Source organism: Ovis canadensis, chromosome 20 (genome assembly GCF_042477335.2).
Source record: "Ovis canadensis isolate MfBH-ARS-UI-01 breed Bighorn chromosome 20, ARS-UI_OviCan_v2, whole genome shotgun sequence".
In the NCBI taxonomy this organism is placed as follows: domain Eukaryota; kingdom Metazoa; phylum Chordata; class Mammalia; order Artiodactyla; family Bovidae; genus Ovis; species Ovis canadensis.
Genome location: NC_091264.1, coordinates 43,271,865 through 43,342,916, shown reverse-complemented (window position 1 = coordinate 43,342,916; position 71,052 = coordinate 43,271,865). Strand labels below are relative to the sequence as shown.

The window sequence follows — 71,052 nt, the reverse complement described above, 5'->3', positions numbered from 1 at the left end:
AGGGCAATGCCTAGCACAGGAGAGTGAGAGTTCAGTGAAGAAATCTCTGTGGCATCTGGACTGGGAAAATATTTCTGAATGAAGCCTGAAAGAAGTCCTCTGAGACTTTCCAGCAAGAGCACAGGGATGAGATTCCCTTTGTTGAGATTACTGCAGTAAGACTCGGATGTAGTCCCTGTGAGTGGAGCCCTGTTTGGATAAAAGGAAGAGATCATATTCTATAATGGGTGGATAGGAAATACATATGGCTAAGTGATACTGAAAATAGGGACACTATAATAAATGAATTATTGTTACCAAAAAAAGTACAAATATTACAGAGAAGATGTTTCCTAAACAGGGTTTTCATCTAAGATAGTCACAGTCATGGAGGACAACCCTATGAGTATTCCATGAGACTGTTAAGTCTTTGAAATTCTCTTTGAGAGGTCTTTATAAACTCTGGCACACAATTTTAGATGTTTCGTTTTTGACATCTGACAAATTTTATCTGGATAAGAGACAGGTAAATGAAGTGGGAAATCCTTGATAACATTTTGGGGATGGATAAGAAGTGTGGTTACAAAAGAATATGACTGGTTTTCCTGCATTATAACCTGATAATTTCAAAAGAGAAGTTTGAAACAAGGGAAGGACACAGCTTGTTGTAAAGGATCTGGAGCACAAGACTGGCAGTGAAGGGTGGGAGCAATGGAGGAGGGGGCACAAAGGGTTTAGAAGAGGGCAGGCATTCTAGGCAACTGTCTCTTGGCCTTTTTTTGTCCAGGTAACTGTCCATTCTGAGGCATGGAGACCAATGACCTTCACTGCCCATCCAGGAGACAGAGTAAATAAGATCAGTGAACATGTCCGGTCTAAGACCAAGGTTCCCGTGCAAGATCAGGTCCTCCAGCTTGGCTCAAAGACCCTAAAGCCGCAGAGAACTCTGTCATCGTATGGCATGGACAAGGAGACAACCATCCACCTCACCCTAAAGGTGGTGAAGCCCAGTGATGAGGAGCTGCCCTTGGTTTTGGTGGAGCCTGGTGATGAGGGGCAGAGGCACGAGCTCAAGATGCGAAGGTCCAGCTCAGTGACCCAGGTGAAGGAGATGATCAAGATGAAGACTGCTATACCCCCTAAGGAGCAGATTGTGAACTGCAACGGAAAGAAACTGGAAGATGGGAAGATCATGGGAGATTATGGCATCCAAAAGGGCCATTTACTCTTCATGACATACCCCTGCATTGGTGGGTGACCATCCTGCAGATGGAGTGATAGGAGAAGCAAAAGATTTGGGAAGGACTGGGGACGAATTCTGGAATATGTCTAAACTATTGATTCCTTCATTCTAGCATGATTGAATAATTGGCCAAATTGCATATATTTGATATGTTAGAATACATTAGAATTTCAAGGCCTATTAGAGATGACATTCAAAACCAGTTGCATTTCATCCTGTCTTAGTTTTGTCTGATTCATAGAAAAACTCCTATTTCCTTTCCCAGTCAACAAGATAGAACACTATAAGCTGTGATCCATGTTCTTCTCATTAGTGTGTTGCATCTATATTTAGCTCAGTGTTCCTTCTCTCATATGATTCAATAATCATTGAATCAAACTGACACTCTGCCTGTAGACAAGAGTGAAATGACTTATTAGGAAGTCATTTATTTACTGTGACATAAAGTTAATAAATATTTAGAAAAATTAAACTACTTCCCCTCTCCTTCTTTAAAGCTGTTTGTTATGAAGTGAAATTTGGCACCATGCCCCGTTTTACTCTGTTTCCCACACCCGATTAAACCACTCTTATTTCTGGGGATAATGGTGGTCATGGTAAGATATTCGGGGATCTAGAGATTTTATGCCTCTAGTGGGGGCTCCTTGGGAATAGATATACTTTAGGTTGAAAAAAAAACTTTCAGAAAAGTGAGTGAGTGTTAGAGCAGTCTCTGGCCTGCCTGCCTGAGACTCTGTCAGGACTTCTCTGGTGTGGATGTGGGGGTGGGGGCTGATTTCTGGGTTGACCCCGACGCTCTGCCCACAGTCTGGCTAGTGGAGCTTGTCCCTCTCTGTGTCCTCCATCTCCCTCCCTTCCTTTCTGCCTCCATCTCATTTCTCCCTCGTGATCACCTGTATGTTTCCTCACAGCCTGAAACATGCCACCCTCTTTCCCACTAGTCTCCTCTTTATAACTGTCTCAAGAACCACCTCTGGTAGAAGCGTTTATGAACCTAACCCCACTCAGCACAAAGCACACTTATACATGTTGCTCATTACAATTATGAGTGAAGTGCTCTGGGGTGGGCACTATTTAACTTGGTAGAAGGGTGTTTGGTTGTACTGATGCCCTGTAATGAGAGACCAGAGCTTTTCTTTTTTTTGGATGGAATCTCCTACAGGGCTGAGTATGATTTGATTGTCACTTAGGGATATGTCTGACGGCAGACACCATGGGGTCTTCCATGGTCTCTTCCACTAGACTGGGATATTCACACATCTCTTACCAGCAAATGAGCTATTACCTGGGAGATATAGTACCCCCGAAGATGGGAAAGATCCTCTCAAACTCACAGCTTTTTCATCAGATGAGGAGAACGCTCAAGGGCCAATGCTCCCTCACTAAACTTGCACAGATAAAGGACATGGGGATTTTACCTACAGCACGTGAACCTTTCCTGATGGGAGGAGGGGACCTCCTCATTAACCACGGGCTCCTTAGGGACAAATTGTGCAGATTCTTGTAGAGAAATGAACAGCCTGAAGGCTAAAGTCTTTACACCGGACATTCCCATCCTTGGATCCTGGGTAACATTCCCCTCCTTCCCTCCCTGACTGACTCACTGTGCTCTTGCCCTCTCCCCAAATCCCTCAGGAACCTCCTCACTGCCTCCTGCACTTCCTTATTCCTGAGGGTGGAGAGGAGTGGGTTGAGGGCGGGGTGCGTGACAGTGTAGAAAAGAGAAATGAACTTGCCTGCCACTGGTTGTAGCTGTGCGTGGGTTGCAGGTAGCTGTAGAGGAGGGATCCACAGAACAGTCAGATGGCTCTCAGAGGGGACACACAAGTGCCCACCGCTTTCCTGTGGCTTCCTCTGGCCCTCATGCCACAACAGCATGGGCCGTGCTGCCAGGTAGGCCAGGATCACAGCAGAGGGCACGAGCAGCCACATGATCCAGAGCCAACACTGCCTGGGGGACACACTCAGCCAAGCCCAGAGCCAGCGATGCGCAGAGCTGCCCCAGGCACCCGGCCAGCTCCAACCTCAGCACCCAACCACGCAGGATGGCCAGCAGGGGAGGCACCACGCTTGAGGTGAAGCCCACATCCACCAGGGCCAGGTGGCAGAGGAAGCAGTACATGGCCACGCACCGCCAGCAGCACCAGCGCCAAGTTCCCCTTAGAGTCAGGAGGTAACAGAGGAGGATGAGGGCAAAGCGGACAGGCTGCAGGGAGGGCCCATTGGAAGAGCCCAGCAGGAGGAAGAGCTCTGTGCTGTGGTTGCCCTAAAGGGCAAACTCGCAGAAGCTTTGGAAGGACGACACACACAGGGTGATGTATCCCTTACAAGCAAAGGGATGGGAGTGCAGAGGGGAAATGGATGGCAGCACACACATGCTTAGATGTCCATGGGAGCTCATTTACAGATCTGAATCCTTAGTTTAGGAAACAGCCATGTATAAGGATACACTGCTGCTGCTGCTAAGTCGCGTCAGTCGTGTCTGGCAATGGCACCCCACTCCAGTACTCTTGCCTGGAAAATCCCATGGACAGAGGAGCTTGGTGGGCTGCAGTCCATGGGGTCGCGAAGAGTCGGATACGACTGAGTGACTTCACTTTCACTTTTCACTTTCATGCATTAGAGAAGGAAATGGCAACCCACTTCCAGTGTTCTTGCCTGGAGAATCCCAGGGATGGGGGAGCCTGGTGGGCTACCATCTATGGGGTCATTGATGTATTTACCAGAAAATTCTGTAAGGAAAATAGAATCTCCCTCCTAAAGATAAACATATTGGGCTCTATAAGATAAAGCGTCCAAAGTTCATAGCCACTGAGTGGTGCTTTAGAGATGTACTCAGACCTGTTTGATTTCCGAACCAGTACACTTTTGCTGCTTCCCTGTTTCTGGTGTATTCCTAGGGGTCAAGGCAGAAAGTAGAAAGCTAAACTTCCTCTCACACAATAGCCCTTCAGATATTTGAAGACAGATTTCTTTTTTGAGCCCCCCGACCCCCTTCTTTGGAAGCATGTAAAAAAGTGCCTTAACATAGATTAAATGCTCCAGGTTAGTATAACCAACACGGGGTAGATCAGAACTGCCACCTTTTTGATTCAGGTGCTTTACTTCCATGAATACAGCCAATATACTGGTGAATGCTGAATTTTAATCTGTGGTGAGTCTCTCTTCCAGGTTATGTCCAATGTCCATACCACTCCTCTTTACCATCTAGTGTGACGATCATGAGCAACACAGATGGGTACGTGTGTAACAGGAAAAAAAATCAGTCAGGAGACCTGGATTTCACCTAACAGAACCACCTTGGTCCAGTGATTTGATGATTTTATAGTCATACTGGAAATGAATAAATGCAAGAGATGACATTCAGGCTTATAGACCCATGGTTCTAGACATGTAGAGTTATAAAAAGTGAAATCACCTAATTCTGTGATTACATAGACACACACTAGTTCAGACAGACAAACTTTAAACCTCTCCGTGCCCATCCCCAATCCCTGTCCTGCTGCAGGACTTTCTCTTTCCAGATCACCCTCAACCTGACCTGAGCTTTTCTGCCTGGACACTGGTGAGGATTCAGAATTCCCCAATCCTATTGGACAGTGAACTCGGGGAGGGTGCTGCTGTGCTTCAGCCCAAGGTCATAATCTTGTATTCTAACTCAGGGACAATAGGAACCTGGAGAACTATCTGAAGGGAGAAAAGGCAGGTCAAGGTTTCCACTCGATTCCATCAGACATTCTTCCCCCTTCATACTTATTCTGTGTGTTTTAGAATATATGTCTTTCCCATACACACACGAAATACGCTCAAATAAGTATTAGGTTTTCCAACTTGATTCTCTCTCTAGTGAGAACTTAAAAGAGGAGATCAGGGTTTATGTTAAGTTTTTTAAAGTATTGGAGTGAGTTCTCAGCTCCCATTACTTTGTTGTTGTTGTTTTGCAGTGGTTTTTCCCATACATTGCCATGAATCAGCCATGGGTATACATGTGTTCCCCATCTTCCCTTCATCTTTCCTCCCCATCGCATCCCTCTGGGTCATCCCAGTGCACCAGCCCTGAGCACTCTGTCTCACACATTGAACCTGGTATGGCGATCTTTTTCACATCTGATAATACACATGTTTCAATGCTATTTTGTCAAATCATCCCACCCTCACCTTCTCCCGCTGAGTCCAAAAGACTGTTGTTTACATCTGTGTCTCTTTGCTGTCTCACATATAGGGTTATCATTACCGTCTTTCTAAATCACATATATATATGTTAGTATACTGTATTGGTGTTTTTTTCTGACTTACTTCACTCTCTATAATAGGCTCCAGTTTCAACCACCTCATTAGAACTGATTCAAATGTACTCTTTTTAATGGATGAGTAATATTCTATTGTGTATATGTACCACTGCTTTCTTATCCATTTGTCTGCTCTAGGACATCCAGGTGGCTTCCATGTCCTGGCTATTATAAACAGTGCTGCGATGAACATTGGAGTCTCTTTCAATTCTGCTTTCCTCAGTGTGCATGCCCAACAGTGGGATTGCTGGGTCATAAGGCAGTTCTATTTCCAGTTTTTAAGGAATCTCCACACTATTCTCCACAGTGGCTGTACTAGTTTGCATTCCCACCAACAGTGTAAGAGGGTTCCCTGTTCTCCACACCCTCTCCAGCATTTATTGTTTGTAGACTTTTGGATAGCAGCCATTCTGGCCAGTGTGAGATGGTACCTCACTGTGGTTTTGATTTGCACTTCTCTGATAATGAGTGATGTTGAGCATCTTTACATGACATGTTAGCCATCTGTATGTCTTCTTTGGAGAAATACCCGTTTCGCTCTTTGACCCATTATTTGATTGGGTCATTTATTTTTCTGGAATTGAGCTACAGGAATTGCTTGTATATTTTTGAGATGAATTCTTTGTCAGTTGCTTCTTTTGCTATTATTTTCTCCCACTCTGAAGGCTGTCTTTTCACCTTACTTATGGTTTCCTAGGTCTCATGTGTTTATTTTTTATTTTATTTCCATTACTCTGGGAGGTGGGTTATAGAGGATCCTGCTGTGATCTGTTGGAGAGTGTTTTGCCTATGTTTTCCTCTAGGAGTTTTATAGTTTCTGGACTTGCATTTAGATCTTTAATCCATTTTGAGTTTATTTTTTCTACGGTCTTAGAAAGTGTTCTAGTTTCATTCCTTTACAAGTGGTTGACCAGTTTTCCCAGCACCACTTGTTAAAGAGATTGTCTTTTCTCCACTGTATGTTCTTGCCTCATTGGGCAAAGATAAGGTGTCCATAGGTGTGTGGATTTATCTCTGGGCTTTCTATTTTGTTCCATTGATCTTTGTTTCTGTCTTTGTGCCAGTACCATACTGTCTTGATGACTGTAGCTTTGTAGTATAGCCTGAAGTCAGGCAAGTTGATTCCTCCAGTTCCATTCTTCTTTCTCAAGATTGCTTTGGTTATTCGAGGTGTTTTGTATTTCCATAAATTGTGAAATTATTTGCTCTGGTTCTCTGAAAAATACCATTGGTAGCTTGATAGGGATTGCTTTGAATCTAAGGATTGCTTTGGGTATTATACTCATTTTCACTATATTGATTCTTCCAATCCATGAACTGGTATATTTCTCCATCTATTTGTGTCCTCTTTGATTTCTTTCATCAGTGTTTTATAGTTTTCTATATATAGGTCTTTTGTTTCTTTAGGTAGATATATTCATATGTATTTTATATTTTCATTGCAGTGGTGAATGGAATTGTTTCCTTAATTTCTCTTTCTGTTTTCTCATTGCTAGAGTATAGGAATGCAAGTGATTTCTGTGTGTTAATTTTATATCCTGCAACTTTAATCCTGCATTTGATTCCATCAGGCATTCTTCCCCCTTCATACTTATTCTGTGTGTTTCAGAATATATGTCTTTCCCCACACATGCACGAAATACACTTAAATAAGTATTAGGTTTTCCAACTTGATTCTCTCTAGTGAGAGCTTCAAAGAGGAGAACATGATTTATGGTAAGGTTTTGAAAGTATTGGAATGAGTTCTCAGCTCCCATTACTTTCATTACACGGACACTTCTGTAAAATCATATTCTCCAGGATGGAAAGAGCTGGAAGTAAAATCATTGTCAGGGAGTGAAGGTACACTAAAGGGTCACTGAAACACAGCAAACAATGATGAATACCTGGCATTTCTGAAGACTTTTTACATTGAACTTTAGGAGGAACTTTTAGTAATCACTCTCAGAAAAGCAGAGAGGAGGGTATAGAAATGTCCTGAGCCTTAGGAAGAGGGCAGAGATTAATCTGGGAAGTTAGGAGATCGGGGTAAGGAAAAAAATTCCAGGAGAACGCACAGTTTATGTACTCCCTTGTCATCCTGATCCAAATCCAAACATGCACGGAGTAAGAAGCCCCTTAAGAATGTGTGAGATGACACGAGTGAGTCTCCAGGAGGAAAGGCCAAGAAGTAGAAGAACTATGGTGTGAGAGTGGGTCTGTGATTGTTTTGACATCTAGAAGGTGAGAGTCAGCGTTTGACTGGTAGTTCTGGATAGTTCCCAGGTAGTGGATTTGATTTGCAGGTTCTCAGACAGGAGAGGAAGAGTGCTAGGAAGCTCAAGAATCAGGAATCTAAAATTCTTTGTAATGGACAGTATGTAAAGAAAGTTTCTTGAGCCTGAAGACCCTTAGGAGTTCTCTCCAATCACAACATTTATAGACCAGAAAACCAACATCTTGGGCGATGAACAGATTTGCCCAAGTTAATTCAGCAGGTGGCATCCCTGGACTGGAATCACGTCTCTTCTCAGTGCAGGGTTATGTGTCTTATGTCTGGTTCTCCTGGTGTATTTCACACATTCTGTCAGGCTGGTGTGAACAGGCTGCTCCTGGTCACATCACCCACAGCAACTCTCACTGTCATGTCCAGGGCACTCTTCCTCTCAGAAAGACCCTTAAATACTGGTAGGAGGAGGAAGGGTCATGGGCCGGTAGAGTTCTTAAAAGCACTGGAGAAGACCACCAATGTTCAAATTCTTCCAGCCACTGAAGGTCAAGGGCTACATAGAAATCAGGATTGAGAGTGGTGGGTGGTTAAGCACGCAACAATTTCCAACACGAAAGGGTCATGTCACTTTAAGATCAAGGAGGGCAATGGATTGGCTGAGAGGAGATAGGCTTGATTAGATGACATTTCTGCTTACAGAATCCTCTGTAGAGAAAGTGAAAGCACTTGCAAAAACAATGGGTCCAGGAAAACCTGATACAAACAGCAGGCAGGCAGGGGATTTCCAACGTAGCTGCTTCTATAAATGAGAGGCCAGCTCCTTTGCTCTCTCTCCTGTTTCTACTATCTTGAGTGCAGAGATGGCTGCCACCAGTTTCATAAGTTAGGAGTCGATACTGTAGAAGGGAAAGAAAGAGGACCTCTGAGACATGGCGGAACTCTCAGGGGTACATGAGGGACAGTGCTGGGGAGATGGGGTGGCCAGGAAGACATCTGGAAGGGAAGGAGATGGGCATAGATACCTACCCAATGTGAAGAAAGTTTCTGTGAAGAGGACCTGGTCATTGGACTCCTGAGTCCTCTTGCATTGAGACCTTGCAGGGGCCACTGGTAGGGTATGTGGTACTGTTGTAGCCACACGTTCTGGGAGACAAACTCACTCAGAAGGACAATGCAAATAGTGGAGTGCAGTTTATTACACCAGCAGGCCCAAGGCAGAGTCTCCTCTTAGCCAAGAACCCCGACCAGTTTTTGTGAAATCCTTATATACCCTAAGTGTACTTGCTCAAACCCATCTTCCCAAATTCCTTGAAACTACTCTGGACAAGGTAAAAGAGATATACGATCAAAGTTAGCCCATGATTCGTGTGTCACAAGACTAGATAAACAGTGGACATTTATCAGTAGGACTGTAGTCATATCCCGATAAACATAATGGAATTTACAACTTTGTTCTGCTACAGAGATAATTAGCATATTCTTTTAGGCACCGGAGAGTCCAAGTACAAGTCCTGAGGCTGTTTTATCCAGGGGATCTGGTTTCCCATTAGTATGCCACTTCTATAGACACCGGCCACAAAGCTCAGAGTCCATTGTGAGGGTGACCATGAATGTAGCCTAATGTTCACAGCCTGGCCTAAGATGGAGTCCAGCTCTGTCTGTTTCCTCCTTCACTGTGAGCATTTCATTAGGTTGTCAAGTCTAAGAAAGTCTCTTTGGAAATCCAGTGTCAGTCTTTGGATATTTTGCAATTGTATTCAATCTTTTTAAAACTTTTATTGGAGTATAATGTCTTCCCAGGTGGCTTCCCAGGTGGTTTAGTGATAAAGAATCTGTCTGGCAGTGCAGGAGGCACAAGAGATACAGATTCCATTTCTGGGTTGGGAACATCCCCTGCAGAAGGAAATGGCAACCCACTCCAGTATTCTTGCCTAGAAAATCCCTTGCACATAGGGTCACTATGAGTCAGACATGACTGAGCAGGCACACACTCAAAACACAGTGTCTTTACGATGTTGTGTTACTTTCTGCTGTACAGCAAAGTCAATCAGATATATGTGCAAATATAGCCCCTAGTTTTTTGGATTTTCTTCCCATTTAGTTCACCACAAAGCACTGAGTAGAGTTCCCTGTGCTAGACAGTAAATTCTAATTAGATATCTATTTTATGCATAGGATCGATGGTGTATATATGTCAATTCAAAGTTGCAGTGAATTTTGACGTCTGACAAACTTTATATGGACAAGAAATAGGCAATATTTTGGGATGGATAAGAGGTATGATCACAAAGGAAGAGGACAGTTTTTCTTGCCTTATAACCTGGAAAATTCCAAAGAAGGAAGGGACACAGCTTGTTGTGATGGATGAGGAGAATCAGGCAGGCATTGAAGGGTGGGAGCAATAAGAAGGGGGAATAAAGGGTGCAAATGGTAGCAAGTGCTCTAGGTTATTGTCTCCTGTCCTTCGTTGTCCCGGTAAATGTCCAGTCTGAGCAAGGGGAATTAAAAAGCTTCGCTGCCCACTCAGAGGACAGAGTGAAGACCATCAGTGACCACTCCCAATCTGAAGCCAAGTTTCCTGCACAAGATGAAGTCCTCCGGTGGAGTTCGAAGAGTCTACATTCCCAGAGGCAGGAGGATGGGGCCAGCATGCAGGGCGGGGAGGCCTCGAGGCACTGGCTCCACAGCTCCATTGCAGTGGAGGACTTCATAAAGCTGCTGTGCTCTGTCTCTGACAAGAGGCAGATGAAGGAGGCCAAAAAATACACCTGGAGTGTCATCCTGGTCATTCTGGCCTGCACCCTTCCTGGGTGGTATGCTGGGGAGTCCACCAGGAATACTCCTGGGAGGGATCATCGGGAGTCAGTTGATGAAAGGAAGAGAGTCAGTTCAAACCAATTTCTCAGATCATAATGAAGCTACCTCCTGGCAAGTAGAAGAAGCTCTTTAACAAAGCCACTGCCATCCTCAGAAACCTGTACTGGACGGATGTCAAGCAGCTGACCATGCTGGTCGTGCTCAGTGAGACCCTGAAGAAGCAGCTGGTGGATATGCTGAACAATTATTTCAGCAAGGAGCTGGGCTTGGAAGTGAAGCAGGACAAGTAGGCCTCTACCCTGGGGGGCATGGTCCATTTGGATGATTCTAAATTTGTTATAGTTGATGTATAACTGATGGGCAATGTCACATTTTTTTGCATGGGGTACAGCAAAGATCACTTACTTTTTCTGACATAGCACTGCATTGATGGATGACCATCCTGGAAATGCAGGTATATCAGGAGCAAAAGACCGTTTATCCTTTTTCTTCTTACTCACTAGTCACGTCCTTTGAAAAATTCTCAAAACTAATCAGAAAGATAAATAGAACTCAAAGAGAGCATAAAGTAGGGGGGAAACCTGCAGAATATTTCTAGCTCAGTAATTCTTTGATTTTAACATGATTGACTAAATGGCAGATTTTCATATAATTTAGGTATAATATACTATAATAAATGAAAATTTAAGGCAAATTAGAGATAACATTCAAGTAAGTTTGCAATTTAATCCTTTCTCGGTTCCTTCTAATTTATCTCAAAATGTCTATTTCTTTTCCATCCAAAATATAGTAAATTTTAGGTGGGGCCTCATGTTTTACATGTATCTATATTTGCACCTTTGTTTAGCCCAGTGCTTCATCTAACATATCAGTAGATAACCATTGAGCCAAACTCACTTTCTACTTACAGAGAAGAGTGAAATAGTTTATTATGAAGTGAGTTATTACTTACTTTGACATAATTGCAGGCTTATTCAAAAATAATTTAGAAATTCAATTGCATTATGACCCCTCGACCTTTTTAAAGCTATTTGGTATGAATGAGAAGGGGATGACAGAAGATGAGATGGTTGGATGGCATCACCAACTCAATGGACATGAGTTTGAGTAAACACCGGGAGTTGGCGATGGACAGGGAAGCCTGGCAGCTGCAGTCCATGGGGTCACAAAGAGTCAGACACAACTGCCTGAACTGGACTGGTATGAATGAAATTTGGTACCAAGCCCCCTGTTATTCTCACATCCATGTAAATGGTTCCTATTTCTGGGGATGATGGCAGTCATGGCAAGATACTCACCTTAGGGATCTAGAGATTTTATGCTGCTCATGGGGGCTCTTTGGGAATAGATGTGCTCTAGGTGGGAACACTTTCAGGAAGGTGGGGTATTGGGGAGCCGTCTCTGTCCTGCCTGCCTTAAGCTCCAGCAGGTCTTCTCTGGGTTGAGTTAAGGGGGTGGGGATTGGTCTCTGGGTTGACCCCAACACTCTGTCCAAAGTCTGCCTAGTGGAGCTTTTTCCTCTCGACCTCCTCCATCTCATTCCCTTCCTTTCCTCCTCCATGTCACCACCTCATGTCTCCCTCCTGATAACATTATGTTTTTCTCTCAGCCTGAAATATGTCCACCCTCTTCCACATGAGTCTCTTCCCTTCTTTATAACTGTCTCAAGAACCACTTCCTGCAGAAGCGTTTCTAAACATAACCCCACTCAGCACAAGGCACACTCATAGGTGTTGCTCATTACAGTTATGAGCGACATGCTCTGGGGTGGGCACTATTTAACTGGGAAGGTAGACATTCAGTTGCACTGATTTTTTTTTCTTCTGGATGGAGTCTCCTTCAAGGTAGAGTCTATGATTTTATTGTCATTTTATTGGGATTTTTCTGATAGCAGACACCTTGGCATCTTCCATGGTGTTTTCCATCAGACTAGGATCGTCGTACATCTCTTACCAGCATTTGGTCTCTTGACTCGGGGATACGTTATCCTCCAAAAGTCCTCCCAAAATCATTTTTTTCATCAGCTTAGGAGAAAGCCCAAGGGCCATTCCCCCCTCACTATACCTGAACAGTAAAGGATGTGGGGCTTTTTATTTATAGCACATGACCCTTTCCTGCTGGGAAGAAAGGACCTCCCCGTTAACCATGGGCTCTTTAAGGACAGATCCTGCAGATTCTCATAGAGAAATGAACAGCCTGAAGGCTAAACTGACTGACTTTCCAGTAGGCATTCCCATCCTTGGGCTCTGGGGTAACACTCCCCTCCTTCCCTTCCTGATTGATTCACTGTGCATCTTGCCCTCTCGCCTGACCCCTCAGGAATTCCTCTTTGCCTCTTTCACTTCCTTATTCCTTAGGGTAGAGAGGAGTGGGTTGAGAGTGGGTGTGGCTACAGTGAAGGAAAGAGAAATGAACTTGCCCAATGTTGGTTGTAGCTGTGAGTAGGTTGCAGATAGGGGTAGATGGTGGGTCAATGGAACATGCAGACGGCTCTCAGGTGAGACCCACAGGTGCCCACCACTTTGCTGAGACAACCTCCAGTCCTAATGCCCAAACAGCATGGGACACGGTGCCATAGGAGGTCAAGATGAGGGCAGATGGAAGTAACAGGATGAAAACGCAGTCCAGAGCCATCACCACTGGGAGGACGCACTCAGCAGAGCCCAGCACCAGCGATGCACACAGCTGTGCCAAGCAGCCACTGGGCTCCAACCCCAGTGTTCAGCTGCACAGGTTGACCAGCAGGGGTGGCACCATGCTTGTGGTGAAGCCCGGGTCCACCAGAGTCAGATGGCAGAGGAAGCAGGACATGGGTGTGTGCAGGCGCATGTGAAGGCTAGCACCGCCGGTGGCCGGTGCTAAGTCGCCCATCAGAGTAAGGAGGCAGCATAGGAGGATGAGGACGAAGAGGACAGACTGCAGGGAAGGCCCGTCGTAGAAACCCAGCAGGAGGAGATGCTTCTCTGTGCTGTGGTTGCCCTAAAAGGGGAAAGTTGCAGAAGGTTGGGAAGGACGACCCACAGAGGGTGATGTGTCCCTTACAAGCAAAGAAAAACCGGGACCATGGTTGGTGGTGGGTGAGGGAACGGAGGGCAGCACACACATGCTTAATGTCCGTTGGAGCTCATTCACACTTCTAAACCTTTAGTTTAGGAAAGCAGCCATGTATAAGTATACCCTAATGATGTACTTCCACAAAATTCTATGAAAGAGAAATCTCTGTCCTAGAGATGAACACATCTGGACTTAATGGAGTAAGTCATCCCAAGGTCATAGCTTGTGAGTGGCACTATGGACGTGTACTCAGGCCTGTTTGATTTCCAAACAAGTGCTCTTTTGTGGCTTCCCTGCTTCTGGTTAAACTTATAGAAGCCAAGGTAGAGATCTAACCTTCCTCTCACATGATAGCCCTTCAGATATTTGAAGACTGATTTCTCTTTGAGCCTCCCAATCACCTTCTTGGAAAATACGTAGTGCCTAAAAATAGGTGCTACCAGACCACCTGACCTGCCTCTTAAGAAACCTGTATGCAGGTCAGGAAGCAACAGTTAGAACTGGACATGGAACAACAGACTCGTTCCAAATAGGAAAAGGAGTACTTCAAGGCTGTATATTGTCACCCTGCTTATTTAACTTATAAGCAGAGTACATCATGCAAAATGCTAGGCTTGATGAAACATAAGCTGGAATCAAGATTGCTGGGAGAAATATCAATAACCTCAGATATGCAGATGAGGCAGAAAGTGAAGAAGAACTAAAGAGCCTCTTGATCAAAGTGAAAGAGGAGAGTGAGAAAGTTGACTTAAAGCTCAACATTCAGAAAACGAAGATCATGGCATCTGGTCCCATCACTTCATGGCAAATAGATGGGGAAACAGTGGCTGACTTTATTTTGGGGGGCTCCCCAATCACTGCAGATGGTGACTGTAGCCATGAAATTAAAAGACACTTACTCCTTGGAAGGAAAGTTATGACCAACCTAGACAGCATATTAAAAAGCAGAGACATTACTTTGTCAACAAAGATCCGTTTAATCAAGGCTATGGTTTTTCCAGTAGTCATGTACAGATGGGAGAGTTGCATTATAAAGAAAGCTGAGCACCAAAGAATTGATGCTTTTGAACTGTGGTGTTGGAGAAGACTCTTGAGAGTCCCTTGGACTGCAAGGAGATCCAACCAGTCCATCCTGAAGGAAATCATCCCTGAATATTCACTGAAAGGACAGATGCTAAGGCTGAAACTCCAGTGCTTTGGCCATTTGATGTGAAGAGCTGACTCACTGGAAAGGACCCTGATGCTGGGAAAGGTTGAGGGCAGGAGGGGAATGGGACAACAGAGGATGATATGGTTGGATGTCTTCACCGACTCAATGGACATGAGTTTGAACAAGCTCCAGCAGTTAGTGATGGACAGGGAGGCCTGGCGTGCTGTGGTTCATGGGGTCACAGAGTCAGACACAACTGAGCAACTGAACTGAAAATAGGTGCAATAGTCCAGGTTAGTATAACCAACACGAGGTAGATCAGAACTGTCACCTTCTTTGTTTCTGGTGCTCTACCTTCATTAATACATCCACTATACTGCTGAATGCCGAATTTTAATCTGTGGTGAATCTCTTTTCTAGGCTGTCTCCAATGTCCATGCCACTCCTGCTTACCATCTAGTGTGATGATCATGAGCAACACAGATGGGCACATGTAACAGCCTTTAAATGCAGAGTCTTCTGGGTAGAGGAGAACTCATTAGTCAGGAGACCTGGGTTCTACCTGACAGAACCCTCTTGGTCCAGTGATTTGACATGAGGGGGTCACTTCATTTCCCTTCATCTCAATATTTTCATGTATAAATGGTCATCTAGATGACTAGATGACTGCTGAGATTCCTGTACTACTTTCCTGGATCTCAGATTGATCAGTATTTTTCAAACAAATGAATGTGGATTCAACTCTTGAGTGTGATGCTGAATCAATGGTATGGAAACCATCATAGTTGATGTGATGGATAAAGTTAATGGAATCTTTCTACTGCAATTTTGCCAATGGGTATCTTTTATAGATAACCTATTTTCAACATCTTTAATTTTCTTCATTTGAACAATAATCTTGTAATTCTTTATTAATTTTTCAGTAAGGAACTCTTTTCATCCCTGTCAAAATATTATGTATACATGGTTCTGTCGTTATAGCCCTAATAGGTAGAGCAAATATTAATAGTGTGATTAAGAATACATGTTTGGAAGTCAGCCTTCAGAGATTCAGTGTTGCTTTGCCAATTCCTAGATGAGCATTCTTGGGCAATGTTGCTTAACCTTCCATGCCCTTTTCTTGACTTGAAAATAATATTTGTTAACTAGTCAAACAGTCAGAGCTCTTAAAATAGTGCCTGACAACATTTGTGTGTGTGTATGTGTTAGTCTCTCAGCCCAGTCCAACTCTTTGTGACCCCATGGACTGTATGTAGCTTTCCAGGCTCTTCTGTATGTGGTATTTCCCAGGAAAGAACCACAGAAGCATGCTTGGAAGCAGCTAGATCCACAGATCTGCAGCTCAGGGTGGGGCTATGGGTAGAGATCTCAGGAGTATTGGCACACAGATATCATTCCTGGCAAATGACATTTCTGGGCTCAGCATCCTGGAGATTCTGACCAAGGTTCCCTGCTTCCCATGAGAATGCAGACTTAAGCACCAACATGGCATAGGTCCCTGGAGCCAGAAGGGCAAGACAGAAAGGCTCTGAGAAGATGTGATTTAATTTTGAGCTGTTTTAACCATCCACACTTCCTCTTCTCTTTCCAGAAGTGGCGTGAAGATTTAAGAAATTAAATGAGTGCAAGTAAAGTTTGAAAATTGAAAACACTTTACTCCAGGCTGCCTAGTTCAGTCTTCTTACTCTTTCCAGGCCCCTCCCCCATCCCTGTCCTGCTGCAGGACTTTCTCTTTCAGGATCACCCTCAACCTAATCTGAGCTTTTCTGCCTGCCCACTGGTGAGGTTTCAGAATTCCCAGATCCTACTGGACAGTGGACTTGGGATAACCCTTTACTGCTGTGCCTCAGTCGAAACTCACAATCGTGTTTTCTAAACGCAGGGATAGTGAGACCCTGGAGAGCTGTCTGAGGGAGAAAAAGCAGGTCAAGGTTTCCACTCGATTCCATCAGGCATTCTTCCCCCTTCACAATCATTCTATGTTTTTCAGAATGTATGTTTCCACCCACAAAATAGGCTCAAGTAAGTATTAGGTTTTCCAACATGATTCACTCTCTAGTGAGAGCTTCAAAGAGGAGAACATGACATATGATTAAGGTTTTCAAAATATTGAAATGAGTTCTTGGCTCCCATTCCTTTCATTACACGGACACTTCTGTAAAACCGTGTTCTCCAGGATGGAAAGACCTGGAAAGGACCACCAAGTGTTCAAAGTCATCAAGACACTGAGGGTCCAGGGCTACATAGATGTCACAATTGGGAGTCGTAGGTGGTTAAGCACAGAACAATTTCCAACACAAAAGGGTCTCTCATGTTAGGAACAAGGAGGGCAATGGATTGGCTGAGCAGATACGTGCTTGATTAGATGACATTTCTCCTTACGGAATCCAGTGTAGAGAAAGTGGAGTACATTCTCCAGCACTTGCAAGAACAAAGGGTCCAGGAAAGCCTGACACACACACAGCAGACTGGCAGAGGATTTTAGCTGCTTCTATAAACGGGAGGCCAGCTCCTTTGCTCTTTCTCCCGCTTCTACTCTCTTGAGTGCAGAGATGGCTGCCGCCCCGGCGTAAGTTGGAATTTGATACTGTGGAGGGGAAAGAGAGAAGACCTCTGAGACATGACGGAGCTCTCAGGGGTGCCTGAGGGACAGAGCTGGGGAGATGGGGTTGCTGGGAAGACATCTGGAAGTGGAGGAGACAGCCATGGATCCCTACTCAATGTGGAGTAAGGTTCTGTGAAGAGGAAGTGGTTGTTGGGCCCCTGAGTTCTCCGGTATTGAGACCTTGCCGTGGCGGGAATGGCCTTTGTGCTCAGCAGGGCTGGCAAAACTTCAAACTATGGAAATACTGTTTTGATCCCCTTTTCCTTTATTCTGTTTAGGGATCCAGGGCTCTTAAATCTCCTTCTAGTCCCCAGAGAGAAGTTCACATAACTCTGTTATCCTATATTCTTTATGACCTGAGCTGTTAACTGACATAAGAATATAAACACTTGGAAGGAACTTGGCATGAAGGCAATGCTTAGCACAGAAGAGTGAGACTCAGGAAAGAAATGTCTGTTGCATCTAGATTAGGAAGATATTTTTGAATGAAGCCTGGAAGAGGTCCTCTGAAGCATTCCAGTGACACGATAGGGATTAAAGTTCCCACATTCAAAATTTTGAAGTAAGATATGCCTCCTACTTTCTGTAAGTGAACCCTGATTTGATTAAAGGAAGAGATCACTTTCTGCAACAGGTAAATTTAAAAACACAGGAAACACAGATGAGCAAGTGATGTTGAACATGAGCATGCTAAGTCTCTTCAGTTGTATCTGACTCCTTGCAACCCCATGGACTGTAGCCCACTAGGCTCCCCTGTCCATGGGATTTGCCAGGAATGAATACTGGAGTGTGTTTCCATTGCCCTCTTTCAGGGGATCTTCCTGACCTAGGGATCAAAGCCATGCTTCTTAAGTCTCCTGCATTGGCAGAAGGATTCTTTTATTTTTTAATTTATTTTTTTATTGAAGGATAATTGCTTTACAGACTTTTGTTGTTTTCTGTCAAACCTCAACATGAACCAGCCATAGGTATACATGTATCTCCTCCCTTCTGAAACTCCCTCCCATCTCCCTCCCCATCCCACCACTCTAGGTTGACGCAGAGCCCCTGTTTGAGTTTCCTGAGCAATACAGCAAATTCCTGTTGACTATCTATTTTACATATGGTAATGTGAGTTTCCATGTTACTCTTTCCATACATCTCACCCTCTTCTCCCCTCTTCCCATGTCCATAAATCTATTCTCTATGTCTGTTTCTCCATTGCTGCCCTGTAAATAAAGTCTTCAGAACCATTTTTCTACATTCCATATATGTGTGTTAGAATACGATATTTATCTTTCTCTTTCTGACTCACTTCACTCTGTATAATAGGTTCTAGGTTCATCCAGCTTATCAGAACTGACTCAAATGCATTCCTTTTTATGGCTGAGTAATATTCCATTGTGTATATGTACCACAGCTTCTTTATCCATTCATCTGTCAATAGGCATCTAGATTGCCTCCATGTTCTAGCTATTGTAAATAGTGCAACAATAAACAATGAGATACATGTGTCTTTTTCAACCCTATTTTCCTCAGGGTATATGCCTAGGAGTGGGATTGCTGGGTCATATGGTGGCTTTATTCCTAGTTTATTAAAGAATCTCCATACCATCTTCAACAGTGTCTGTATCAATTTACATTCCCACCAACAGTGCAAGAACATTCCCTTTTCTCCACACCCTCTCCAGCATTTATTGTTTGTAAACTTTTTGATGACGGCCATTCTGACTGCTGTGAGGTAATATTTCACTGTGGTTTTGATTTGCATTTCTCTAATAATGAGTGATGTTGAGCATCTTTCCATGTTCGTTAGCCATCTGTATGTCTTCTTTGGAGAAATGTCTGTTTAGGTCTTATTCCCACTTTTTGATTGGGTTGTTTGTTTTCCTGGTATTGAGTTGTATGAGCTGCTTGTATATTTTCGAAATTAATCCTTTTTCAGTTGTTACATTTGCTATTATTTTCTCCCATTCTGAGGGTTGTCTTTTCACCTTGCTTATAGTTTCCTTTGCTGTGCAAAAGCTTTAACGTTTAACCAGGTTGCACTTGTTTACTTTTGTTTTTATTTCCATTACTCTAGGAGGTGGGTCACAGAGGATCTTGCTTTGATTTATGTCATCGAGTGTTCTGCCTATGTTCTCCTCTAAGAGTTTTACAGTTTCTAGTATTACAGCAGAAAGATTCTTTACCATTAGTGCCACCTGGGAAGCCCAAATATTGAACACTGTTGTTGCTATTCAGTTGCCAAGTCGTGTCTGACTCTTTGCAACCTCATGGACTGCAGCACACCAGGCCTCTCTCTCCCTCACCATCTCCTGGAGTTTGCCCAAGTTCATGTCCATTGCATCAGTGATGCCATCCAGCCATCTCATCCTCTGATGCCCTCTTCTCCTTCTGCCCTCAATCTTTCCCAGCATCAGGGACTTTTCCAATGAGTCAGCTGTTCACATCAGATGACTGAAATACTGGAGTTTCAACTTCAGGATTAGTCCTTCCAAAAAGTATTCAGGGCTGATTTTCCTTTAAGATTGACTGGTTTGATCTCCTTGCTGTCCAAGCTCCTCTCAGGAATCTTCTCCAGCACCAGAGATCTAAGGCATCAATTCTTTGGTGCTCTGCCTTCTTTACAGTCCAGCTCCCAACACCGAATGCAACCACTGGGAAGACCATAGACTTGAATCTTGACTATATGGACGTTTATCAGCAAGGAATGTCTCTGCCTTTCAACACACTAGGTTGTCGTAGCTTTCCTGCCAAGAGGCAGAGGTCTTCTGATTTTATTACTGCATCACCATCCATAGTGATTTTAGAGCCCAAGAGGAAATCTGACACTACGTCCAGCTTTTTCCCTTCTATTTGCCATGAAGTAATGGGGACGGATGCCATGGTCTTAGTTTTTTTAATATGAGTTTTAAGCCAGCTCTTTCACTCTCCTCCTTCATCCTCATCAAGAGGCTCTTTAGTTCCTCTTTGCTTTCTGCCATTATAATGGTATCATCTGCATATCTGAGGTTGTTGATGCTTCTCCTCCTTATATTGATTCCACCTATATTGAACATAGTGTCGCTATAATACATGAGCTATTACTATAAACCATTGGGACATTAAAAAAGAAACTAACAGGACAGAGAGGATGCATCTTCTAATCAGGATTTCCTTGTAACATATTCAAAAAGGAAGCCCTATGGGCATTTCATTAGGTTCTCAAGTCTGATAAGCTCTTTTTGGAAATCTGGTGTACACCTTTGGATACTTTGTGATTGTATTTAATTTTTTAAAAAATTTTATTGGAGTATAGTGTCTTCCCAGGTGGCTTCCCAGGTGTTTCAGTGGTAAAGAAACTGCCTGCCATAGCAGGAGACACAAGAAATCCAGGATCCATCCCTGGGTTGGGAAGATCCCCTGGAGAAGGAAATGAAAACCCAGTCCAATATTCCTGTCTGGAAAATCACATGGACAGAAGAGCCTGGCAGACAACAGTCCATAGGGCTGCAAAGGGTCAGACACGACTGAGCACGTGTATACATGCCCGTACACACACACACACACACACACACACACAGTGTCTTTACAATGTTGTGTTACTTTCTGCTGTACAGAAAAGTCAATCAGGTATATGTGCAAATATAGCCCCTGTTTTTTTGGATTTTCTTCCCATTTAGTTCACCACAAAGCACTGAGTAGAGTTCCTGTGCTATGCAGTAAGTTCTCGTTAGGTATCTATTTCACACCTAGGATCAATGGTGTATATACATCAATTCCACATGGCAGTGAATCTTGACGTCTGACATGCTTTGTATGGATAGGAAATAGGCAAATAAAGTGGGAAATCATTGAAATATTTTGGGATGGATACAAGATATGATCACAAAGGAATGGGACAGTTTTTCTTGCCTTATAACCTGGAAAATTTCAAAGAAGGAAGGGATACAGCTTGTTGTAATGGATGAGGAGGATCAAGCAGGCATTGAAGGGTGGGAGCAATAAGAAGGGGGAATAAAGGATGCAAATGGTAGCAGGCATTGTAGGTAATTGTCTTCTGTCCTTCGTTGTCCTGGTGAATGTCCAGTCTGAGCAAGGGAAATTAAAGCGCTTCACTGCCCTCTCGCAGGACAGAGTAAAGAACATCAGTGACCACTCTTGATCTGAAGCCCAGGTTCCTATGAAAAATAAAGTCCTTCAGAGGAGTTCGAAGACCATAAAACTGCAGAGGACCCCCAGAGGATCCTGAGAGAATGGGGCCTACGTGCCTAGCACTGACGTCGCAGTGAAAGACACCATGAGGCTGCTGTGTGCTCCGTCTCTCAGAAGAAGATGAAGGCGGCCTTCAAGTACTCCTGGTTGGGTGGCCTAGTTACTGGGACTGTGGCCGTTGTGGGTGGTTTGGTGGGTGGTCCAAAAGGAATAGCTATTGGGGGAGCTGTCGGGGGTTTGTTAGGTGCATGGATGACGAGTGGAAAGTTTAAGCCAGTTCCTCAGATCATAATGGAGCTACCGGCTGACGAACAGGAGAGGCTCTTTAATCAATACCATTGCCATCCTTAGGAACCTGTCCTGGACGAGTGTTGAGCACCTGACCATGCTGGTCATGGGCAATAAGACCCTGCAGGAGCAGCTGGTGGATATGCTGAATAACTATTTCATCAAGGAGCTGGGATCAGAAATGATGTAGGACAAGTAGGCCTCTGCCCATTTGTTATGGTTGATGTATAATTGATTTGCAATGTCATGGTTTTTTGTGGGGTACAGCAAAGATCACTTACTTTTTCTGCACTGATGGATGACCATCCTGGGAGTGCAGTGATACCAGGAGTAAAACGTCGTTTATCCTTTTTATTCTTACTCACTAATCACATCCTTTGAAAAATTCTCAAAATTAATCAGAAAGATAAATAGAACCCAAAGAGTGGACAGAGTAGGGAGGAAACCTGCAGAATATTTCTAGCTCAGGGATTCTTTGATTCTAACATAATTGACTAAATGGCAGAATTCATATAATATAGGCATAATATACTGTAAACTAATAAATGAAAATGTAAGGCAAATTAGAGATAACATTCAAGGAAGCTTGCAGTTTAATCCTTTCTTGGTTCCTTCTGATTTATCTCAAAATGTCTTTTTCTTCTCCATCCAACAATATAGTAAGTTTTAGGTGGGGGACTCATGTTTTACTCATATTTGTATTTGCATCTATGTTTAGCCCAGTGCTCCATCTGTCATATCAGTAAATAAACATTGAGCCAAACTCACTTTCTATTTACAGAGAAGAGTGAAATAGTTTATTACAAAGTGAGTTATTACTTACTCTGACATGATTGCAGGCTTATTCATAAATAATTTAGAAATTCGATTAACTATGTCCTCTTGACTTTTTAAAAGCTATTTGGTATGAATGAACCTTGGTACCAAGCCCCTTGTTATTCTCACACCCACTTAAATGGTTCTTATTTCTGGAGATGATGGTGATCATGGCAAGATATTCACCTTGGGGATCTAGAGATTTTATGCCTGTGGTGGGAGCTCTTTGGGAATAGATATGCTGGAGGTGGGAACACTTTCAGAAAGATGGGGAACTGAGGAGCAGTCTCTTTCCTGCCTGCCTTAGGCTCTAGCAGGTCTTCTCTGGGTTGAGTGAGGGGGATGGAGACTAGTTTCCATCCCAACACTCTGCCCACACTCTGGCCTGCGGAGCTTTTCCCTCTCTGCTTCCTCCATCTCATCCCCTTCCTCTCCTCCTCTGTCACCACTTCAAGTCTCCCTCCTGATCACATGTATGCTTTTCTCTTCACCTGATATATGTCCACCCTCTTCCCTACTAGTCTCTTCCCTTCTTTATAACTGTCACGAGAACCACTTCCTGCACAAGCGTTTCTGAACGTGACCTCACTCAGCACAAGGCGCACTCATAGGTGGTGTTCATCACAACTATGAGTCACGTGCTGTGCTCTGGGGTGGGCACTATTTAAGTGGGCAGGTGGACATTTGGTTGGACTGATTCCCTGAGATGAGAGACCAGGGCTTATGCTTCTGGATGGGGTTTCCTGCAGGGAAAAATCCGCGATCCTCTTGTCCTTTGGGGATACTCTGATAGCAGGCCCCAGGGTCTTCCATGGTCTCTTCTAACAGCCGTGATCGCGTCCTCCGTCATTTTAGCACATGGAATCTCTGGATGCGGGGGAGGTGGGGGTTGGTTATAGCATCCCCTGAGGATGGTGAAATTCCTCCTCAAATCATGTATTCTGTCTTTACTGGCTTAGAGAGAGCCCGAGGACCATTTCCACCAACACTAAACCTGCACGTGTACAGATATAGACACTTCCCTAGAAGTACGGGAGCCTTTCCTGATGGGAGGATCAGCTGCTGAAGGACAAACCTTAAAGACTCTCATGGAGAAATGAACAGCTTGAAGGCTAAACTGACTGACTTTCCAGTGGGCATTCCCATCCTTGGGCCCTGGGGTAACACTCCCCTCCTTCCCTCCCCGCCTGACTCACTGTTCATCTTGCCCTCTCCCCGCACCCCCCAGGTACCTCTTCGCTGCCCCCTTCACTTCCTTATTCCTGAGGGTGGTGAGGAGTGGGTTGAGGGTGGGTGTGACTACAGTGTAGAAAAGAGAAATGAATTTGCCCAACGCTGGTTGTAGCTGTGCATGGGTTGCAGGTAGGGGTAGATGGCAGATCAGTGGAATGGGCAGGTGGCTATCAAGTGAAACCTATAGGTGCCCACTACTTTCCTGCAGCTGCCTCTGATCCTCATGCCCCATACAGCATGGGCCACGGCACCAGGTAGGCCAGGATGACGGCAGACTGCACCAGCAGCCGCGCAGTCCAGAACCGTCACCGCCAGGAGGACACACTCGGCCGAGCCCAGCGCCAGTGATGCGCACAGCTGCGCCAGGCAGCCAGCACACTCCAGCCTCAGCGCCTGGCGGTGCATGTTGGCCAGCAGGGGTGGCATCGTGCTCGTGGTGAAGCCCGTACACCAGGGACAGATGGCAGAGGAAGTAGTACATGGGCGCACAGGTCAGGAGGTAGCAGAGGAGGAGGGCGGAGAGGACATGCTGCCCGGGGAGCCAATCAGAGAAGCCCAGCAGGAGGAAGTGCGTCTCTGTGCTGTGGTTGCCCTAAAGCAGGAAACTTGAGGAAGGCTGGGAAGGACAACACACACAGGGCGATGCATCCCTTACAAGCAAAGGAAAACCCAGACCATGGGAGTGGGGAGGGGGAACGGATGGCAGCACACACACGCTTAGGTGTCCACTGGAGCTCATTTACAGATCTGAACCCCTAGTTTAGGAAGGCAGCCAAATATTAGTATACCCTAGTTGATGTATTTACCAGAAAATTCTGTGAGGAAGATAGAATCTCCCTCCTATAAATGAACAAACCTGGGCTCAATAAGGTAAATCATCCCAAAGTCATAGCTAGTGAGTGGCCCTGTGTACTCAAGCCTGTTTGATGTCCAAACTAGTGCATTTCTGCTGCTTCCCTGCTTCTGATTGTACTCCTCTGGGCCAAAGTAGAAATCTAATCTTCCTCTCACATGATAGCCCTTCAGATATTTGAAGACAGATTTCTTTTTTGAGCCTCCCAACCCCCTTCTTTGAAAGTGTGTTCTGCCTGAAAATAGCTGCAATGTCCCAGGCTGGTATAACCAACACTGGGTACATCACAACTATCACCTTCTTTGTTTCAGGTGCTCTACCTCTATTAATGCAACCCAATATACTGCTGACTCTTGAATTTTAATCTGTGGTGAATCTCTCTTCCAGGCTGTGTCCAACGTCCTGCTTACCATCTAGTGTGATGATCATGAGCAGCACAGATCAGCACATGTGTCCAACTCTTTGCAGAGCACATCTGTAACAGCCTTTAAATCCAGACTCATCTGGGTAGAGGAAAGACCCTTAGTCAGGAGACCCGGGTTCTGCTGCCTTTGACCAGTGACTTGATATGAGGAAGTCACTTCATTTCCCTCTACCTCAATATTTTCATGGGTAAAAGGAAGACTTTGAGCCTAGATGACCTCTGAGGTTCCTGGCTGTAATTTAATAAATACTTATCATTTATTTTAATTTTTTTTTACCACACCACAAAGCACATGAAATCATAGTTCTCTGACTAGGGATTGAACCTACAACCACTGCACTGGAAGCCTGGGGCCTTAACCACTGGACCAGCAGGGAAGTCCCAATAAATATTTTTCAAACAAACTAAAAGTGGATGCAGAAGCCTTTTAACCCTCGGTATGATGCTGAATCAAATTTCCTAATGATACAGAAACTATCATGGTTGATGTGATAGATCAAAGTCACATAGAAATCTTCCTACTGCATGGTCCCTGACAGGTATCATTATAAGGATAACATTTTAAAAGTCATATTCACTGTTCTTAAATTATAAATTATAATCTTCTATTTTTATTGTTCAGAAAAGAACCTTCTTCCCCCTAACACAACAATGTATTTATATAGTTCTCCCGTTTATCTTCATTAGGCAGAACCGATTATTAATGTGATTGAGAACAAGGATTCAGGAGTCACTGTTTGGACAATGTGAGTCTGGTGCCATCTAATGGCATAATGTGATATTGCATCTGGCATCCCAGACTCCTGACCTAAGACCTAGCAGTGGTCCACCACGGTTATCAGTCCTGTGCTCTTGCTCAGAAAGATGATAATTATCACATTGTTGTTATTAGGTATTTATATAGTGAGTATGATATCCCAGGGATAAATTAAAGTGGCCTACACATGTAATCTCTAGTACAACACTATGAAACAGATAATATCATTATCCTCTCCCAAATGCAGAGTTTAAGTAGCAGTTGAACCATGTCAGATATGTGGACCCAAGAGGACTGATTCAAGTCCTCATGGTCTCAGCCCTGCGGTTGGATACAAATAGTGTCTCCCCAGCCCAGGTGAGAAATCTCAAGCTCTCAGTGAACTGTGAAGAAAACATCTCCATCTAGAAATAATTTGATCCCCCAGCTGAAGGAGGTTTGCTTCCCTGAACTAAGAGCATCCTACAGGAACTCCAAGGAACTTCTTGTTCCCTGGGAACAAGAAACAATTGCCTGCCTAGAGGAAGTTTGGGGACAGCTTATGGGGTGTGTTCCTCAGTTCTCCACTAGATTTCAGACTCCCAAAAGTAGACCATAATGTTGCAGACAATTGGCCCCTAATTAGTTCTATAAATGAATGAGTGAGTGAGTGAATGTCTCTAAAGAATGTGTAAAGTGTTCTGGGATCCTAATCTCACAGTTGCTGTCTCCTGCTTTTCCATGGCAAAGACAATATCAAATTCTCTCAGGCACATGCTGACAAAATAAGAAAAAGGAAAAGCCTAGTTTTATTCTAGTCCCAAAACAAAATGGCTTTAATTCAACATTTACTCTGGAATCAGCACAACACAGCAGCATTAACTCTATTTCAATCCTAATCTTCATTTTAGCCTTCATGGACTAATGTTCTTGTCTCCTTGGCCTCATTAGATTGTATCTTAATCTCAATGTAGATCCCCATTTTAAATTTAATAATCCTAATCTCAACGCTACAAGTGATGCCAACCCTAGTTCTACTTTTCAAATCACGTATGTAATACATTTTTCTCATGATCACCTTCATCCTCTTTCTCTCAGTGGGGCCTGGAAATTTCAGCTCTTTTTGTCTGTTTATCAGCTACCTATGCCCAAAAGCCCTAATGTCCTCATACAGGAAAATCCTTTCTAGAGATTCTAGGGGAAATACAACAGAGAATTAAATGAAGCAGTGTAAATAATCTATTTTCATGAAACCTAATTTGTTGAATAAATGGTTTAACAGAGGCTTTAGGGCTAACATGCCAAATGCATTCAGTCTGTGTGGACAGTTATCTACTGGATACTCCAGGAGAAAATCCAGCACAAGCTCACTCAGTCACAACCCTCAGAATGTTTGAAGCAGGTTGAGATGGTCAGAGACACAATTCCAACATAAGTAACCACTACACAACTGAGATGGGGCTCCCCAGGTGGCACCAGTGCTAAAGAACCCGCCTGCCAATGCAGGAGACACAGGTTCAATCCCTGGGTCGGGACAGTCCCCTGGAGAAGGGCATGGCGACCCACTCTAGTACTCTCACCTGTCACCTGGAGAATCCCATGGACAGAGGAGCCTGGTGGGCTACAGCCCATAGGGTCGCAAAGAACTGAACAAGACTGAAGTGGCTTAGCATGCACACAACTGAGTTGGGGCCAAGTACGAGGCCAAAGGCATAGAGAATGAAAGAATAAAGTGTGCGAATGTGTGGGTGGTGTGGGTATCAGAGAATTCTTCCGAGAGGTTTGAAACACAGCAGAGGGAACAATATTAACATGAAATATTTGCCGATTCACTATGTGGAAATGAGCTAATGCATGTTGTGCTAATGCATGATGGAAAGATGTGAGGTAAGGAGCTGCACCAGGGAACCAAATGATTAAAAAGGAAAATATAAGTTATTTTAGAAACATGTAGAAGCTATTGAATTGGATACAAGTGGAAAAAGGGATATCCTTACAGACAATTAAAGTCTACAAGATTTACGTCCGGTGAATGTGAGCACTTCCCCATCCAGTAGGACACACAAGTTGGAAGCACTTGTGTTCAGTCACTTCAGTCGTGTCAGACTCTTTGTGACCCCGTGGACTAGCTCCCCAGGCTCCTCTGCCCAAAGGATTCTCCGCAAGAACACTGGAGTGTGTTGCCACGCCCTTCCCTAAGGAAACCTTCCCAACCCAGGGATGGAACTCGAGTCTCAAGTCTCCTGCATTGGCAGGCAGGTTCTTTACCACTAGTGCTGCCTGGAAAGCCCTGGAAGCACTTAAAGGACCTTATTCAGGAACCTCAGGTGTAACCTCCAGTGCTCTTATGAGGGGCTCACTGCACCATGAATAGGTCCGGAAGCACAAACCCAGCTTCTGTTGTGTCCCTCCAGCACCCACTGAAGCCAGACTTCCCAGTTGCCCTGACCAGAATTCATCACTCATGCCTGAAATGTTCCAGGATATGCTACCCCAGAACATGTCTCTTTGGTATATGGATTATTTTAAGCTAAAGGCCATTAACCCGCAGCTGTGGGAAAAGCTCTAAAACAGCACAGGTTTTCTTTTTATAAAAGAAATTTGCATTCATTAAGGCGTCTCCCCATCATGTACCTGGAAAAGGAGTTTTAACAACACGCTAAGGAGAGGGAACTGGCTTAAATCTGCATAACAAACCTTAGTAATGATACTTCTTGACTACACTTTTCCTTCCCATGTGGCACTAGTGGTAAAGAACCTGCCTGACAATGCAGTAGATTAAGAGATGCAGGTTCAATCCCTGGGTCGGGAAGATCCCCTGGAGGAGGAAATGGCAACCCACTCCAGTAATTTTGCCTGGAGAATCCCTCGGACAGAGGAGCCTGGCGGGCTACAGTCCATGGGGTTGCAAAGAGTCAGACACAATGGAAGCGACTGACTTAGCACACACTTCTGATCGCTTTCCCAAAACTTGCCTCCACCACCCAGAAGCTCAAAACCCCTTTCCTTTGTTTAGCCTAAAATGGTATAGAAGCCCCAGTTCTAATGGTCTCTCTGGGTTTTTCATCACTGACTATTCCCATGTGCGTGCACGATGCACGTGGTAATAAACTTCTGTTTTTCTCCTGTTAATCTGTCTTTTGTTGGTCTCATTTCCAGGGCCCCAGCTAAATAAAGAACCTAGATGGGTTCTAGAAGAATAAGATTAATTCTCCTCCCCTCCACCCCCAGAACACTCCTGTCCTGCTTAGCTTTACTGCCACTCGGTCCCAGCACAGCGCCCTCTCGCGGAGGCCTCTATGCAGTTTACGGTGGCAGCCCATTCATCTCTGGGGGTTCCCTTCCTTGCTCCGCGGACTGTGTAAGTGGATGCTTCATTGATTAAGTATTTTGAAAATCAACCCTGCTGGTGGGACAGGGGAGAGTACTGTCTGATATGAAGCCCACTCTCCGATTCCCCTTGGGGTAATGGAACCTGAAGTACAATGAGAAGTTCCTGTTTCAAAAACCAGAGAATAAGCTCTATCCAGAGTGCCCACTCCAGTACTCTTGCCTGGAAACTCCCGTGGATGGAGGAGCCTGGTAGGCTGCAGTCCATGGGGTCGCAAAGAGTTGGACACGACTGAGCAACTACACTTTCACTTTTCACTTTCATGCATTGGAGAAGGAAATGGCAACTCACTCCAGTGTTCTTGCCTGGAGAATCCCAGGGACGGGGGAGCCTGGTGGGCTGCCGTCTATGGGGTCGCACAGAGTCATACACCACTGAAGCAACTTAGCAGCAGCAGCAGCAGAGTGGCCTAAAATTACAATGGACCGTAGGAGGAACTACAGTTGGCAGAAAGGGCTAGGTGTGGGACTACTGCTGGCCCTGAAGCATCCAGAAGCAACCAAAGACCCAGAAAGAGACTGAAAGGCAGCAAACAGCAAGCAATGCCTGGGGGATGGGCCTGGGTGGGTAGATGGCAGTGTGTAAGGCGCCATGAACACTGGCTTTGGAGTAGACAGTCCAGATGCAGTGGATCATTCTTTCCAAAGAAGGCTGCAGCAGCATATTTATCCCATCCCACATGTTCTTTTCACAGTGGGACTGATGCTCAGCCCACCATGAAATGAGGTTCATTCTTCATCTCCTTGAATCTGGGCATGGCCTTGTGCCTGCCCCGACCAATGGATGTTATGTGACGTACAAGGTTGTGTGAGGAAAAAGTTGGGCTTCAACCTAGCTGGCTCAGATTCTTGGCTTCGGAACCCAAGCACCATGTTATAAGGAATCCCAGACTGCATGGAAAGGCCAGGTTGTAGGGGTTCCAGCCCACAGTCCCAGCTGAGGTCTTGGCCAACCCCCATCTTGAGACCCTTCTGAGGATTCCAGCCCCCAACCTTCAAATCTCTCCACTGTCCCCTGAGTTCCTGACCCACAAAGCTGTGAGACATAATAAATGATTATTTTCTTAAGCCATGGTTTTGGGGTAACAGGTTATGCAGCAACAGACACTAATTCACTCAACCTGGATGCTGTCTCCTCTCATCAACTGTGTGACCCTGGACCAGAGTCTTCCTCTCGGAGTTGCAGTCTCCTTGCCAGAAAACAGACATGAGCACATGACCCCTTCCCTCGGCACAGTCTTGAGCAGCAGAACTAACGACTGTGAGGTGCCCACACTCCTGGCTGTTCTCTCAAGCTACGTTGTTTAATTTAACCTGCCTACTTACTTCAACTTTCCACTTTGAGAATGTACATCCCACAAAAGCCCATCTTGCCTACTGCTCTGGTGTGCTTTAGTCACTAAATCGTGTCCAACTCTTGCAACCCCATGGACTGTAGCCTGCCAAGTTCCTCTGTCCATGGGATTTCTCAGCAAGAATACTGGAGTGGGTTGCCATTTCTTTCTCCAGGGGATCTTCCCAACCCAGGAATCGAACCTGGGTCTCCTACATTGCAGGTAGATTCTATTTTGACTGAGCTACGAGGGAAGCCCTGCCAACTGCTCTACCCCAAGGCCTATCAACCCTGGGATTTCTTTGGAAAGAATGATGCTAAAGCTGAAACTCCAGTACTTTGGCCACCTCATGCGAAGAGTTGACTCATTGGAAAAGACTCTGATGCTGGGAGGGATTGGGGGCAGGAGGAGAAGGGGACGACTGAGGATGAGATGGCTGGATGGCATCACGGACTCGATGGACGTGAGTCTGAGTGAACTCCGGGAGACGGTGATGGACAGGGAGGCTTGGCGTGCTGCGATTCATGGGGTCACAAAGAGTCGGACACGACTGAGCGACTGAACTGAACTGAAGGCCTAGACAAGCACCTACCACCATAATTTCCCCATCAAAACCTGATTGACTGAAAAAAAAATAGTAAAACTAACATAGCAGCAAAGTGTTCACAAAACACTTCCTGTTAATAAGTGATCAGGGCAGGGAGGCAAAAGACCAAGTCAAGGCAGAGCAGGGGCCACTGAGGTCTGGCAAACAGTCTAGAGTTCAAGATGTTCTACAGTCAGGAGATCTGAAAGCCCAGAGGTGAAGCCCACCCTGACCCAGCAGGGCTGGAGAGGCCAAGGGAGCTCTTTCCAGAACTGCTGAGTAGTAGTCACATACTTCCTCCCCATACCAGGGGCCTCCGCTAGCCCTACCATTTGACCTGGCCCCTGTCTGTGCTCCTGCCAGCCAAGAATGTCTGGCTTAACCGTGGCTCAGTAGAACTGATCTTCTGTAATCTGCAGCCCTGCTAAGTGCAAAGAGGGCTTCCCAGGTGGCTCAGTAGTAAAGAACCCACCTGCCAAGCAGGAAACGCAGGTTCAATCCCTGGTCGGGAAGATTCCCCTGGAGAAGGAAATGGCAACCCACTTCACTATTCTTGCCTGGGAAATCCCATGGACGGAGGAGCCCAACAGGGTGCAAAGAGTCGGACACCACTTAGTGACTAAACAAGTACAGGAAAGTTCAAGGTGGTGACTCTGGTCTTTTCTGTTCTGCCCAGGGCTGGGAGGCAGCTCCCACTGCTGCTTCTGAAGCCAACTGTCCATTTTCTACACTGCCAGCTGACCTCCTCCACAGGCCTCTTCCCTTTGCCTTGAGAATGCTCCATTGTGGAATGAAGGGCTGCCAGATTCAAATCCTAGTGATCCAAAGCGGATACTCACAGTGGAATGGTTTTCAAGTACTGGTCCAAGATTCAACCTCCCCTGCTCTTGGGAAACTTCAGAAATTGGCTATTAAACAGGGTGGTGAAATGACAGGGCCCATCTAATCCTTACAGCGCTTTCGAAAAAAATATATGAAAATCATTTTTTAAAAATCAGTGCTATGAGGAAGGAGAGAAACTGAGCTTCTGGAAAAAAAAAAAAAAACACTTCTCCAAGGGGACACAAAAAATTACAAAATTGTCGAGCAATGTTTTGTTTCGTTTCCATTGGCCATTGAGGACTTTCTTTCATGTGGACAGGAAGCTTGTGCCAAGATGCTCTGAGTTCTCAATGACTTTTCAGGGTGGAAGAACTCAGGGACCATCTAATCCGCTACCTCCGAGTGGTCACGTTTTTTTATTATCCTCAATTCCTAGGAGGAATAGCCCTCACATCTGTTCAGCCACATGCTCCAGGCTCCCAGTACATGCCCATCACTGTCAGAAACCTCATTAAACAGTGACAGTGGCTTGTTTACCCAACATGTTCCGTGAGCCAAGAACCATCATGAGCACTCGTCCTGGCATCCACTCTGCGGAGGGATGGATGTGAAGACGGTGGTGGGAATGATGACTATTACCTTCACAAGTGAGGACGTGGAGAAGAGAGATTAGGAATGCTTTTTGTATGTGGTAGAATCTGAAGCTCTGGGACTTTGACTCCGGCCCACATTTTTAACCTGTTATGTCACCCCTCACTAATCTCAGCCCTAACTGTGTCCTGCTTAGCCCTCGATGGATCAACACCTCTGTCCATCCCTCCACTGAAGTGCCTTTTCATCAGTGCGGAGGGGCCCCAGAGCCTCCCTTCTTGGGCTGAAGCCCATTCAGTTCACAGTAAGGGACGAGGTGCTGAGTCACTCCATTCACTGGTTTATTGAGATTTGGGGAGCTCCTTTCCCCAAGACACCACAGTGCAAAAAGGACACCATCTCCCGCCACACAGGACCATCTTCTGCCTCCACAGTCAGGGGTGCCTTCCTTTGGTCAGGCTTCTCACCAACTACCCACTGCAAGCAGCTCCCCAAACCTGCCCCCATTTCTTCTCCCTTCTTTCCCTCAGAGAAATACAAAACCGAAGGGAACACTCTTATAGAGGAGGATTGTGAGTGTGGACCGAGGATGCTCCAGAGCACAAAGGAGAGCAGGGTGAGTGCGAGCAGAAACCGTGATGTGGACCCAGACGTGGACGGCCACACCAGATGGGAATGGGGGTAAGTGCGTAACAATGTGCAGGGTGGGTGCATATGGCTCTGCTGGAAGGACACAATGATTTTAAGGTGCAAAAAGAAGAGGGTACACGAGGGCACACAGGGCAAGTGCACAGGTAAACTTAGACGTGTACAAATGGCACACGCCCACCCACACAGCTCTCCCAAGGGCATATCCACGACCATGAGGGGGCACACGCAGCCATGAGGGGAGGCAATACAGCAGGGCCCGTGCGGCCACAGGAAGAATGGAGAGAGCACATGTGAAACACGTGCAAACAGGAAAGTGAGAACAGGGAGGATAGATGTGTGTTGGGAAGAGGGAAGGAGCATGTGACCCTTGACAAAAAGAGTGCGTGCCTTGCAAAAGCTAAATTCAAGAGGGATAAAACATGGGGCAAGTGGGTTGGAAGGAGATGAGGATGGTGAGAGAAAGGGCCAGGCTCTGTTGCCACGGGGAGAGCACTCTGGGGTGGCCCCTGCCGGTGGGAGCAGAGCACAAAGGTGAGGGGTCTGCCGGGCTGTAGTGGCAACCAGAGGAAAAGAAGAGGGGGTGTGTATCGTGAGGCACCAAGGAGCCAATGAGTGAGAAGCTTCAAGCTGGGTACAAACTTGATTATGAAGTAGAGATAGACAATGATTCAAATGAATGAGAGAACAGGGCCTGGCTCCCAGAGCACTGGAGACTCACATGGAGACTCACACGATGCTGGAACCTGGGACTCTGGGACTCAAGAAGGGCAGGTATTTACAAGAGATGGGATGGAACGGTGTTCTTCCCACCTAGGGTCCGGATCCCCTGCTTCGTTCCCGAGCTCCCCTCCTTCCCCCTCTGCCTCCCCCTACTTGCCTGTCCCCCCTCACACCTCCCTCACTTGTAAAGCAAGTGGACTCGACTTCCATCACAGCTAAGCCGGTCAGGGGGCTCAGGGGGCCCCCTGGGCAGGCCCCCCGAGGGGTCTGGGGGTGTCGGAGGGTGACGCCGGGATCGGAGCTGCTGCCGAGACTGGAGCTGATGGCGCAGTTCAGAGACGCGCTCCTCTTTCTGGAGGAAGAACACAATCGGGCGAGTGGGAGAGAAGAAGTCAGGGAAGGGTGGGAGGAGGGAAGGAGAGGCAGAGAAAAATGTGGGGGAAAGGGACAGGGGAAGACGGACAGAAGAAAGGAACAGGAACTACCAGGCAGGAACAGGGAGAGCCGAAAGCACACACTGAACACAGTGGGGCGGCAGTCGAGATCAGGGAAAGAAAGGGGGTGGGAGAGGGGAGACAGGGCCGAGCACATAGCTTCCGCTTCCGACAACGCGCTTCCGACAACGCACTCAACAGCTTAATGCCAACCCAGTTTGAATACCCCCAGCCTGATACTGCACTGGCCCCTAACTCCCGCTGGGGCCACTGCAAACACCCTGCATATCATATCTGCCCAGACCCCTCTCCCTGGAGGGTATACTCAACCCCCACAACCAGCCACGCCCAGCCCAGGGCCACGCCCTCGCCTCCAGGAGGTGGAGTCAACAATGTAGTTCCTGCTCCAGAGCCCCTCCACCCGCTGAGGCCAGCAGTTTCTCAGATTTTTACCTAAGATTGACTCCACCTTCTCCCCTTCCCTGTCCTTCTCCACTCACTCCCTGACAGCTTGTCTCCTGAGACCCTCCCTTGGTAAATCACCTGCACAGGAACCCCGATCTCAGGGTTTACCTCTGGAAGCCTGACCCCACCCGAGACGTGGGCCTCCCTGACCTGCCACCACCTCTGCCTTCACCACACACCTCGGCGATGATCTTCTCCAGCTCGCGGTTCTCCTTCTCCAACAGCCTGGACTTCTCCTCCTCGTTGTTGTTGGTCGAGGACCCTGTCTTCATGGTGTCCTGTGCCTCCGACTGCCACTCCCCTCGGGTGATCAGCCTGCGCATCTGGGAGCGGGAGTTGGGGGTGTGGATGGGCCAGCAGGGACTGTCAGCGATTAGCTCATGGTGGGTTGCAGTTGGAAGGAAGGAAAACAAGAGGGAGCCGAGCCCAAAACGGACGAAGTGGGAGGAAGGGAAGTAGGGTGGAGAGGCTGGGAGGACAACCAGAGCCATACCTTGGGCACAAAGTAGGTTGGAGAGGCTGGGAGGACAACCAGAGCCATACCTTGGGCACAAAGAGCACCACCAGGGTGATATAGGAGGAGAAAACTATGGCGAGAGAGGCGAAGGCAAAGGCAGCATCCTGCTGGCTGGACAGGATCATGGTGACCGGGGCAGTGATGAGGCACAGAACCTGGGGGCAGAGCGTGTGTGGGGTCACAGACCTGCTGGCTTAGACAAGAGCCATGATCTTCTTCCCCCAGCAAAGTCTATGGAGACAGGTTCCTGGGGAACTTCCCATTCAAAAAGGACCCAAAGTTGGGATGTGAGAGTTGGGCCATCAAGAAGGCTTAGCACTGAAGAATTGATGCTTTTGAATTGTGGGGTGCTGAAGAAGACTCTTGAGAGTCCTTTGGACGGCAAGGAGATCAAACCAGTCAAACCGATAGGGAATCAACCCTGAATATTCACTGGAAGGACTGATGCTGAAGCTGAAGCTCCAACATTCTGGCCACCTGATGGGAAGAGCCGACTCATTGGGAAAAACCCTGATGCTGGGAAAGACCGAGAGCAATAGGAGAAGGAGGCAGCCATGGATGAGATGGTTGGATGGCATCACTGGCTCAGTGGACATGATTTTGAGCAGACTCTGGGAGATAGAGGAGGACAGGGAAGCCTGGTGTGCTGTAGTCCATGGGGTCTCAGAGTAGGACATGACTTAGCGACTGAACAATAGTCAGGATCATCCTCAACTGTAGGTTGGTAAGAATCCCAGATAAACTGTCCCAAACCAGCTTCAAGTCTAGGACAGCCCCCTCCCTCCAGACAGGAGCCCCCAGGATCTCTTTACACACATCAGAGTCCTTAAGAGCCAGTCCTGAGCACCTCTGGCAGGAAATCTCATTCACATTCCAGCTTGGGAACCACAGATGAGGAATTTCACCTGTTTCTGCTTCCACATCTGTCTAGTGGGGATGCTAATCACCACTTCACTGGGTGGTTATACGAAGATTGATGTGCACTTTATACATTTATAAAGTGCTTTTCAAACCCAAGGCATTAGAAAACGTTTTAAGACTTCCACCCAACTGACCCCACATTAGGCACCTCATTCTTCCCAGGCCACCCCCATCTGGGTTGCTGTGGCCAGTCCCCACGGTCAATGCCAGGTGTCCAGGGAGCTCACCGCCACATTGTAGATGGCCATGCCCACAGCCCGGTGGTCATTGATCTTTTCAGTGGACACACTCTTGGTCTCATAAGCCAGAAAGATACCCAGCAGCAGCAGCAGCCCCTTGTAACCATAGAAGATGCCTAGGATGGCAGGGAAGGGTTATCCTCCACTCACTCCCCGCTTCTCTGTGCTCCTTCTGATGGCAATGACATGGGGGTCTCCTCTCCAACCCAGCCCCTCTGACCTAGTACACCCCTCCCTGTCCACTGCCCCTGGGCCCACCCAACTCGCCCTGACCTCATTGCTTCCTCCTGGGACTAAGAGCCCCATCACACAGGACGATGATGGTTGAGTGGCTGTCAGTACACACAGTGTCTCACCTCCTCACCCTGAGTGGGAAGATGGCTTTCCTCGCTGAGGGCAGGTTTGCCATTTGTGGTCAGAGTGATGTTAAAAGGGCCAAAGGGGCCTAACCCCTCGCAGCCCCAGTCTCACTCCAGGGAGTGAACCAGACAGAGATGGAGATGAGGATGAGGCCACATTACTGGTCCCTCTGATGAACACAAGCTCTGCCTCATCCCTGCGGTGGACACTAAGCACCTCAGGCAAAAGACCAACTCTCCCCCAGCTCAGAAAAGACTAATGCAGTGGCAAACAGGACGAGATTCCAACTGAGTTGACATGAGTTCTCTGCTTCTTTTTCCAAAGACCCTTCCCCTTTCAAAGCTACTGCCCACTCCACACACATTCCCTCCCCACTAGCCCCCCTTTATGGGCATCTCCCCCACCCTTCCCCCACACCCTGCACACCAAGCCACGTGTTCATCTTCTTGGAGCTACAGTGCTCCAGCTGGGGCAGAATGGACACGTCAATATCTTCCTTCGGCTCCTCCTTGGCAAAAGTCTAAGGAAGAGAGAGCCACAGGCAAGATGGTTGCTGTCCTCCTCTCCCCTCCCCACCTCTGCTCAGTTCCCGACTCCCAGTTCTGCCCCTTCTTTCTGAAGAGATCCTCAGTTTTCATGCCACAGCCAACTCCAGGCCTGGGAACATTTGCCTAAACACCTTATAAGTGCTTGTTCCCTCACGTTCACGATGTCTGAAAGTCTGCCCATCCTCCCAGATCGCCAACACTTCCTTTCGTCACAGGAACTCAGAGTGTCTGCTAGGGCTCCCTCCAGAAAGCAGGGAGAGCTGCTGAGATACCCAGGGCTGGAACACACCTCCCATGGGCAGCTCTTCTCCTCAAGACCCCCTGCAGCTCCCGAGGCCTTTCCACCAGTGTGTCCTGCAAGGCCTCCTGACCCAAGCGCCTCCGCAAAGGGTACCTCAATGGTCCGGTGCAGGGGGTCCACGATCTGCCAGATGGCAAGGGTGAGGACGTCCATGCCCACCAACAGGCCCACCGTGGCGTACAGCTTCCAGGGCTCCAGGGTCTGAGTCAACACACAGTACAGGCGTGTTGGGGTAGGGGACAGGGCCTCCCAATCCGTGAGAGCCTAGGCACTAGGGGCTGAAGGATCCAGAGCAGCTCACCTTCCTCCACTCTTTCTTTTCCTCCTTCTTTGTGAAGACTGTATGGACCCACCAGATCTTGGTGAACATGGAGCCGTAGCCCAGGCTAAAGCCCAAACCCAGGAGCCAGAGGCGGGCCTAGGAAAGGAGAGAGAGCAGGAGAGAATAGGGCAGGGCAGCAGGTGGGCAGTGCCAGGATGGGGCAGGGCTGTAGGAGGGAACAGATGACCAGACTGGCAGGATGCAGCCAGTAGGGGCTGGGTGGGGAGGGCTACTGGGCAGCAGACAGTCTCTTTGCACTTTGCCACCTGGATAATCTTGCTAAAAAATGGGTTTTAATAGCCAATCACTTCTGACTGTTCCCCAAGGCCTGCAGATTGCAGCCTGAACACCTCCAGATGCGGCATGAGACCCTTTACAACATGGTCCCACCCACCTTTCCAGCCTCTTCTCCCCCCAGACCCTTACCTGCCGCAGACGCTCACCTGCCCCTGCTCCAGCCCTGCTCAACTGCTTGCTTGCTTACCCTTGCCCTTGATCTACTCTCTTTTGTGCCTCTGCTACCCACAGGACACTCCCTCCATTCCTGGAGTAACCCTCTTTTATTTCTCCAGCTGACAAAAGCCCCTGCATCCTCCACAATTCACATGCCGCCTTTGGTGAGGTCCATGCAGCCACTCGGACAGTCAGCTGCTTTCTCCTCGCTCCCACAGCAGATCCCTGCTCTGATACCTCTTGTGTGTCGCTGCTAATTATCTGCTTTCCCACAGTATTGGGTCTCTCTGAAGAATTGTAGGTGTATGTATGTGCAAATGCCATGTGTACAGATGTGTGATCAGGAAAGGTACAGAGCAGAGGAGAAGAGTGAGAATGGGCAGGAAAGAGAGGGGCAGCATAAGAAAGAACCAAATATTGCCGCTGAAGCCAGGCTTACTCTGTAGCCCCAGAATCTTCCATGTGCCAAGAGTCCCACAGGGCCTCCTCCCTGTGTGAAAGTGGTCCCTTCCCCCAATTCTCCCTGCTGTTGGTTCAGATCCCCGCCTCCGTCCTTCCCAACCACAACTAAGGCTCCCACGGGCAGTCCCCAGTTCTTGTTCTCAGCCCCTGCGCCACAGACAGGCCACCATTGTCCAAAGGTTCTCTGTGCAGACCCCTTCCTGCGCCTTCAATACCTCCCCCCACCCTTCTCTGCAAGGCATGCCATGGCAACCTTGGAACTGACAAGCCAGCTACAGAATGAAAAAGTCTGGAGGCACAGAAAGAAGGGACAGAGCCAGACAGAGATGAGACGGCGATGTCAGGAGAAGAACTAGGGACAAGGAGGAAAGACAAGGAGGACAGGCAGGGGACGGCGCATCACAGAAGGCACTCCTGAGGGGGCAGGCCGGAGAGCCATGCTGTGGCAGGCGACCTGCCACCCCCTCCTCACCTGGCAGACGAAAGGGAACTGACTTCTCCCGATGTGGTAACCATCCAGCCCGAGAGGGAAGACGGCGGCTAATGCTAGTGAGCAGCCCACAGCAGTCAGATTATTCAGGTTGGGCTGTGAGTTCTGGATATAACTAAGGCAGAGGCGGAAGGGTGGGAGAGATTGAAGAGCAGAATTACCCTCCTCTCCAGGGAGGCTCAGCTCCCCAAACACCCCGCAACGGCCTGACCCCAACCTCAGGACCGGGAGACAAAGGCAGGCGGCCTTGGAGCTGGCATCAGAGACGAAGCCAGTTCGGTCACGGGGGCCCACAGACGGCTTCCCAGGCACAGGACCCTGCCACACACACACTCTTTAGAGCCCTAAATTATGTTACCTGATCCCAAAAGCTTTTTCATTTTTCCATTAGCTGCTTTGGAGCAGGGATGGGAGTTATACCTAGCTTCCCCCTTTTCGTTCCCAGTGGTCACTAGGCAAACACTAATCCAGAGTGGCAATCTCAGAGACACACGGCCTCAGGAGCTACATACGTTCCTTCTCACTCCCGTCAAGCAAATGACCTTTATCTTAGAGAAGCAGACAGGACAGGGAAATGTCAGCAGAGAAACTTACCGGACATGGGAGTTATAGATGTTAAAGGACAGACAGACAACAGCTAGAACAATGCCCAGGCTGGAGAGAACGGAGACGGAGATAAAGAGTTTCTGTGACAGGAAGCGGAACGTCTTGATGACCAAGGTCTGGTCAGCTGGAGGGGACCCTCCTGCGTGGCACAGGGGAGGGGGAAGAGAAAGGAGGAAGGACAAAGGCATGAAGGCGGGACAGGAGAAAGGGGAGAAGGACCAAGCTGCTGATGGGCACCCAGGTCTTAACTCTGAGGACAGGAGGCCCTCACTGCCCTGAATCAGGGCTTGCTGCGGCCCAAATGCTCTTTGATTCTCTGGCTCTTAGGAAGCAATCAGAAATGAGACAAGAAGATGGAACTAGAGGCTGAGCTGTATCACCAAAGTTGTAGTATTTTTGTTGTTGCTTTTTGTTCTTTGTGTTTTTTCATCTTTCAGGAAAGAAAAATGGAAGGGAAAGAAGGGGATACTAAGAAATAACTTTTATGAGGTCTCTTACAACTCAGATCAGAAGCTGCAAAAGACAGTCATAGAGTCATGAAGCTAAAGTGCCTCATAATAGAGTCTGGCCTCCTAACCTCTGGAGGAATTTTCTTAAAAAAAAAAAACAAACTGATCTGTGATTTTAACCCTGGCCAGGTGATAGTCCCAAAGGTGTTTCTCAGTTATTATTAAAGGGAAGCTCAAAGTTGTCACAGAATTCACAGAAAGCAGGGGGCGGCGGGGGGGGGGGTGTGGGGGGGGGCGCGGGGAGAGGAGGGGGAGGTACTAATTTCAATTTGCTGAGCTTTAAAAAAAAAAAGCATAATTTAGGCCATGCAGCATTTATAGCAATACAGAACACTGTCCTAAATTCAAATTATAAAAAAAAAAAAATTCAGAACTCCAGCAGTGCTGAGAACTACTAGATTTCAGCTGGGTAGGGCAGATGGCAGCTGTCTCCCATGGCTGTGCCCTTCCCCCTCCTGAAGACACCAAGCCTTTTTTTGATCAATAGAGTCCTCATTTTGCCCACCTTGAGTATCTTTCCCACTTCCTATTATTTAGCCCACCAAGCACACAAAGAATATAATTTCTTCCTTTCTCTCCTTAAAAAGCACATTTTAACAGAAGACAATTAAATGAGGTTTTACATCCTCTCCTATAATTTAAGCAACCGTCTTCCTAAGAAACCTAAGAGGCAACTTGAGGCTTGAAGTAACTGATTCAGATACATCAGGTCACCAGAACATCTGGGAAAGCCAAATGCAGTTTTCATTTCCCACCCCCTGGACCTAATCCCCAGTCGTCCCAGGAATGTACTATTTTTAAAAATGCATTGCTACCCACCACCTATACCCTCTCCAAATACACCAGTCTCCTACCCACATCTTGAAGGTCTTATTCCCTTTCTCTGAAACCCAGCCCCTGGTTCATCTCCTTAGGACATTTCAACCCCATGGTACCAACCACCCCACCCTCGTTCAAACATAGTATTCATCAGTGGTTCAGAAGGGCTAAAGAAAATTATAAACAAGATCCACTTACCAATCCACTTATCTGTTTTGGACCAGGAAAGGTCATCCTTGGTGCTGTCATAATAGCCAATCTTCTTGTAGCTGCCACCTGGACAGATGATAGAGGTAACCACAGGTAGGTGAAGAGCTGATCCCAAGCATTCTCAACCTCCCACTTCCCTAAAGTAGATCTCTATGGTCATTATCTGATTCTCCCTTCACCTGAGCCCCCAAAGGATACTTGGAAGGATCTGGGGGCCACTTGAAACAGTGATCTGATTGAAAAGCACTATAGGGTAGATTCCAAGGCAACACAAAGAAATTGCTGTTTAGTCACTCAGTCATGTCTGACTCTTTTGTGACTCCATGGACTTGCAGCCTGCAGCCTCCTCTGTCCATGGGATTTCCCAGAAGAATACTGGAGTGGGTTGCCATTTCCTTCTCCAGGGAATCTTCCCGGTTCAGGGATCAAACTCATGTCTCCCGCACTGGCAGGCACATTCTCTACCGCTGAGCCGCCAGGGAAGCCCACACAAAGAAACAAGAATGTCTTTTATGCTTTAAACCCTTCAGTGAAGAGCGCTGCACAGGATGTCTGCCGCCCATTCCACGGGCTCACACCTCAGAAAAATGCCTCTCACTGTGATTCTGGCTTAAAAATCTTTAAACATGTTTCTGCTTATTCTTCCTCTCCTGATAGAATCACAAGATCTATTTTCCCAGAGGCTTTCATTTTAATTTTAGAAATTTCTCATCCATTGACTTGGCTTCTAATTTCTCACACAAGTTGCATCTGCCTCTTAAAAAGCCACAAAGTGAAATTCAGCCACTCCTAAGATTTCTAGAGCTGCCCCAGTTACCATAACTTTTTCTTCTAAAGCCAACTCACAGCCCTTGGACCGTGGCTGAAGTCTATTCGTTCTTGTCCTGGTTATAAAGATCTGAGAGGATGTAGGAGGTTGGGAGAAGGAAAAGAAAGAAACTTTTCACAAGAGGCCAAGAATTGGTTCTTTTGGCTCTGCTCTAAGAGTCTGAGTGGAGTGGAGTTGAAAAACTAATTCACAAGTTTTGCAAATACCTCACTGTGGGAAGTTATAAGCATACACCATCTAGAAGAGCCAAACTAGATATACTGCAGAAAAATCAGAGCTAATTGTTTACATATCAAGGAAATGCAATAGGTTCCCTTTAAAATAGCATGTTTCCTAGATTCAGCTTTCCTTGGGTCCACGAATATGCCACTGACAAGTCATGAACCCCTCAAGTCACCCACCAGAGGGAAATTTCTCAAATCAAAATGGGGGCCATTAGGGGAAAAGAGTGGTTGTTTTCAATTTGCATGCACAACCACTGCAACTCAAAGAAATTCACCCATCGCTAAGCTTTTTATTATCAGTATCATCATTATTTAAAAGCTTGGGGAACATGGAAGAGCAGGCAGGAGGTAGGGAGGCACCAAGGCAATGTCTTCATGTCTCCCAGGTTTCTCTTCCCAGATGGTATCCTAGCCCAGCCCCAGCCTGGGCCCCCCACTGACCTCCCCATCCCCCCACATCCCCATGCTCACCCTGCAGCTGCTCGATGAGCGTCCATGCCATCCGAGAGCCGCTGGCATCAAACACCACATGGCCCTGAGGGGGAGAAACATGTGGAGGAAGGCAAAGGGGATAAAAGCAAGAGCGAAATGAGAACATCAGGGCCTCTTTGAATCCTTATGTTTTTGAAGTAATTGAGCTTCTGAATGAATTCTATTTATGGCATTTGCCTGCATATAGGACATACCCCAGATGCCCATACCCTAGATTTTAGAAACATTATTCTTTGGAAAAGAAGCTTCACCCAGGAGATTTGAATGGGAAAAATCCCCAGATGGAACACCAGGGGACCTGGCCTCTGGCTGTGTGACCTGAGCAAGTCACCAAGTCCCTCTGGATGCTGATTTCCCCACTTTAAGAGGAATAAGGAGAGGACCTTTCAGGCTGCTTCCTCTTTTAAAATCCTGTAATTTTCATCTGACTCATAAACATCAGGACTGAGAAAAGTGAGGGGAGAGGTTGGAGGAAATGGTATGTATCATTGCTCTTCTAGATTTCTGTGGGGTTTTCTGGCTTGGGGGCTCCTACTTCCCTGGTCTGAGACTGATTATTGCAGAGAGGTAACTGAGACAGAAGGCATGTCTCCAGAGAGACCTCAGAGAGGTCTCTCCGGATGGGAGGACTGAGGTCAGCAAAGGGGTTGCTGTAACTCACAGAAACACCCTCAAAGGACGAGGAGTTCATTGCCCGGTAGATTTGGTCAGTTATGGTCTGGTTGTTGTAGTTGAAGTCTTCCAGGCGCACGCCCGAACGGCCGCCCCCTCCGGACGTCTTGTTGAGGGCCAGTGCCAAGGCCCAGATGGCATCATAGGCTAGGGGTGCCTCCTGGAAGCCTCCCGTCTCCTCGGGGTGTCGTTTTAGTCGTTTGGTCAGTTTCTCCACAAACTCCTGGGACGTCTAGGAAGGGAAGAACAGGTCGAAAGGATTGGAGTGCGGTGGGCTTCGGAGTCTGGCTCTGACACTTTGACTTGAATGGATGATTTGTGTTTAAGCCGTCAGATTGAGCCTGTGTACATTCAACATCTTTAACTATACATGCGCATCTAAGATCAGAAGCCACTAGACTAGAGCAGGGGTTAACTGGTTCTGATGGCCTTAGTGTGCACAGCTGCAAGCTCAGAACTGCAAGCAAAGAAGTTTAATAAATAGATGCTCTGCATAATGAACAGCAGAGAGAATGAAATGAAAGCAGAGAGAGCAAAGCAAAGATGTGGCCCTGCCAGTGAGGAGCTGCAGCACTGGTGTTCTCTCAGCCTTCAGACTCTCCCAACAGAGCTGACGCAGGAACTAACAGCTCCTCCAAGTCTGAAAGAGCCCAGAAAAGGTGACACCACAGCCTTCCTCGCTCTGTCAACCAAAAAGATTTTTCTTTAGCGTGCTAACTTCCTGCCATCCTCGTGTGCTTTCAGTTCACTGTCTCTTGGATGGTTTTCAGAAGACTTGGGGCTGCAGAAACACCCTTCACACGTTTGAAGTCGATTATTCAATCCCTACCCACACCCCTCCCAACCTTACATCTTTTTTTTCCAAGAAAGCTAAAAAGAATAAGAGCTCCTTTAACTCTGTCATGAAATGGATGAAGAGAGCTGAATTTCTATACCCGGCAGTAACACTGTTTACCTAAATGACTGCAAGTAAATTGCTTCCTTTTTTGGAACTGTCTTCCACATAATGGGGAAAATCATGTCTGCCCTTCCTTACCTCCCAGAAACCATACCAGGAAAGGCTCAGTGTCCACCTCTTGACAAGGCACAGCTAATACCCAGGGGCACCACACAGCTCTGTTTAGACTTGGAATGTGTTAACATATATACATGGGCTTCCCTGGTGGCTCAGACAGTATAGAATCTGCCTGCAATGCGGGAGACCAACATACATACATACTCTAATGAAGGGATGAATAGATGAATGAAGAATAAATATGAATCTCTGTTCCAGATGCCCCGCCTACTTTCCCTTCTAGTCAGCTTTCTGGAGACACGGGGGAATGGGAAATGCAGAGGATGCGCAGTGTGGTGAGGCGGAAACAGCCCAGGATTGAAGACAGGCAGGCCTGCGCTCTGCTCCTCCTGAGGACAGGACCAGGGTCTCTTCTGCTCTTAATCCTCAGCATCCAGCACTGTGCCCCCCCCTACTCTGGACAAACAACAAGTGTCTACAGATGAAGGCAATGAAACATGATTATCTACCTACTCAATGTACACCACCAAGAGTGAGCCCTCTGTAAACAATGGACATTGAGTGTTAAAGACATAGCAGTATAGGTTCATCAGCTGTAAACTCTCTGGTGGGGAATGCCAATAATGGGGGAAGCTACGAATGAGTGGGGCAGGGAGCATATAGGAAAGCTCTGCGTCTTCCTCTCAATTTTCCTGTGAACTTAAAACTGCTTCAAAAAAAAAAAAAAAAATCTTTGGGACTTCCCTTGTGGCTCAGTGGTAAAGAATCTACCTGCCAATGCTGCAGACATGGATTCAAACCCTGATCCAGGAAGAATCCACATGCCGAGGAGCAACTAAACCCGTGTGCCACAACTATTGAGCCTGTGCTCTAGAGCCTGGGAGCCGCATCTACTGAAGCCTGCATGCCTTAGAGCCTGTCTCCACAGCAAGAGAAGCCACCACAATGAGAAGCCCACACATCACAGCTAGAGAGTAGCCCCTGCTCACTACTGTTAGAGAGTAGCCCCTGCTCACTACAGCTAGAGAGTAGCCCCTGCTCACTACAGCTAGAGAAAGCCCCTGCTCACCACAGCTAGAGAGTAGCCCCTGCTCACCACAGCTAGAGAGTAGCCCCTGCTCACTACAACTAGAGAAAGCCCACACAGCAATGAAGACCCAGCACAGCCAAAATAAATAAAATTATTTTTCAAAAAACCATCTTTAAGAAAAATGTCCATTGGATGGATAAACGGAAAGATGTCTTCTAATTCCAAATAATCCACCAAGCTGCTATTTAATCTCAAACAAGTTATTAGATTTAACTATGGAGTTATTCAGGCTTCCCTGGTGGCTCAGTCGGTAAAGAATTTGCCTGCAGTGCAGGAGACCTGGGTTTGATCCCTGAGATGGGAAGATCCCCTAGAGGAGGGCATGGCAACCCACTCTAGTATTCTTGCCTGGAGAATCCCCATGGACAGAGGAGCCTGGCGGGCTACAGTCCATGGGTTTGAAAATAGTCAGACACAACTGAGCAACGAAGCACAGCACATGGAGTTATTCGGCTTTAAAATGGGAGTGATATTAACTACCTTGAAAAGTTTTTATAAGGATGAAATTACAACATTATAAAATGCTGAGTATAACATTACATTTTCTCTTTCAACCTCATCATTGTTACCAGTATTCAAATCTGTAATTCCAGCTCAATATTTCAAGTCCTGAGTCTTTGTCTCTAAGGCATTTGTAACTATATAATCAGTAATCTCAAATTAAAAATATCTAAGAATAAGCTTTATTTTTCCAACACTCCCCAGTATATAGGATTGAAACCTTAGGATCACCTTGCTGCTGCTGCTGCTGCTGCTGCTGTTAAGTCACTTCAGTCATGTCCGACTCTCTGCAACCCCATAGACGGCAGCCCACCAGGCTCCCCGTCCCTGGGATTCTCCAGGCAAGAACACTGGAGTGGGTTGCCGTTTCCTTCTCCAATGCATGAAAGTGAAAAGTGAAAGTGAAGTTGCTCAGTCGTGTCCAACTCTTCATGACCCCATGGACTGCAGCCCACCAGGCTCCTCCGTCCATGGGATTTTCCAGGCAAGAGTACTGGAGTAGGGTGCCATCACCTTAGACTCTTTCAAATCACCGAGTCCTCTTAATACTTTTGTGTTGAAGTGTTTCATTAATATCACTTCTTATACAGAATGATGTTAATCATAATTATAGCCGATATTTACATTGTTCTTATTATTGTCCTCACATATATCAACTTATTTAATCCTCAGATAACCCAATGAGGTAAATACTATATATGCTCATTTTAGTAAGTGACAAGGAACCTGAGACACAGAACACAGTTTCACCTGCTTGAAGGTATGCTGCCAGCACATGGCTGAGCCAGGATTCCAATCCGTTCAAAGTCCAGTCGCTTCCAGCTACCCTGTAAACTGGAATATCTCTCTCCAATAGCACCTGCTCAGCAGATAGCAACTAGCCTGAGCAACCTGTCAGCCTCCAAGCTCATCCAGCCTTCAGTTCAAAGTAAACCCTGCATCCAAAAATCACTCAGACAGGAAGGGAATCATCTGCTCTGCATGACACTCTCATGATCTTCATACCCCCCTGGCTTCAGGTCACCACCACTAACACACTTGGATACGGGGAGCACCATTGCCCCCAGGCAGGACTAAAATTACCAAAAAGTCTCTCCCCTTTGGGTCAGCAATGATGGCTATACATTTTCAAATAGAAATGTTATAAGGCAACTTAAAGATAACAACAAGAACAAAAATTCTGCAAAACCCATAGAAATTAGTGAACTATTAATAGATTACCCAAGTACCAATGTATGATCCTAAATTTTTAACAGCCCTGTTGGCAGCAGTCTCTATATGTGAGAATAGATGTACAATGGTGATCTAAAATGTATATCCTGAGGTAGATTTTTATTTTCTATTGTACCCAACTTCTCTATCCCAACCAGAATTTACTGACAATCTTTTTTTTAATTTTCCAGACTCTTTTTAAAATTATTTATTTATTTATTTTTTATTTGTTGGCCGCTCCTGGAGGCATGTTGGATATTATTTTCCTGACCAGGTATCGAACCCTCCCGCCCTGCACTGGAAGCATGGAGTCTTAACCGCTGCAATGCCAGAGACGTCCCCATATCTTATCCCCAGGTATACTGCCTCATACCTGAGCTCTAGTACGGCTCCATCCTGGAGCTGTTTTTTTCCAAAACCACTCTAATCCACTCTCCCATGTATGGCTCCTAAAAACTTTTTCTCTAAACCAGAATTTCTCAGTCTCTGCACTACTGACATGTTGAGCAGGATAATCATTTGTTGTGGGGATGATCCTTTGCATTGTAAGTTATTTAGAAGTATTCCTGGGGACTTCTCTGGTGGTCCAACGGCTAAGACTCCACATTCCCAATACAGGGGGCTGGGGATCAATCCCTGGTCAGGGAACTAGACCTCACATGCCACAACTAAGAGCTTGAATGCCACAGCTAAGACCCAACACAGCCAAACAAATATTTTTTAAAAAGAAGTATTCCTAAAAAAAAAAAAAAAAAAGAAGTATTCCTGGCCAACTCATTAGAAATCAGTTGTGACAACCAAAACTTCCCCTAAATATTGCAACCTCTGAAAAACAGTGTGGTCCCCAGACCAGTAGCATCAACATCCCAGGGAACTTGTTGAAATGTATTAAGTTCCAGTCCCACTTCAGACCCACTGAATTGAAACTTCCAAGGAAAGAGCCCAGTCATGGTTCTGATACAGGCTAAAGTTTGAGAACTATTGATCTAAATGTAAGGCCTTCCTTACAGAGAGAAGGCAACTCTGCTTCTCTTCTAAATTTACTCGGTTCTGAGTCATAGGCTCCATCCTTGCTTCTGATCCACTTCTCTTGGTCCTATCTGATCCATCTGTAACCTCGTGTCTAGTTAATTATTAAGATGGCTTCTACACTCTGAAAAATCTTGGCCTTTTCATCTGGCATTTTAGGCTCCCAAGCAGGCCTAGCAATACCTCTAGATCTCAAAGGCAGGCACCATCTTTCTCTAGAGACCAAGAGTCAGAAAGAGATCCTCCAACTCAAAAGCCCAGGGGCCTATATACCCCATCCAAATCCCTGTTTCCTATCAGGGCAGAGGGGCAGAAGGCACTATTGGCAGGTCCTGGGTTCAGGGCACCAACCAGCTTTTCTGGCTTCAGTTACCACCTCCTTTACTTCCCTAGAGTCTCAGGACAACTCACCTCTCAGGTGATCTACATGGAAACAACCTGGCAGAATTTTTCTATCATAATTTTTCAATGAAGATCCCTTGAATATGCCATAGGACAGTATCCATGATTAAAGTACACATGGCAACTGACCCTTACATCACAATCCACTGCCAGAATAAACTTCCTCAATCTTATCTCTCTCTTGCTCAAGAACTGTCATCTGCTAAACAGTGTTAGCTGATTTAAGGGCAAGCTTTTTAGTGAGACTTCAAGGTTTTCCATGGGAGGTGACAAAGCAGATGGTTTAGAGTTAGATTCAACTAGAATTCAATTCCAGCTTCACCACTCAGCAGCTGGTGACCTGTGATAAATCACTTAACCTCTCTGAGTCTCAATTTCTTGTCTATAAGATAGAAATGAAAAATCTACATCAGAATATCACTATGAGCGTCACTGAAATCATGTGTCTAAGCTCCTGGTTTACTATATAAAAATGATTATTACTACAGCATTTTAAAAATAAGATATTCTCAGGACTTCCATGGTAGTCCAGGGGTTAAGATTCCACACTTCTGATGCAAGGGGCATGGGTTCAATCCCTCATCCAGGAATTAAGATCCTACATGCCTCGTAGCGTGGCCAAAAAATAAATAAGATATTCATGTGGTTTTACAGTCATTCACGCTCTCCTAGAATGTTCTCCAAGGCAGGTATTCCAGATCTGGGGCTATACCTGAATAATAAGCAGACATATAGGTTTCCCTATCAAGCTCAGCCAAGATTCTCATACTCTTTAGTACAGTCCTGAACCAGAAAGGAGGCTCCCTGCCACACCACACCCTACCCACTTGTGCCCCTCACCTCTAGGCTGGTTCCCACATCAACCAGTGTGTCTTTTAGCCCAAGGTCCATCAATAACCAGCTATCTGTGGCTAACTGATTTCAAAAATCCCTTCTGCATTTAAAATTCTAAAAGAAAATCATTTTTTAAAAAGCATCAGGAGCCAAGCTAATTGAGTATCAATCAAGAGTGAATACTAAGCAACTCTAAAGTATTCTGAAGTCTCCAAGAAAATGAAATGAATTTTTGCCCAGAACAGCGCTCCTACAAAGGTGTGCTGGCAGATGCAGCATCTATATTGTCATTAATACCTCTCCCTCATTTGACTTCTTGCCAACTGCTCCTTGTTTCCATGGTAACAGCCCTGCAATTCATCAGGGGCCCACTGAATGTACCACTCTCTCTTCAGTCCCTCTTTCCTGCCCAAGGAAGTCACGGCAGAAATGGAATCCATAGGAAACACGATGCACAAGTTGAGGGTGAGCAGAGGCCCCTTGCCCTCCTAAACCTCCAAGCCCCATACCTGCTCCCCACCTAAGAGATTCCCTCAGTCCCTTCCTCCTGCCCAGAGGCCACCTTCTAAGTCCTCACACACTCACCATGTTGGAAATGCTGCGAGTGTTGGCCGGGTTCAACATGACGATCTCAGTGGTGATGTGGCCCTCCACCGCCTCGGTCATCTCGTCAACTGTGCAGTTGATGGACGGGTCATAGATCTTGAACCAATTGTCAGCATACCACCCGATGAGGAACCAGACGTACTTCTTCCCAAAGAGCCGCTCCTTGTACACCTGAGTGCAGAGGAGGAGTGGGGCTGGGTCTTCGTTTCGTTTCTTTGTCTTATCTGACATGACACTATTCAGCCTCTTCGGATTCAGAGAAAAGCAGAGCGTTGAAAAGACAAATCTACAAGTCTGGGGATAATAGGGAAGGTTCAACTACTTCTCCTTCTAAGTGTCTCCCAGCCTCTATTTCTGAATGGCCATTTCCAGCCAGACAGGAAAGATGAGATTCTTCCGGCTCCTCTGGAAACACAAAGTGATAGGAAAATGAGACCTGGAGAGAGTGTCACGTGTGGGAGAGGCCAAGATGTGGAGTCAGAGCCAACAGACAGGAATTTCATACTAATCCTATCCTTCAATCATTTGCTCAGAGAGGCAAGGAGGAGAGCCCAAGAGACACCCAAGGCAAAGAGCCCACCCAGTGCCCCTCCTTTCTCAGATTCCAACTCCACCTCACAAAAAACTTTCCGGGCTTCAGTCTCGTAGAAAAGTCCCACGATGATCCGGGCATCCTGGCGCTATGGAATGGAGAGAGAACAGAGCTCCTGAGGGATGCAGGAAGGGACCAAGGCAAGCAGTTTCACAGCTTTGACTTCCTGTCCCAAGGCACTCAGTGCAGGGTTCTGTTCGATGAGTAGTGGATAAATGTCAACTACAGGATGAAGCTAACCTTCCCCAGGAGATGCTTCTGCCTCAAAGAATCAAAATTATGTGACTTGATGCAGGTGTTAGCTAACGCTATGATGGTAATCAAATTGCAATAGATTAATGTATCAAATCAACACACGGCACTTCTTAAATTTATACAACATTGTGTGTCAATTATATTTCAATACCAAAAAAAAAAAAATATCCAACCCATCTCTGTCGGCCTCTTTTCCCACCCACCACTATTCCCCCCACCCAGACCCTTACAGGCTGGGCCCACCAGCCTCCACCAGCCCACCTTAAGGTTTTTGACGGGCACAGCTGGATCCGAGAAGAAACTCTGACGAAAGGTAATCTCAATTCCAGCCTCCTTAACCCGCTCCTCCAGGTCGTCCAGAGTCTTGGGAGGGGATGAGGAACAGAGAAAGCACAGGGTGCACAATGGAGTAAATCCTGGAGGTGTCACCTGGGGACCACATACTCAGAACAAAGGAAGAGCGGTTCTCAACCAACAGCTCTGTCCCCTGTGGGAAGAGTTTGAAGGAGAGCTTCTGGGGTTTTAGGACATGGCTCCCTACTGGGAAGGTGCTTGGTGAATCCCTCCTGAGGCTCTGAGTCCAGGGAAGTCACCCCATCACCTCACCCCTGCCTGACAGCAAAAATTGGGGAAAGGAAAATAGAAGAACCAGGAAAAGACAAGGCAGGGTCTGGTCTAGGCAGGATGATGTCAACCTCAAGAGGCAAGTGGGCAGATAGACAAAAGGATCAGAGAATGTCCTGAATCACTGAGAAGGTTGGGGGAGGATTAAAGAGTCACCGAACACGAGAGTGAATAGAGGACCCAAAGAATAGAATTAAAGAGAGGGAGCAGACTGCCTTCTTCGGGTAAAGAGCCAGGTATTTCCTTTCTACCCCCCTCAAGTCTCCCTTTTCCCCCTCCACCTCTCCTTGCACGTCTGCACCTCCGTCTACACCTCCGCGTCAATTACCAGCCATGTGCATGCCTGTGTCTGTCTGCCTCTCTCCCCCCTGGCTCTCTCTCTATTCCCTCTCTTCCCATCACACACGCCCACCACCTCCCCTGGAGTGCCTCTGGAATCTACTACCTCCCCAGGTTCTAGTTTCATATTCTCTCCCTCATCTTATTTCAACTTTAAAATGAACCTACTTAATAGAACTGGGTTGCTTGGAATCTATCTGTCTGGGGGATAGAGCATCAAAGCAGGGAAAAATTAAAGACCTAAAATCAAAAAGTTGGAGAGGGTCCTGAAAACCCAGCTGGTTTACTCCTCTGGTTACAGGAAGAACATGCACTTAACCCACTTAGAATGTGTCCTCTCTTGATAAAGAACCAAGGTCTTCGCCCCAGAAGGAATCCCGTGTCGCATCCCTCTGGGCTGGGATTTGAGCCCAGGCCCCCATCACCCCATCCATCCTCACCGAGGTGAAGACTTCAGTGGTCTGCTGGATGGTGGCGATCTTCTTCCAGCCCCACTTCTCGAAGAGTTTCACCCGGGTGGGATTGTGGAGTGTAGCCGATGGGTGAGTTCGGAAGAAGGTAGGAAAGCGTTGTCGGTTCGACAGAGCTGGTGAGCTGGAGCCGTAGGAAAGCTACGAGAGGAGGGACAGCCTTCTGCCCCAGTGTGTTCCTGGCAGCCTCACTAAGAGAGCTCCTTCCACCCTTCCCTGCCTCTGGGCTTCTCTCCCTCACTCTCGCCAAGCTTCCCTACTTCTGCCCAAGGGAAAGTGATTCTCAAAAGCCCCCTCCCTCAGGGTACCCTTTCATTCATCTGCCTTCCATTCCTTCTGATGGTGAGCAGGTCAGCTGCAGCCCTGTCAGACCACTGCTGCTAGCAGGCCAACTAGCTCAGTTCTCCAAAGAACTCTGATGTTGGAAGCATGGCCACTGTGGTCCTCAATACACCCCCCTCTTTTGTAAATGGCCCAAGAGGGGACAGCCCCACCTTCTGGCCCTCAGGGCCCCGCATACCACAATGAGGTTCCACATCCTGGCAGCCTCAGCCACGAGCGTGGAGACAGAGCTGCAGCCAGGCATAAGGATGATCTTGATGGGGTCGTTGTAGAGCAGCTCATACAGGTACTTGGTGGCTTGGCCTGGGTCACACTGCACGAGGGCGAGGATGGAGGGGGTGATGGGAAGCTCCCCCAGGGCTCCTCCCCTCCCTGCAACTCCTACTCTCTTCTTTTCTCCAACAACCTAGTCACTTGCCTAGTTACCCATCCCCCTGCTCAATCTCTTTTCTCATTATCCCCATTTCTTCTCTTTCCTGAGTCTCCTTTCCCCTCATTCGTGAAACACCCTTCTCTGCCTCCCACCTGGCACCTTACCCACACCCTCTCCTGCACGCCCTCTGCCAGTGTGCATGCAAACACTGCCTTCCCTCCTCTCAGAGCATCCTCAGACACCCCCTAGCCCACCTTCCCTCGACGACCCCTCCCTCCCTTTTTCCTTAGGTTTCTATGCTCCAAACACCTGTGAGTAGAAAAGAGTCTGCAGGAATATGAATAAATTTTCCCCAAGTCCCCAGACAGCCTCTTGAAAGCCATATTATGAAAAGTCCTCCCTCACCTCTGCAAACTCCCTCTCCCACCTGCTAGTTTTTTTTTTTTTTTTCCTCCCTCTTCTCTTTTCAGGGCTAGAGACACACAAACAGGAGAGAACAGGGACAGACCCCCAGGGGGTCCTGGCTCAGTGGATTCATGCCCTCCTGCTGGGCTCTGACATTTGGCGGGTGCACTGGGAAAAAAGACATTCAGGGGCAGAAGCGGGTGGGGAGAAACAAGGATGAGGGAAGAGCTGGGGAGAATAAATAGAATGGGATGCCTGAGAAACCAGATGCTTTCAGGGGTGCCTGCAAGAGAGGGACAGAGCTGGGAAAGTAAACAATGCAGAGAGCTTGAGGGGCGGAGGGGAAGTGGGGGGAGGAACAGCCAGCCGTGGGGCTCCCACTGCCTGTTCCCCTCCTGCTGAAATATGACATTTCAGAAGCTGCTGGAGCCCCAAAGGAAGGGGAGAAGAAATGGAAGCCAGTGGGGAGCCAGGCCAGAGGGGACAGACAGGAGGCACAGTGGACTGGGGAGGGTGATGGAGGGCAGGGCAAGTAGAAGGAAATAAAGAAGGCCCCCTAGGGCCTGCTCACTTCCCACTGAGGCCTGACATTTGGGACACGGTGGGAAGCTGGAGAAGGGGGAGTCAGGGGGAGGCTGGCCCATAGAACCAACACCCTGCTGCCCACCCAGGCCTACCCCTGCTAAGGGCAGCGCTCAGTGCCTGCTCAACTGCGTGTTTTGAAGGTTCTGCATTCCTCCCACTTGCACATCTTTGTGTATCTTTACCATCCTCACGTCCCAGCTTCCTGCATTTATCACTCCAGATCCCTGCCCCCAGCTTCTCCCAAGGGTCCTCAGTGGTCCTTCCTTTCTTGTCTGAGGGGAGGTTATTAGGAACCATGAGGCCATATAAGATATGGCCACATAAGATATGGACAAACAGGGCAATGTACAGGACCCTAATGTCTTTCCTGTTTCCTTCCCTACCTTCTTTTGCACTCCTTCCCCCTTCCACACTCTATTCCATCACTGCACACTCCCTTGGCCACATGATTCTCACCCTCTCCCCAATAGACCAGATCTGTCTTCCTCTCTCTCCTTTCCTCTCTCTCCCAAGGAGCAAGGATCCAGATTTGCAGGCAGGAAACGACACATTCCAGTTTGTCTGCCTTTTCATCTCCCCCTCGCCGCCTCTGCTATTTTCTCCTCCATCTCCCTTCTCTCAGGTCCCCATCTGCTCCCCAACACCTCCAGGGAATCACCTGTCATGGTGGATGAGTTGGAGCTCACACCCAGGGCTCCCCTAGCTCCCTACGATCCCTTATCCTAAAGCCTGCACCCATCCCTCCTTGTCCCTCTCCCCAGATTCCCACTCCCATAGCCAATTACCACTCTTCTAAACTGACTCCTCCATGGGATCTGACCCTCTTTCTCATCCTGCCTCTCCTACACTAACTAGTTCTTTTCCTGTGTCCTGCTACCCTTCCTATAGGCATCCTGGGGTTAGCCACATAAGATTTTTATTGGTGAAAATGCAGACCCTTGGGACTCATCCCTGACTGAGGAGTTAGGATCTGGATTCTTAACAAACTTCTCTGGTGAGGCTTAGGTACACTGAAGTCTGAGAATCACTGTGAAAGTGTCAGAAGTGATTCAAAGTTCCAGAAGAGTCCTTGTACCCTCTCCTACTCAAGCATCCCATCTTCAGCTCCACCTCTGCCCCCTCCTCCCTCACACAGGTATTTCTAGGTGTACACTGCTGTTCCAAAGAATGACTATAAATGCCCAGTCCACCCCAGGTGTAAGACCACCAGGTGCTCACCCGCCCCTGTGCTCTTTCACTCTCCCCCAAACCCTTAAGTCTCTGGGGCCTTCTGGGATAAATGACAGATTTGAGGTCCCAAATCACCTTGCTTGCCTGGGCCACATTCTCCCCCATACTCCTAGTGATTCGTGGTGGGGGTGGGCCGGGAAAGGAATCTTACAGAACTATCCCCTACTACCCCTGGGCCTTTCCCCCTCTCCCACTTCCCCCTCTCCCTAACCCTACATTCCATTTCCCTTCTCACATCTTAAAAGGCCACAATGCTGCAGGGAAGACAAACTCAAGAGCCAAGCTCCACAAGACACCCCAGGGTCTCACGCAGTCACCACTCCTCTTGCTGGCTCCCCTCCCCCACTGCCATTCTTTCCTGTTCTTTCTCTTCTCTGCATTCTGACTTCTTGCCACCCCCATGCTCTTGTGGGGGGCTCCTGTGTAGACCTTTAATCCCCTTCATTTTCCTAGCGCCTCTGCCCATCTCTTGACCATTAGCCTTCCCGCCTACAGTAGACCACAAAACAATTCCACGATCCAGGAATCCACAACAGGGTTGCAGATGAAGGGATGAGAAAGAGTCAGGTGGGGACCCAAGCTTCCGTGCTGTTTGTTGTGATAAATAAACTAGAGCACTGAAGTCCCTCAACATTTTCCTGATTGGGTCCCTATTCCTTCCGCTCCAACCTGCTGCCAAGATTTACCTTGTTACCATGGTAAATGTAAACCCCTGATCCAGCTCCATTCCCTCCATCCCCCAACCCACCCAGGGTTAGTTTACTCCCGGGAGGAACCAGATCGGCTTGTTCCCTAAAGCCATCACCTTCCCTAAAGCCATCACCGTTTCTCCAGCTACCCCCCACCTGGGCACTTCCGGGGGTCTCTGAGAACAGAAGGGTCTGCCTTGCAGCGTGATTAACCACCTCGAACCTCTAGACCCTCATCTTGAACCTCCAGCCTCTGCCACTCTCCCCAAGCTCCCACATCCCCCGCCTATCTCCAGCTAGTCACACATGGGAGGGGTCTGCCTGGCAATCGCAGAAGCGACTCAGACTAAGGCACGTGCAGCAGGCCCCCTGCTCCCCCAGCCCCCACCCCCCACCCCCCACTCCCCTGTCCGGGGCTACCTTGCTGTCGTGGTGGATGAGCTTGAGCTCATAGTCCGGCAGGATGTCCCTGCGGCTATTCACGTCCTCCAGCGCCATCTCCACCGCGGGCTGGCAGGCCTGGCCCCCCGGCCAGCCCCCGCTCATGGGAAACAGCGCCCCGATGTACACAGCGCGCCGTTCTGAGGAGGGGTGCGGAGGGACCCGCGGGTGAGGCCGCGGGAGATGAGGGGAGTGGGAGGCCCGCACCGGAGTCACCCCCGCCGCCAGCACCACCAGGAGCTGCAGTGGCCACCCCACCCCGGGAGAGGGGGCCCCCGGACCCATGGCAGGGGGCGGGCAGGGGGCTGGGAGCTGCTTGCGGAGGGGGACGAGCTCAGGGGGGACACTTTTCCTGGGGAGGGCTGCTGAGGGGCTCTCGGGGAGGCGCCTCCATCCCTGGTTCTGTGCGGAGGAGGGAGATAGGGTCTCGGGAAAGCAGGGAAGGCTGGCTTCCTACGGCCCCCACGGCTCCCGCTCCCGCCACCGCCGCCGCCGCCGCGGACTCTCCTCGCGGACTGACTGACCGACCGAGGGGAGGAGGAGGAGGGAGAGGCAGGGCTGGGAGGGGGCTCTGACGTCACGGGCGGCGCGCGGCGGCGGGGAGGGGGCGGGGGCCGGCTCGGGGAGGGAGGGAGGGGGCGGGGACGCAGGCGAGAGCGGCTGAGGGAACCTCAGAATGGGCGGAGGGGAGGGGAGGGGAGGGCGGCCGCGCCCCCCAGCGTGACGGGGGCCGACGGGGAAGGGGGGGGTCCCAACCTGAGGGGACGTTCGCGGGGGAGGAAAGAGGGGAAGGGGTGTGCCCGGAGGGCAGGGTGGGCGGAGGGAACCGCGGGAGCCCGAAGCTCTGAGGGGCGAGGGATGGAGACGCGAGGACGACAGAGGGACGCGAGAGAAAAGGGGCTGGCGCCTGAGCGTCTTAATGGGGGCGTGCATAGACGGGGTGAAGGGCTGAGGGCTGGGCGAGAGGGCGATGGGAACGGTTTTGGAGAGAAAGGGAGAGCTGGGAGGGGAAGGCTGGGGTAAAGGGCGTGGAGGTGGGGGGTGCGGATGATGGGGACAGAGCAAGGGAACACGGAGCTGGGTGGACAGAGTCTGGACCGAGAAAGGGTGGTGGGAGAAGGAACTGAGATGAAAGAGAAGGGAAAGGGCGTCGGGAAGGGAAGGATGTGGGGAGGCGCTGAAGGCAAGGGAGGGTGAGGCCTGGCAGGGTGAGATGGGTGGGCCTGGCTGATGGGGTCAGCAGGTGAAATCCTAGGAAGGGGGCAGGCAGGAAAGGTTCCAGAGAAGGTCGGAAGGAACCCCACCGGGGCAGGCGAGGTGCAGGCTCCGGGTCTCCCAGCACTCTGCCGCCCCCTGCTGGGGCTCTGCCATTTGGCAGAAGCGGAGTCTGGAGGAGGCGGAGCCGAGGGGGGGCGCCTCCAGGCAGGGAGATGGGAGGGACCGCAGCCTCGCAGAAAACCGAGACTGGAGGCTGGAAACAGGTAGGGAAAGAAAGGGCCGGCCGCGTACTGGGGACTGGGGTGAGTAGGGGAAGGTGGGGGAGGAATGGGCAGGATGAGAACCCACAACCTAAGGGGCAGAATCCCTGGAGGTGGAGGGTGAAGAGTGAGGGGTAAAAGGATTGCGGTGCACGCGATGAGGGTTTCTGATCTCACCTGAGTGTGGCGTTCGATTCACTGGCAGCAGGAAAGACGGGGATCAGAGAAGAGTTACCAGTGGCGCCCGGCTTCCCAGGCCTGATCCCCAGCCCCCTCCCACACCTGTCCATGCCGAAGACCGCGGGGAGCAGAAGCCTGCGTTTCTGAGGGGAGGGTGCCTGGGAATAAGAGCAAGTGGGGCTGTGGGTCAGGATTTGTGGTTTTCTTCTTTTATTTTTCATAGGACAACAGAATATGAGACAGGAGTGCCAACAGCTAAGACATGGGCAGATCCTGGTTTTGTGGAGCCTAAGTATTACAAAATTTGGGGATCTCTCTTTAAGAGAAAAAAAATTACAAATGCGATTAACTTGAAGCTACTGCTGTTAAAATATCTTACTTTGGCAGTTTTTACAAAACCCTGTGACCACGTGAACACATTATTAAACCCTCTATGTTTTTCTCTTGGAGCACAAGGACAGGCCTGCGTAAGTAAGGAACCCTGGAGCTTAAATTTCGTTAGCGTCATAGTTAATTCATCCCTGGATGGGACTCCCACTTCCCAGAATGGAGTGGTAAACCACAAACAGAATAATTTAAGTGAGGAAAGCCAGGTCCAAGCATCTCAAAAGGCAGAAGGTCTACAAAGGTAGAGGAAGCGGGAGGTATGCCTGCATCCCAGGAGAGAAGATTGCAGAGGGAGAATCTGGGAGCCCAGGAAAGTGGGAAGTTTGCAGAACCAGATGGAGAAACAGGTGATGGACACAAGACGGATTCCCTTGGGGAATGATGGAGGTTGTCTGGGAAGTATAGAAAAAGACTGTCCTCTTCCTTCCCCATCTCTGGATTGTTCTTAATGTTCTGACAATTCTGCCCCCACTTTGAAGTCTTTTGACTTTTACCCTGATAATTTGCCACCCTGGATATTCTTTTCAATCTTATTAATTGTTCTAAATATGGCATATGGTTTATTGCTGAGTCTTTACAATAATTCAGGCATATAATGAATGGAGAGAGATCAATTCTAGAAGAGGATCATGCATAGGAAATGTTAAGTTTACAGAAAGGGACTGAGGCTGGGGGAAACTGTAGTATTTGAATCTTAAGAAGGGTGATGGAGGGTGAGATTCATCAAGGAAAGAAGAAAATGTGAGACCCAAGGGTTGAAAGCATGGGGAAGATATTAACAAGAGAAAGGTAAAGGAAGGAAGCCCTCAGCATAAAGTGGAAATGGGGAACTTCAGGAGGAAGTCTGAGGCAACTGGATGGAGGAAAGAGTGGAGCGTTCACCTCTGCCTCCCCAAAGCACCCTGTTTTCCCCACCATCCATTCCCACCCCGCTCCCATCCTCTGACAAGCGTCCTCATCCGCTGCATGCAGGCAGCTGTTCCCCTCACCCTGGCAGTGGGGCTTGGGGGTGCTCCACTGGCCCTGACTACAGATGCTCCGGGAGCTGCCCACCAGATGAAAGTCGGGGTCACATCGGAAATCCACCCGGGCTCCGTCCAGAGCTGGGAGGTCCCCACCCGTCAGGAAAACCTTCCCATTTTCCAGGGTCAAATAAGACTTGGAGCAGATTCGGACTGTGGAGACAGGAAAATAAAGAGAGGCGAGTTGGACAAGGCTCCTTCCCCTTAGAGAGAGGGAGGGGGCTCAGCTTTGAGTTTGAGTCCACAAGCATCCTACTCTGCAGGAAATCAGGTATTAAAAAGATAGCTTCTCTAGTTTCCAGTCCTCCCTTAATCCTGTAAGTATCTACATTCAGAAAAGAAAGAAACAGCATTTCCATCATAGGAACCCAAGATGGAGCTATAAGCACATAAAATGGGATCTCTTCAAAGTGGGCGGTTGTCTGGCTTTGAAATGTGTAGATGTATGTAACTTTAGATGCACAATCAGATTTGCCTTATTATAGTTGGCTTATACTCCTGTTAAACTGGGTGTTAATTGGGGGGGGGAGGGGGAGGGTACTGGTCTCTCCACTGGAGACAGGTATTCCCAAATGGGATAAAATCATTTTAGAACGTTTTTGCATAAACTGCCACTGGTAATCCTCAAAGATACTAACTCACAAGATATTTCCTCAAATGGTCAGTGGCCTAATGACGGGAGGATGAAATGAAACCTGCAGGCTGCTAACTTTACTGCCTGCAGTTGCACACAGCAAAGTCCCTCTTACATAGTAGTCATTCCATAAATGTACTTGTGAATTTAGTTACACTGGATTTAAAATGCTGACTTGCCAGCAATGATGCCAAGTTTGAGGCAGGAGGAATTGGCTGGAAAAGGGGAGGGGCTTTGGGAAGCTACTCACCACAGCGGCTGGGCGTGTCCATATCTGTCCAGGAGCCGTTGGCCAGGCACTTGCGCACCTTGGGCCCCACCACCTCGCGCTCCCCCCGGCACACATACTCAATCTCATAGTCCACGGGCAGGAAGTTGATGGCCTTCACCTGGTCCCGAGTCAGGCCCCTGTACCTGATGCCCCCTTCCCAGGGCGGGTGTATGATCTGGCAACCTGGGGGGTGAGTCCACAGGGAGGGGGAAAGAGAAGGATGGGGGGGGGGGGGGGGGGAGGAAAAGGCAGAGTCAGCAGTGGGAGGCAGGGGTGCGTAGGGCGGGGTCTAGGGGGCAGGTGGAGGACAGGTGCTGGGGTGAGGTGCTGGAGGGTGGGAGAGGGGAGGAGTAGGGAGCCCTGGGTTAAAGGGCACAGCGGAATGGGCCAGGGCTAAGGCTAATTGGGGAGCCCACAAGTGGGAAGGGAAGGATGCTGGTTGGGGTAATGGAGAAAAGTAAGAAATCACGAAAGGGTATGATATGCAAATAAGTTTGGTAAGAAAAGACTAAAGGAGAATCTGGTTGAATGAGGATGAGAGGAGAGGGGTGTCTTCCAAGGCCACCCGGGCAGCAATGTAGGATCAAGGAAAAAGCGGAACTGAGGTAGCAATGTGGGCCCGGGAAAAGGGGGGGGGGGGGGAGGGGCGGGGAAACAATGCGGGTCACAAAAGGTGGCCTAGTGTAGTAATAGGGGGCAGAGAAAGGGGGTGCTGGGTAATAATGAAGGGTGATGGAAAGGAGGTCAGGAGTAGTAAAGTGGGGCTGAGCAGACGGGGTTGCCAGGCCCCGATGCCGTGTAGGGCTGACGGGAGAGTAGGGGGGATGCAAGGAAAGGGGGAGTGGGGTGGCGGGGTGCCCGAGGTCGCCGGAGAAGGGTGCACCTTCAGAGGTGGCGTTGGGGGTCTGCGCCCCGCCCGCGCCCGGGGGGCGGAGAAAGAGCGGCGCCAGCAGCAGCAACAGCAGCATCTGAGTGAGAGGCGGCCGTGAGGATCGGACCCGGGAGGCGGCCAGGCCTCCCTCCGGTCGCCTCGCGGGCTCCGACCCGGCTCAGCCCGGGGACCGGGAGAGCGCCCCGCGGAGGAGGCGGGGGCGGAGCCCGGCGCGGGGTGGGGGGAAAGGAGGAGAGAGAGCCTGTCCCCACCCTCCTCCTGCCTCCCTCGGCACCCCCACCCTCCCGGGACTCCTCCTCTCCCCGGGCCCCGGCGGCTCGCCCGAGCCCGGCTGCCCCGCGCTCCCCGGATCGGCCGCCTCGCGGCTCCCGGCTCCCTTCCCCGCCGCTCCTCCTCTCCTCCGGCCCCCCGGCCCCCGGCTTCCTTCCCCGCACTCCCCTCTCCAAGCCCGGCCTCCCCCGGGCCCTGGCTCTTACCTCGGCGCGCCGGCCCGGCTCCCCGGCTCTCCCGGGCCTCAAGGCCCCAGGCCCGGCCGCTCCTCCCGGCTCCCCCCTCCTCCCTTGCTCCACCTTCCCCTCCTCCCGACCCTCCTCCCGGCGAATCCGCTCTCCAGCCCGGCCAGGGTCTCTCCCTTCGGTCTCACCTCCCCCAAACCCCACCCCCGTCTCTCCTTCCCCGGGGCGGCGGCGGCCGCGGGAGCGGGGAGCCGGGAGGGAAGGAGGCGGCGCCGGGGACCGGGAAAGCTCCCGGGCGGAGGGAAGAAGGAGGGTGCGGGAGGAGACAGGGCGGGGGGAAGGGGGGGAGACTGGGGAGAGGGCACCTCCCACAACCCAAACCCCGGGAGCCGCCCCGGATCCCGGCCCCGCCCTGGACCGCCCACAGCGCCGGGGGGCGGGCGGCGGGCGAGCAGGGTTCGGAGGTAAGGGAGAGGGGCGCCGGTGCACCCGCACACACGCGCGGGGGGACCCGTGGGCCCAACCACTGGGAGCTGGGGCGGGGGCGAGGGGGCCCGACCCAAAGGCCGAGGAGCTGGCGCTGAGACAGGGAGCCTGGGATGCAGGTGGAGAAAGACGGCTGCACAAAGGGAAGCAGCCCTGGCCCGGGTGAGACGGGAGAGGCTGAAGCCGACGACCAGGGGCAGGACGAGATGGGTGGGAGAGAAAGGAGAAGCCAGGGTCAGATAGCGGAGGGGCGGGGAGGGGAGGGGGTGAAGGCCGGGAGCCACCTCAGCGCGACTGGAGTTGTTGGATGGAGAAGAGCTGGAGACCAGAGCGGCTCCGCGGGTCCAGCAGCGAGGCTACTCGCCTGCCTGGGGAGGGAAAGCAGAGGGAGGACTGGAAGCAAAAGACGGGGAGGGTAACGTCAAGGAGAGAAATTGAAGTAGGAGGGGGGAAAAAGACAGAAAAAAGACCAGAGAATAAAGAACCTCCAAGTGGGCAGAAGCCAGCATTATCTCCGCTCCAGCAGGGCCTAGCAATCAATATTTCTTGACTAAGGAAGAACTGGGCGCTCTAGAGACAGCGGGGCAAGTGCAGGCCTTTTGACAGTTCCAGAAGCTCCAAGCTATTGTCTTTCTGGTGGAGGAAGAAATGTGCGTGTGTGCACGCACACGTGTGTGTATGGTTCATGGGGATGGGTTTGGGCTGCCACAGGAGACAGAAGGCTCTTTTGTGGGGTGGGGGGAGGGGTGGATTTCTTTCTGGCTTGTCCTGGGAAGGGGTGGGGGAAAGCTAAATACTATGAGACTGATTAGAACTGAAGTTCTAAAACCTTCAACCCTTCAAACATCTTGTCATGAGTCCTTTACTGTGCTGAATTGAAACTCATAAAGGAAATAACCTACCTACACACAGAACTTTAAAAAAAAAAATGCTTCCCTGACTGTAGCATAAGAAAGAAAAAAAACAGTAATTTGTAGTAAAAGAACATAAACAGTATTTTAACGTATGAGTGTTGAAGTCATGACGAAGTAGGCAGATGCTAGCACTTATCCATAGAATCACAGGGCTGGAACTGCTACAAACGCCGGTTGATACAGGTGCTGAGTTGGTGACTCAACTACCTCCAGCGTGTTGCCATCAATGAAGTGACTTAACAAAATGTTGAACAACTCTTGGTAGCAAAGTCAATCTTCCCTGAATTCACACAGAACTGTAATTGCTTTCCTAGAAAGTTCATTGTATATTAAAGCCGCTTTTTTAACTGTATTAAATTCTAGGTTCAGATAATTAAATACAAGTTATCACCTACATGAAGGTCCTAGGGGATACTTGAGAATCTGGAGGAAGGACAGCTCTTCACTCTGCAGGCTATACTTTGAAGGCTGTCTTATTCCCCATTAGGGCCCATTAGGGCCCTCGGTGGCCCCCTCCATCACTTACAAAAAGAAAGCCCACAAATTTTCAAACTGTCCTTTAGGGAGTGGTTGGGATCTGCTGAGCTACAAAAAGGGCAGGATTTCTAACCTCTCAAAATGATAGCAATCCCTCCTCTAAAGATGTGCTGTTTTTTTCAGCAAGGCAGAATCAAAAATGTGGGTGTCAAGTTATTGGCAGCAGCAAAAAAAAAAAAAAAAATCATATGGATGAGAATTTTCCTAGACTGCTTTGAAAGAAGTGTTTCCTGACTCTACCGTGTCTATGGGCTAGGTCAGCTGTCTGGTCATGCTCTTTCTTGGTCCTGGCAAGGTTGAGAGCCCAGAGGACACCTTCCCCATTGCCAGCAGGGCCTTCCTGTAGGGGAGCATCTGAGTAGGAACTCTCCCAGAAGCCCAAAAGGTCCTCATCTAGTCTTTCTTTTCTTTTTGACGAATGTACAGCTTGCGGGATCATAGTTCTCTGACTGGGGATTGAGCCCAGGAACTAGACAATGAGAGCACCAGGGAATTCCCTAATCTCTCACTCTGGAAACTTGTCTTTGTTTCCCTGAGGTCCTGAGTCCTTCACTACACTGAACTGAGGAAGGTGGAAGGACGCAATCCCCCACCCCCCAGAAAAGAGGAGTCTAAGATTCTATGAAATTGAAATTTATCTTGGTGATATTTATCACCACACTGCTGATGCTAGCCCAGAAAGGAAATAACTTTAATTTAATGTCCAAATCACAGAATGTTGATTCAATAAATTAGAATGTTATTCATTCAAAGGAATAGTTATAAAAACATTTTTAAAAGAGTGTTTAATGACATTTACATGGGAAAATAAGCAAATTTGAGGGGGGAAGCAGAATACAAAATGTGTACAATTGTGGTATACATGTGTTTAAAAGCTGAAAGAAAATACATTAACATATTAGCTATGATTACCTCTGGGGCCATAAAATTATTAGATACATTTTTTGGGGTCATATTGGTTCAATTTTTTTCAAATGTTTTACAAATATTACCTTTATCATACTTGTTTTTAATTGTTGGGGGTTTTTTTAACCTTCAAAAGCATATTGAAGCAGTGTAGCCAATATCTCTTATTCAATGGGCAGAGGCATCTGAGGGTATGGAGAGAGGCTCCAATTATATTCAGTATACAAACCACTCACCTTTTTCCACCAGTAGCTGCAACTCTTCCTTTCACACCTTTGTACTCTCCAATATGGCTTCCCAGCTTCCTGGTCCGTATTCCTCAGGGATTTACTGAGGTCCTTCCTTCCCCACTCACAGCTTAGTATCCTAACCCCTCCTCCCCACAGTCAATCCACTTCCTTCTTCCACATTCAGCTCAGAACTCCTCTCTTCCAGAAAAGTCCTTGGACCTGATTCCTTCCTTCCATCGCTCCTGTATTGTTTATGCCTTTGGCAACATCAAAGGCAGTTTTCTCAGTTTGGGACTATTTTTTTTATAGAGACAGTAGCGTTCCCACTCAGATTAACTGAGAATTTCCATGCCCAATTATCTGACCAATTTCCATGTTCATTTTATTTCCCATACTTCCAGTTTCTTTCCTGTCATCTGCCTCATGTTCTGTCCAACTCTGAGAGGAAAAAGCCCAGAATTTAACACCTCGTAAGCCCTAAAAACATATTAACCAAAGTAGCTCAGTTAATTGATGATCTGCTAGATGCTTTCGTGGGGCATCTAATATAATTTTCACACAACCATGCAAAATAGATGGCAATGTTTTAATTTTGTGAGAGGTGAAAGTGATAAGTCGCTCAGTCGTGTCCAACTCTTTGCGACCCCATGGACTACACAGTCCATGAAATTCTCCAGGTCAGAATACTGGAGTGGGAAGCCTTTCCTTTCTCCAGAGGATCTTCCCCACCCAGGGATCGAACTCAGGTCTCCCACAGTGCAGGAAGATTCTTTACCCGCTGAGCCACAAAGGAAGTTTTAATTTTGGAGGAGAGTAAACTGTGATTTAGAGAAGTTAAGAGGCAAATCAGAGGATACTGAGCTACAAAATCAGCAGAGCCAATATTTGAATTCCACGTCTTTTACTTCATTTCCAAAGACTTTCCAGTGCATCCAGACTTCGTTTCAAGGCGCATCTCTCATCTAACTCTCACCCCAAGGTATTCTTCATCAAAGATCACACTGCATTTCAGCTCTGTCTTCCCATCTGAAGCAGCAGCGGTCAGTGTGTGAAGGGAGGATATTTGTACCCTCTTACGTTACCTTCAGGCTAGGTTTTCTGTCCTGCACAGCTCTTGCTGTTTAGAAAAATGTATAGGACAAAGATTTAAAATTAAACACGAGTTATTTGCATGCTAGGCTTCACTAAGGCATATACAGGGGAATCCAATCAGGAATTCACAAAACTTCAATGAAATTAAAAAGCCACATTGCAAATGTCTAGCCCAGTACTTACCTCCTGTACCCACAAGATGCTCTGAGGTCATGGGGACTACTGTCTCTCAGCAGCTCTGGGCCAGTAGTGACCAGATTATAAAGGTGATACGGTGAGTTACCTCTGCAAATAATTTCTCCATAAATAAGCCCTTCTATAATAATGAATGAACACAATGTAATGAAATGCTAGGTTAACCTAAGCAATAAAAAAGGCAGTGGTTATTTTGTCTCTCTTATAAAAGGTATATGAGGTCAGGTTAGCAGATCTAGAAAATATTCTGTTCTCACAAACAAATCTGCTAAGTATTTCTACTCATGGAACTATGAGACGATCGGATTTTTAAGGATTTTATGATAAGGAAGTATCATGTTTAATTAAATATATATAATTAAGTATATACACCAAGTATGCATAATTAATCATACAACTTCAAAAAACACATGCATCAGAATGCATGTATGAAATTGGTTGGTAGAGATCCTACTTGTTCATTTTGCTGTAACATTTTTCTCTTCTGAAGTATCCAATTCACATATCTATCATGATTCTCACTAATGCTAAGCACTCTAGGACACTCAGTTCACTTCAGTTCAGTCGTTCAGTCGTGTCAGACTCTTTGCGACCCCATGAACTGCAGCATGCCAGGCCTCCCTGTCCATCACCAACTCCGGGAGTTTACCCAAACTCATGTCCTTTGAATTGGTGATGCCATCCAATCATCTCATCCTCTGTCGTCCCCTTCTCCTTCTGCCCTCAATCTTTCTCAGCAGGGTCTTTTCAAACGAGTCAGCTCTTTGCATCAGATGGCCAAAGTACTGGAGCATTCTAGGACACTAACCAAATGATATTCAGAGTAAAAAGACACATCACCCAGATTTATCTATTAGCAATCACAGAATGTTGAAAACTCCATTGTTTGATAGGTATATCCAGGTCTCAGGCCCATAATAAGCACAAGCATGTTTCTGCAGTAAAATGCATGACTCTCAATACTAGGCTGAGTAAAGACCATACACAGGTTTACCTCTGGCTTTGCCGCAAAGTGGAGGCAAGTCAAGCCAGGTATGCCACCAAATGAGTTTAGAAACAAAATTTTTGGTTTTCAGAGCATTGTGGATTTTGGAATTACAGAAAAGGTGGTGTGGAACCCATTATACAAGTATGAGAAAATATTTACAAATCGATGTTTTCAGGAGTCAAATGAACACACCTGAGGCAACAGACTGGAACTAATTTTTTATTAGTTTTTAATTTTTATTGACGTATAGTTGATTTGCAATGTTGTATTAGTTTCTGGTGATTCAGTTGTGTGTGTGTGTGTATACATACAGACTAGAAATTCTGCTTATGGAAATACCATAGAAACAGGGCTTCCCTGGTGGATCAGTCCATAAAGATCTCCCTGCAACACAGGAAACCTGAGTTTGATCCCTGGGTTGGGAAGATCCCCTGGAGAAGGAAATGGCAACCCACTCTAGTATTCTTGCCTGGGAACTCCCATGGACAGAGGAGCTTGGCAGGCTACAGTCCATGAGGTCACAAGAGTTGGACATGACTTAACTACTAAACTACCACCACCATGACTATACCATAAAAACACCATTGAGGATTTCCATAAAGGCCCTACATGGAAACCATGACCCTACAACAGTGGGGCAGATGGGTCCTGCCCTGGGCCAGAGAATCATATCATACTACTCAAATCCTAGCAGAAAGAAAGTCTCGAACAGCTGTGAAGCAAGCTCTGCTTTTAGCAACTAGAGTAAACAAACACCTGCTGAGTTTTACCTCTTCCCTATTATTCCAAGACATCATTCTGAAATTCTAAAAACCAGCATGACTCATCCACACCTTCAGATGCTTTCAGTATTTATTACACTTAGAGCAGCATGGAAACATAATACCTTATTGGTGTATCATTTACAAAGAACTCGCATTATCTCTCTTAATCCTTTCAACTGCCTCAGTGTGGTGATATCTCCATTTGTCAGATGAGAAAACTGCTGCTCAGAAAGTCTAAATGAACTCCCCAAGGTCACACAGCCAATAAATAGCAGAGCTGGGCAACAAACCCAGGCTTTTGGTCCTTCCTTCTCTCACCCTGCTCCAACCATGCTGGCCTGATTGCATTTTTTGTGTGCTTAGTCATTCAGTCGTGTCCGACTTTTTGTGACCCCATGGGCTGTAGCCCGCCAGGCTCCTCTGTCCATGGGGATTCTTCAGGCAAGAAAACTGGAGAGGTTGCCATGCCCTCCTCCAGAGGATCTTCCCAATCCAGGGATGGAACCGAGGTCTGCTGCACTGCAGGCAGATTCATTATCATCTGAGCCACCAGGGAAACCCAAGAACACTGGAGTACGTAGCCTATCCACTCTCCAGGGGATCCTCCCGACCCAGAAATCAAACCAGAGTCTCCTGCATTGAAGGCAATCCTTTACCAGCTGAGCTACCAGGGAAGTCGTCTTCATGGTGTCTGTAGTTTGTCAAAGACCTTGCAGGTATTGGTAAAATAGGTACTTTTTTCCATGGGCCATAATGGTGACACACCCTCCATATATGTAGGTCTTTCCATCCTGTGAGTTACAGAATCACAATAATAGCATTTATTGTATTATTAACAGTTTGGGGCCGTGTGATTTACTTAGACTGTCTCACGTGCTCCTTATAACATTCTCTGGTATAGATGTAATTTCTGTTTTTATAAGCTAGGAAAATGAGAAGCAAGTGAATTTAATAATCTGCCCAGTGTCTCACACATAATAAGCTGAGATCAGAACATCTGTTTATCTGACTCCAAAGACCCTGCTTAGCCTGATGACCAGCTGTGGGAGGTATTTCGAAAGCACCCAGGGGTCTGACTCCCTGGGAGTCTTCTGTGTATCAGCCATGCTGTTGTGGATGGAACCACTGGGGCAAACATTACATGAGTAAGATTTCTGTTAGGAGCAGATTCACCTGAGCATAGATAGAGCCAGGGGATTGGCAGGAACACAGGCAGGGTCCCTCTTCAGGAAGGCTTCTCCAGTATTTTCTGAGATGTTTCCTTTCAGCTATGGGCTTCCTAGATGGCTCCAGCAGTAAAGAATCCACTTGTCAACGCAGTCAACAAAGGTTCGATCCCTGGTCAGGAAGATCTCCTGGAGAAGGAAATGGCGACCCACTCCAGTATTCTTGCCTGGGACAGAGGACTGTCCATGGGACAGTCCATGCACACAACTCAGCAACTAAACAACTTGTAGCAATGTCTCTCCTTAGTTGCCTTATTTGCAGGTGCTGTTGTTATGCGGCCCATGGTGCCAGGATGCCCATGCCCTTCCTTTAGTGACCAGTAGATGCATAGCCCATCCTAGTTGGATTAGTAAACTGAAGCTGCCTCACCAGTATTAAGCCTGGCAGGATCTCTGTTCATTTCCCAGCACCCTCGAATTTCCTCTAATGGCATTTTAGGTATAGTTTCTGGTGATGTATAAGCTTTCATCCAGATGGCAGCACTCATGGTGGTCCATGTACTATGCTAGTACAGTAAGATGCTACTGGGAAGCTGGTCCTCCTGCCCTTTCTGCTGCTCTTAAGGAAGGTGCCCTTCCAAAGATCAGTCTTCTTGGTCTTTTTCTAGGATGCTGCTGTGAAATAGAGACAAAGGTGGAGATCGTCTCTCTGTATCTGGAGCACATTTTTATTCTGTCTCTTTAATTACAAGTAGGACAGGGGAAGGGGACAAATGAAAAGAAGAGGGAGACCCAGTGGACCTTGGGAAAAGAACTGGCGACCCTGCTGTCCCCGGTTGCTGTCAAGCAGCCGGCAGGCAAGACAGGGTGTCTTGTTTCATCCTCCTCTTGTGCTCACTGTCCTAAATCTGAGAACAGTCACCCTTTGAAGTCTCCCTCCCTCAACCCAAACCAACTGAAGCCATTGTGGGGAATTTTTTAAATAGCAAGTATCCCTGAATTTCCTACCCTCTTACTAACATGTTACTGAGGGGACTGGGGGTAATGATGTAGCTGATACTCTAGGGGCCTATGAGGAAAGAACACAAGCTAAACAGGAGATTAACGTGGAGGGAGGAATGTGGATGTACTGGTTGGGAAGGAGGATGAAATGGCTCAGAAGAGAAGCACAACTAGGATGGGCTGAGCACCTACAACCTTTTTTTCTTTTTTTTTGGCCACCCGCTTGGCACATGAGATCTTAGTTCCCCCACCAGGGATTGAACCTGCACTGTCTGCATTGGAATGGTGGTGGCTTAACCACTGAACCACCCAGAAAGTGACCATTTCTTGATTTTAACTCCTGAGTAATTTCATTCTGTGGGCACTGAGGGGTCATGCAATCTCCAAAGTCTATCTGGGAGTTAGATAGACTTAGGTTGCATGTGGTGGTTGTTGTTGGTGGTGGGTTTTTTTTTTCCCCCTCAGGAAATTGGTTTACTTTTATTTGTGGGGAAGCAGGGCAGCAGATATATCTTTCTTCAGGTAAGCTCAAAAAAACGTTAGAACTAGAACTGATTTATTGCAAAAATATTTAGAATAG

General features: G+C 47.8%; 2 protein-coding genes and 1 pseudogene across 2 annotated transcripts in view; 2 read left to right on the top strand and 1 right to left on the bottom strand.

Annotated features, from left to right (window-relative positions):
- The window catches only part of LOC138425029 (ubiquitin D-like), a 2,637-nt gene extending 835 nt beyond the window's left edge, over nucleotides 1-1,802 (top strand). Inside the window, exon 2 of the mRNA XM_069562618.1 lies at nucleotides 767-1,802. Coding sequence (XP_069418719.1) covers nucleotides 767-1,237 — 471 coding nt within the window. The 3' untranslated portion in view covers nucleotides 1,238-1,802. The remainder of the gene's footprint in view (nucleotides 1-766) is intronic.
- Nucleotides 1,803-21,607: 19,805 nt separating this feature from the next.
- LOC138425156 (protein C19orf12 homolog pseudogene) lies at nucleotides 21,608-22,000 on the top strand (annotated as a pseudogene).
- Nucleotides 22,001-32,915: 10,915 nt separating this feature from the next.
- Nucleotides 32,916-62,402, bottom strand: GABBR1 (gamma-aminobutyric acid type B receptor subunit 1). The gene is made up of 23 exons (XM_069564365.1): nucleotides 62,214-62,402; nucleotides 61,729-61,813; nucleotides 60,825-61,028; nucleotides 59,908-60,093; nucleotides 58,529-58,549; nucleotides 56,853-57,013; nucleotides 53,329-53,463; nucleotides 52,779-52,949; nucleotides 51,637-51,738; nucleotides 51,143-51,208; nucleotides 50,508-50,699; nucleotides 43,829-44,071; nucleotides 43,147-43,210; nucleotides 41,611-41,688; nucleotides 40,073-40,223; nucleotides 39,461-39,593; nucleotides 38,053-38,169; nucleotides 37,845-37,952; nucleotides 37,329-37,422; nucleotides 36,531-36,658; nucleotides 35,409-35,537; nucleotides 35,045-35,188; nucleotides 32,916-34,318 (listed from the first exon to the last, which is right to left on the bottom strand). The coding sequence occupies exons 2-23, from the start codon at nucleotides 61,811-61,813 to the stop codon at nucleotides 34,145-34,147; spliced, it is 2,886 nt and encodes a 961-aa protein (XP_069420466.1). The 5' UTR covers nucleotides 62,214-62,402; the 3' UTR covers nucleotides 32,916-34,144.
- Nucleotides 62,403-71,052: the final 8,650 nt, after the last annotated feature.

Bases quoted from the DNA above. Each gene is read 5' to 3' on its own strand.
- GABBR1 (XM_069564365.1), bottom strand. From the start codon at position 61,813: ATGCTGCTGTTGCTGCTGCTGGCGCCGCTCTTTCTCCGCCCCCCGGGC. The intron at 44,072-50,507 runs GTGAGTGTGTGA...TTCCCTTCCTAG, and splicing joins CTCGCAGCATTTCCAACATG to ACGTCCCAGGAGTTTGTGGA. The intron at 34,319-35,044 runs GTGTGTGGTGAA...TTCTTCCTCCAG, and splicing joins TGGAGAAGATCATCGCCGAG to AAAGAGGAGCGCGTCTCTGA.